Here is a 72,089-nt window from a genome sequence, read left to right as displayed (position 1 = left end):
CACTCTCCTAAACCTGAGAACCATTTGCGTGGGTTCAACCATGAGACCCAGCCGGTCAGTTCATTACTCACAGTCGCTAAGGTAAGGTTGTGCTTCCTCCTGAACTCGCACTTCAACTGCTAGATATCGTCCATCTTTTGATCGATAATCTCCGTAGGGTCGTCAGTGCTGTTCGTAATATATGTACAGCACTTCACACCATATTGAGTTGCCAGAGTAACACAGTACCCACCTGTCACGGCTGTGACATAATTAAGGACCATTCTGTGCTGAATCAGTTCCTTCTTGTAAGCTTGTAACTCCCTTCCCGTATACCTGAAGGTGTCGTCATACATCTCAGTGATATTATCTATCAAGTTCGCTAGCGCATGGATATACCTATAATTTATAATTCCTCTGGCAGTACGGGTGATGTCTAATGCGAGAAGGAATTGAATCCCGGTGGATTCGTGGATCAAATCAGAGGCTGCGTGCTCTGCCCTATCTATGAGGTGTCTCTTGATGATGTGTTCATAGTGAGTATGAGTACAAGGAGCCTGAGCACTGCGGTGAACTTATTTCATCTTATCATGGGTTATGGTCATGACCTCTGGCAGTACTCTCCCAATATAACACAATCCCTCTGAGCTCGGGGCAAGCCACTTGTACGCATTCCTCCCACATATGAAATAGGCATCATCTGGGAGAACATAGGGGACAAAATATAACATTACCATATTACAAATTTTCCAAGTAAAGAAACCAATCCCTAGTTCTCCCATCTGTTCAGTACAAGTATCGGGCTGGATGATATGAGCACAATACCCTGGTGATACTTTTCCAACCCACATGGTCTTGCTTCCACGAGTATACCTATACCGAAAATACCTCCCACTGTTGGCTATTTGGCGTACAAGTTCAGAGTCTATGGGTATCCTATCAGCTCTGTGTGAAAAGGTCATTGTCTGGTTATTCCACGTCACTTCCCAATTTCCCGGTTTTCGGTAATTGGAAATATTAAAACATAATAAGGACCTGTCTACATGATACTGGTGGAGCTTCAAGCTAGGGGGCCTAGAGATATTGAATTTCTTGTCCACCGGTCTCCCACCCCGTAATTCGAGTACCTCATCTATTGCTAAAGGGTACGGTACTAATCCTGACTTGCTCTGACCTTGAGGTACCTGTGAGCACACCCAGCATTCTGTCTGGTTTAAGACCTTACCCACTAGTGAGTGGTAATCACTCAACGGATGACGGTCCATGTCGATATTAAGGTTTGACTGACATCTCTGGATGCTCCCATCCTCAACTATATTCTCACAATTCCTACAAATACAAAATTCATCAGACAATAACCCCTCACAGTGCCTCCGAGCTCCCTGACTACCAGAGCGCTTACTGATGCCAGCCTTTACTAAAGTGATGCGCTGATCCTGAGATCCTACAAATTCATACTTGCCATCAGAACCCATTCCAGATCCCTGCTCGACCTCTCTAAGACCCTCACCAAAACAAACTGTCCTTATCAAAACCAGAATTACTAACAGAACCCGAAACGCAGTCTCTTGTGATCGATCCATTTCGTTAGGGGAAAGGAGGAAAATAAGAAGGAGAAAAGAAAGGAAAAATGCAGGGGGAGGTGAAAAAAGAAAGTGGTACGACAACCATTCTAGGTCTTGTTACTCTCTGTGCTCAGATTCCCTTCTACAGTCCTGCCTCTCAACTTTCCCGGAACAGACACTCCAGTGATACGAGATTCTCTACACTCTGCTCTTTGTCATGAGTTCTCTCCGGGTCAGCGACCTTCTTGCAGTGGGACGAGTGGACCCAAGTCTCATTTTTGGCGACCTTCAATGCTGTCGTGCTGGTTAACAAGACTTGATATGGTCCTTCCCACCTGTCTATGAGGCAACCTGAGCGTAAGAAATTTCGAATCATCACATAATCCCCAGGCTCAATGTCATGACAATTACTGTTCGGTAGGTCAGGAATCACCAGCTTTAAATTTCTTTGTTGATTTCTCAGCTGCTGGCTCATCCCAACCAAATATTTCACAGTCACTTCATTATTACATTTCAAATCATCCTGGGGGTCTATCATTACATGAGGTTGTCGACCAAAAAGAATTTCAAAGGGTGATAAGTTAAAGGGAGACCTGGGAGTCGTTCTGATGCTGTACAACACTATTGGCAAAGCTTCTGGCCATGACAATCCAGTTTCAGCCATTAATTTGCTCAGCTTGTTCTTAATAGTACTGTTCACTCTCTCCACCTTTGCACTCGCCTGTGGTTGGTACGGAGTATGCAGCTTGCTATTAATTCCCATCAGTTTGCACATGACCTGAAAGACTTCACCTGTAAAATGGGTACCCCTGTCACTTTCAATTATTCTAGGGATACCATATCTACACACAAATTCCTGCACAATTTTCTTTGCAGTGAACGTAGCAGTATTTGTGGCAGCAGGGAACGCTTCTACCCAGTTGGAAAATACATCAATACAAACTAACACATATTTTAAATTCCTACAGGGTGGTAACTGTATGAAATCGATTTGTATTACCTGAAAAGGTCCGTCTGTCGGAGGGATATGGGATGGCTCTGTTGGTATTGACTTTCCAATATTCTTCCTCAAGCAAGTAAAACATGTATTTGCTCTCTTACCTGCATGAGAAGAGAATCCTGGCGCACACCAGTAGGCTCTTACCAGCTTGCACATACCCTCTTTGCCCAGATGAGTCAGACCGTGTGCCGCCTCAGCTAAGCTTGGAAGATATGCTCTGGGGGCCACCAGCTTACCTTGTCCACCTGTCCACAGTCCTAATGATTCCTGGCCATACCCCTTTGACCTCCAGACTGCCTTTTCCTGTAAAGAACACAAATCTTGCATTTCAATTAATTTTTGTGTGTTGATCATGTTAAATGTCATCAGTGATGTGATGTTCATTTGTATGGGGGTGCTGGCTGCTGGTTTAGCAGCTTCGTCTGCCCGGCTGTTACAAAGTGAAATTGGGTCTTGGTTGTAAGTATGTGCTTTGCACTTGATAACAGCCACTCTGTCTGGTTCCTGTATCGCTGTTAGAAGTCTTTTTATGTGGGACGCATGCGCTACAGGTGTGCCAGCTGCCGTCATGAAATTTCTGAGGCGCCATAGGGCCCCGAAATCATGCACTACTCCAAAGGCGTACCTAGAATCTGTGTATATATTAGCTGACTTACCCTTGGCCAAGTCAGACGCTCTGGTTAGGGCGACCAACTCAGCAACTTGTGCTGAGTGCGGTGGGCCCAGGGGTTCAGCTTCTATGATACCTCTGTCATCTACAACTGCATATCCATTTCACAAGTCTCCCGATTCTGTCTGTCTGTGGCAACTACCGTCAGTGTAGAAGGTAAATTCTACTCCTTCCAGTGGGTTGTCACAGATGTCAGGTCTCGCTGTGAAAGTCTGATTCAGGTATGCCATACAATCATGCGTATCAGTATCTGCACTAAATCCTCCTTCACCATTATTCTCATCCTCCACCCTTTGTGCCTGTCCAGGCACACTTGGCAAGTAAGTTGCAGGATTTAGTGAGCTGCATCTCTTAATGGTGATGTTTACCGGGGCCATCTGTGATAATTCCCACTTTGTAAACCGAGCAGATGAGACATGTCTGGTTTGGGCTGAGTTCAGTAAGGCTGATACTGCATGAGGTGTATGAATGGTCAGGTCATGTCCTAACACTACGTCCTCGCTTTTACTTACCAGGAAAGCTATCACTGCAACACTTCGCAAGCAAGTGGGGAGAGACCGCGCTACAGTGTCCAACTGTGCACTGGAGTATGCTACCGGTCTGCTGGCATCACCATGTCTCTGAGTTAAAACTCCTGCCACACACCCTGCACTTTCTGTACCGTACAATTCAAAGGGCTTCTCATAATCTGGCATACCTAATGCAGGTGCCTGTGATAGGCACTGTTTGAGTCTCTCAAATGCCAGTTCGGACTCATCTGTGTGCGAGACCCGTTCTGGTTTGTTTGAAGAGACCATTTCTTGCAAAGGTAAAGCCAGTATAGAGAAGCCTGGAATCCAGTTTCGACAGTACCCACACATTCCAAGGAAAGTGCGGATCTGTTGTTGCGTTTGTGGCAGAGTCATGTCGCGAATCGCCTGTATTCTATCAGCGGTGAGGTGTCTAAGTCCTTGGGTCAAGCAATGTCCCAAATATTTTACCCTGGTCTGGCACAACTGCAACTTATCCTTTGAAACCTTGTGTCCCGTTTGGGAAAGATGAAACAGAAGCTGTTTCGTGTCTTTCAAGGACGATTCGAGTGAGTCAGAACATAACAATAAGTCATCGACATACTGTATTAGCACTGATCCACTCTCAGGTTGAAAGGATTGTAAACAGTCATGCAAGGCCTGAGAGAAAATACTCGGGCTGTCAATGAAACCTTGGGGAAGACGAGTCCAGGTGTACTGTACTCCCCTGTATGTAAAAGCAAAAAGGTATTGGCTGTCAGGGTGAAGAGGGACAGAAAAGAAAGCAGAACAGAGGTCAATGACAGTGAAAAATGTTGCCGTAGAGGGAATTTGCATGAGGATGACTGCTGGTTTGGGCACTACGGGGAATTGGCTCTCAACTATTTTGTTTATCCCCCTTAGATCCTGCACTAGCCTATAACCCCTCCCCCCACTCTTTTTCACAGAAGATGGGACTATTGGCGGTGCTTGATGTCCTGACTAGGATGCCCTGCTGTAGCAGCCGCTCTATGACAGGGTACACTCCTAATTCTACCTCTGGCTTCAGAGGATACCGAGGGATTTTTGGAGCTATCCTACCATCTTTTACTTGTACTACTACTGGAGCTACATTCGCCATCAATCCAGTGTCTTGTCCATCTTTGGTCCAAAGGGAACCCGATATTTGTGAGATCATTTCCTCTACCTTTGATGGACACTTGTCTATAACAGTAGAATGCGACATTAGCCTTTGAGGGGTGTCTAATATATCTTGTACTTCTTGAGCGTGGTTCCCAGGTATATCCAAGAAGACACCCTAAGGAGTACAGTATATGACACACCGCATTTTACACAATAAATCTCTGCCGAGTAGATTAGTCGGAGCCGATGCAGCCAGCAGAAAAGAATGTTTGGTTTGCAAAGGCCCTATCGTAATCTCTGCCGGTCTACTCAAAGGGTATTGTTGCACAGTTCCTGTTACTCCCATTGCCGAAATTGTTTTACCCGTGGTTTTTATACCTATCGTTGAATTTAACACTGACCTGGCCGCCCCTGTATCTACGAGAAAAGGTAATGGTACACCAGCTACATCAACCATTACCTCAGGTTCACTAACAAGGCTAGCAATCAACTTCACTGGCTGCAGACTACAGGAGTGGCCCAACCCCTATTGTGTGTTGAGACCCTCCCGCAGCGAATTGGCCGCTACAATATGTGAGGGGGGTAGCTGAGAATTTTCGGAGGCCTGACAGTCAATCCTTGGTGGGTACCTCCTTGTTTCCCCTGCATGTGGCTCGTAATTTCTCCTAAGTGGTCCCTGATCCCAATTATGTGCATTGTAGTGTGGTTCATATCCTGGTCTAGGGGGTCGGTATACATTATGTGTACCTTTATTCTTACATTCCCTCGAGTAATGTCCTACCCGGTGACAAGCATGTTACTATACGTGACTTACCATCAGGGGTCTGGGGTTTTGGCTGATATGGCTTTTTGGTAAGTGCGTCTATACTCACTGTCATCAGCTTTTCCCCCTGAGACTCCCTGTGTTTACTGATGTTCCTGTCATGCTCGATAGCTGACTCTCTCAATGCAGCCACCGAGATACCTCTCCAGTTTGGTAGAGAGGTCTGTACCCTTGCTCATAATGCCTCTTTTAACCCGTTTATTAATACAGTAACAGCTAGCTCCCTGTGATGCGCATTATCTTTTATTTCCTCGATCCCAGTGTATCTAGACATTTCCTGCAGTGCTCAATGGAAATATTCAGATTCCATTTCACCTTCCGTTTGTCTTATGGAAAAGATTTTATTCCATTTGACAACAGTAGGGCAATATACGCCTAATTGCAGATTGATTTGCCGTACATTCTCCTGATTGTATTCATCAGTGAGAGGTACTTCTGCGTCTAACTTACAATCAGTTATGAATTTTGCGGGGTCAATATTTGAGGGTAAACATACCCGTAGCATGTTCGTGGGTTCGTTGGCGTTACCTAACTCTTTAATGAACCTCTGGCATGAGACTAGATCTTTTCTGGGATCGGGAAATTCTGACATAATTGACCTTAACTCTGCTCCGGACCAGGGACAGTGCATGGCAATGTTCCTGATGGGAGTGACTCCCTGAGCGTCAGTCTTCCCATTGGGGACTGCAATCACCCTGACAGGATTTAATTCAATTACATCATTCTGGTTTCATTCTACAATGTGGGGAGCTATTGTCTCTGCATAATGTATGGTACCGTACTTACCTGTGGACACGACCTCACTTATCCCTCTGCTAGGGGGCCTGACTACTGCTCTTGTTGGTTGGGCCGCGCCCACCTGAGTGTCCTGTATGGTGGCTGCTAGAGAGAGTGCCGATATTGTGATGGGCTCATCTTCCTGCTCGCAGTCCTGGGGAAAATGTAAAATGGGATACAACTGGCAAGGGTTAGCGTTAGTACATTTATCAATTACTCTCCTATCCTGTACCAATGTACCATTGTCTGTAGCCACTTTATCCCCCACAATGTATGGTGGTGGTGGTGCGGTCGCCATTGTTTTCCCGCTAGGTTTGGAACCTGCTGCGCAAGCTAATTCCCTTTGCACATCCCCCTCCTGTTGCCATAAATTTAAACAATCTGTATGTCTAATCCTTTGTTTCTTGGATTTTATCAGACATATCCTTATCCTTAATTTCTGTAATACCTCTGGTTCAAAGCTGCCCACCCTAAGGAATGGTACCCTATCTTTGTCAGTCATACGTACCCATTCAGACAAAAAGTCTTCCGTGTGTGATCCATATTTACCACACATAACAAACCTCGCTGACCCCTTGGACCGCGGCTCTTCAACCTGAACCCTGGCTACAAAACGTCCACCGCTTGTGCAATTGGATCCCATCGCAGACTTTTTCCTTTTTACGCAATCCCCAATGCACAATACGAATAGACGGTGAAAGTTCTTAGAGCGCTTTCACCCACTCCTTCTCCGCTGAGTACCACGACTCACTCCAACAGTGACCACCGCGAACCCAGTGAGGCCCCTATCTGGTTTCTATTCACCTGAAGTGTTTAGGAGTGACTTACCTATTCCAGTAAATATACACCGCTGGAGATTTTCCTGAGAGAGACCAGCTAAAAACTCCCTATACACTTATACACAAATCACGCTTGCGTATGCTCTACACAGCGCTAATGATACCGCGATTTTACGCAAAAGTTCGTAAAGGGGTATCAAGTTGCGCTGTATATATCGCACCCACAAAGGCGCGGTCCAATTGCACAGCGTATAGGTACTTGTTACCTATCTGCCGTACAACCACGGGTCAATGTACAAACTGTGACCCTCAGCCTGGAGCGTAATACAAAAACCTTTTGACTTTAATACTTCGCAATACTTATGCACTATCACGTTCCTTTGCAAATCACCTCACGATTTGCGTATTAAACCTTATACTAACGTGAGTCAGCCGCCTCACGCCACCAAGCCTCCACCTACTTGATGTACCACACGACGGGATCCCGAATTCCCTGGGTTCAAATATCCACTCACTCCTACGTTCGCTCACTCAAATACACTTTGTTTTTCTGTACAGAAAATTTGGATTCATTCAGGTTGGCAGCTTTACCCCAGAGGCAATTTAAAAAAAATGTTTTTATACTAATTTTTTTTTTTATATTAATCTGCTTTAGAAACTGGGCAGTTTTGTGCTATTGTAGCCACTACTGTCCCACCTTTAAACTAAACGAACTATTGTGTAATTTGTAAACACGCAACCGTGCGTGTCTCTTACGCTGCGTGCGCAGTCCTGTACTTTGTCCGAGACACGTGTACAAAACCGTACATCCGCAATAAAACAAATCCCACAACTTCTATAAATGTGAGCAATACTAACTACAATCGTTCACTTAACCCAACACAGTTTCTTTCTGTATAAACCTTTACAACCAGGCCAGACTGCGTTTGTGCTTTACACTTACTTCCTTAAACATTTATTTTAGTTTTAACTATATAGCAACAAAATGTAACTGGTTTCACACAGATCTAAATGAATCTAACAATTTGAGTCTTATGGCAACAATGTGAGAGGGTATACAAAGGGTATGGGTGCCTTTTGTTGTGTACGCTTTTGGTGCCAAAAAAAATTCACAGATTTTTAAATAGCTTTTTTCCTGTTTACTTTACGGGTTCTACCAGCATCTCTACAAACCATACAGAGCAGACGTCATCTAATCAGCACACAAGTAGGGTTTTTAGTGTATCCACCGACCAAGAAAAGGTTACGTAGGATACTTTCTGTTCACCCTTTTGCTGATAGATTAAGTCTGCTGTGACCTGTTAGGCTGTGAGTATGTGGAATCCCTGACGGAGCCCCCAATTGATAATTCTGATTTATATACAAGAATGAAAAGCTATACCTTAAACACACTTTAAATACACTTTACCATGGAGCCGCTGTGGCCACTATACTTAATACACACTCTACGTACGTTTTACGCTATTAGCGTACAGAGTCCCATTCTGTGTGTGGAACTTTGCGTACAAACGCCGCGCTGACGGTACAATGTACACACAGCGTGTACACACCCAGAGATACACCGCAAACCCTTAACAGCTATGCATGCGATAGTATTACACTCTAAACCTTAGCAGGGAAAGGAAGACACGACACCGGTTTGCTATTTAAGATGCTGGGTTCCGACACCACAGCATATTATTACTGAAAGGGGGTTACAATATATATATATTACAATACAATACAATATAACAGAATAATGGCTACAGTCAATGGTACATACGTGATTGGATTCGCCGCGCTACCCAGTCTGGTCCTCAGTCATCTGATAGATAACTTTGTGAGTCTTGTGTCTGACCAGGCCTGCAGCAGGCTCTCTTTATACAATTCTTCCATAACCTAACACAATGGATACTGTAATCTATTTGTCCATTGGACACAGGGATGGTCATTTACAGTACAGGAGAGGTCATAGATCGGTTTGAATAGGTGGGCGATGTCTGTTCCAACTGCTCTTGTGGGTGGTCTCCTCTGGATTCCCGCCGCATACATAATGTACAGTAAATACAGTTTATTTCTCTATTCTGCTCCTGCACATAACTATTCGCAGGAACATGTGATCTTATTCAAACTAACACCGGAATATTACCCTTACAATACCCTACAGCTGGATACCAAACACCACCTTATAACCTTGTTCTGTCCCCTCCTATCCTGTAAAGGTGAATCCCTTTGTTCTGTTACCATTTAAACTGTTGTAACTTACTGATGTGGTGCAGGGAGACTATGTGTACATTGTGCACTATTTGGATTAAATATCTAATGTGTTTTGATAGCTTTCCATGCGTTCACAAACTCTACCGTAAATACTCATATCACGCTCTAATGCGCAGGACCGCGGGAGCGACCATGCGCAAATTGCGGATATGTGCATGCATGGCAGAATAAGTACGCGCACGGAGGCCATCTGTGTGTAGTTTGTACGTGATGTGTGTACTGCAATATTTTTCGACTTTGTCACTCCCACTTTTCATCTCTTTCTGCTGCTGTTTTATATGAAATAAGCTTACAAAATCTGTTATAAGCACTTTTTATACACTGTGTATTATCACTGATGATGCAACAAGGTATATTATTTCAAAATTATTTATAAAATAAATGTGCGAGCTAGCTAGGAATGTTGTTTATTGGATTCTAGCGTGATATCTATAAAAGTGTATACTGCTATGTCTGCGAACAAAATATCCGGTGTGTTACAACAGTCTGCTAACCGAAAAAATCATATGAAGAATACGTATTACACTGTATAAAAACCGGGAAGTTATAACGGCATTGATACGTTTTATGCATCGAAAAAGGCCGTGTTTAAAAGGAGCGATATTTAAGAATGGCTGCAAAAACAAGATACTTATATATTACATAAGCCAGTCAGGAAAAACTATAAAAGGAATATGATCCGCGTATCGGGTATAAATCAACAATGGCAATGCGACTTGGTTTCGCTCATAGATCTTGTGAAGTACAATGACGGATTTAAGTACATACTAACCATCATCGATATTTTCAGTAAGAGGTCGTGGGCTGAAAGCCTAATGACTAAGAATGCTACATCCGTCGCTAATGCTTTTGAAAAAATATTTCAGTAGGGTTACGTACCAAAGAATCTACAAACCGACTGCGGTAAAGAGTTTCTAAACAAAACCTTAAAAAAAGTGTTAGAAAAATACGATATACACCATTTTACGACTAATAACGTCGTAAAGGCTGCTGTCAGAACGCTTTAATAGAACTTTAAAAACACGAATGTGGCGCTATTTCACAGCGCATAATACTTACAGATATATAGATGTTTTACAGGCCTTTATATGCAGCTACAATAACACGTACCACAGAACAATTAAGTGCGCTCCGTTTGAAGTGAAGCCCTCTAACGCTTTGAGGATTTCAAGACTGTGTACGGCGATTATTTTAAATACGGTAAACAAGCACCACGTTTTAACATCGGTGAGCACGTGCGCATATCCAAATATAAGGATATATTTCAGAAAGGGTATGAACAGAATTTTTCTAAGGAAATATTTGTCATACAGGATGTGAACACTAAAGGTGTTAAGCCGCTTTATAAGTTGACGGATCTCTACGGCGAAACTATTACAGGCAGTTTTTACCCCGAAGAACTTCAATGCATACCCAAAAACCATAATAGAGTTTACAAAGTGGAAAAGATTTAAAAAAATAAGATGGTTAAAGGTCGAAAATACGCGTTAGTCAAGTGGCGCGGATACCCCGCAAAATGTAACAGTTGGGTAGCGGCAGCGGAGTTAAAAGATATATAAAACGCATTACCCTCTAAACAAGACGAGCTATGGATGACAAATCGTTTTACATAACTTTGCCCAGTAATGCTTCGGCCTATACTTTCCCGCAGAATAAGATATCTAACTATACAACAAAGCTTGCAAAGTTGATACACTTATGCGGTGAGTGGGAAGTCGCTCTTACAGAGATACAATATCCGCACACATGGAATACTTTGGACATACAGGATTGTAGGTTACAAATAACACAGGACGTTATGCTAACCAATTCAGTTGTGGAATTCACAACAGTGTGCGTTAAACCCGGGTTTTATAAAACAATCGACGCGCTGCTGGATGTAATCAACGCGGAAATTGACCATCATAAACTGGGTGACGGATTAAGGCTAGTGTACGATCCGCTTGAACGTGTTGTAACATGCGACAGTAAGCGGTTGTATCATCTTTCAGCGGGTGATAAACTGACGAGTATACTTGGTTTACAGCCTAAAACTAAGATTTCTAAGCCATGCGCAGACATCAAGAGAGGCCAATATACGCTGTACGTGTATACTGACATTATCGAACATCAGAGGGTCGGCGATAGCTACGTACCGCTACTACGCACAGTTGAAATTTAAGGGATATAACAACGAAGTGATCACAATACGATATGAGAAGCCTGATTACACACCTTTGTGCAAAGCGCATTTTGACACAGTCGCCAAAGAGATAAAGGACGACCAGAACAAGAACATATTATTTAAGTTTGGTAAAGTGATCGTGAAACTACACTTCAGATGTTGTAAAAACGATATTTATTAACTAAACAGAATGGTCGCTGTTAAAAATTATGGTGATCCGGACCTCTACGCACAATGGGGGTCATTCCGAGTTGTTCGCTCGTTATTTTTTTTCCGCAACGGAGAGTTTAGTCGCTAATGCGCATGCGCAATGTCCTCAGTGCGACTGCGCCAAGTAAATTTGCTATGCAGTTAGGTATTTTACTCACGGCATTACGAGGTTTTTTCTTCGTTCTGGTGATCGTAATGTGATTGACAGGAAGTGGGTGTTTCTGGGCGGAAACTGGCCGTTTTATGGGTGTGTGTGAAAAAACGCTACCGTTTCTGGGAAAAACACGGGAGTGGCTGGAGAAACGGAGGAGTGTCTAGGCGAACGCTGGGTGTGTTTGTGACGTCAAACCAGGAACGAAACTGACTGAACTGATCGCAGATGCCGAGTAAGTCTGGAGCTACTCAGAAACTGCTAAGAAGTGTCTATTCGCAATTCTGCTAATCTTTCGTTCGCAATTTTGATAAGCTAAGATTCACTCCCAGTAGGCGGCGGCTTAGCGTGTGCAAAGCTGCTAAAAGCAGCTTGCGAGTGAACAACTCAGAATGACCCCCAATATTATAATATGCAAGCCGGTAATGGATTACCCGGTTTTCACGGCAGCGCGTACATGTACGGCTGCGGTTTAGGCGGTATTTTTCAAAGTCTTTTCAGAAAAGCTGTTCCTCTTTTCCGGAGAGGTTTAGAGTTAGCTAAACCGCATATGAAGACAGCCGCACGTAATATTGCGAAAGACAATATCGGACAAGCCACAACGGCCGTAATTAATAAAATACACGAGTCGAACCAAGCAAAACAAGATGGATCAGGCCTAATATATACAAGAAAAGGTGTGTCTAAAAGAAAACGGAAGCGTGTGATATCACTTCCGCCTCGGGACATACCCTTTTTAAATAAAACCCAGAGACTACGCAACTCAAAGAAGAAGAGAAAGCCGAAGTGCACCGTTGGTGATATTTTTTAAACATGTCTTTCATACACCACGAGTCCGTTGAATGTGCAAAAACTGAGCTGGATCTTTTTGACGTACCCCCAACACAAACTAGCATAGAGAAAAGTCTATACGTTGAAGTTCAACCTTTAGCGGCTTTATCAGACACAGCACCGCTAGAGTTTTATATAGCGGCCAGCGGAGAAGACTACTACGATCTGAACATTACGCTGCTGTACGTGACGTGCAAGATTGTACGAACCGATAACACACCAATACCGCAAGGTGCGCGAATCGCACTTATTAATTACCCCATAGCTACTTTATTCAACCAAGTGGATGTAACTTTGGGCGATAGGCTCATATCACAATCCAACAATCTTTACACATACCGCGCGTACATTGAGACTATATTGAATTACAGCTCGGACGCTTTGTCAACAAAGCGCACAACAGGATTATTTTACAAAGATTCGGCTGGAGAATTTAACAACACTGTGCTGGACGGACCGAATACGGGATTCAAAAAACGAGCAGCAGCGACAGAGCAGAGTCGCACTGTTGAATTGCTAGGACCGCTTCACTGCGACCTTTTCTATCAACATAAATTAATTTTAAACGCAGTTGACCTGAAGATTAAACTCACCAGAAACAAAGACGCATTCTGCTTAATGTTGGCTGAAGCGGATGCCTTTAAAATACAGATCACAGCGACGTCCCTGTTCGTGAAAAGAGTGCAGGTTTCACCGGTCGTGCGAATTGGACACGCGCAGGCCCTGCTAAACGGCAATGCGAAATACGCGATCGACCGCATTGGGATGAAAATCTACAGCGTACCCACGGGGAGTAGAGTATTTAATCTAGAAAATCTATTTTTAGGTCAAGTGCCGAAAACCGTCATAGTCGGCTTTGTGGATAACGAAGCATTTTCAGGAATCCATAACCGGAATCCCCTTTGCTTTGAACATAAAAATGTAAGTTTTGCGTCCCTTTATCTGGATGGAACACCACACCCTGCAAAACCATTTCAACCAGACTTTGAACATGGTAATGCTGTAAGAGAGTATATGTCACTCATATAGATCACAAATAAACAGAAATCTGACAATGGTATACTGATTGACCGCGAAGAGTACCTCAGAGGTTACGCACTATTTGCTTTTGATCTTTCACCTGAACAGGAGTGTGGAGAACACCTTTCCCTGATAAGAATGGGGAATCTACGCACCGAATTCCGCTTCGCAGAAGCACTGGACCGGACAGTCAACGTGATAATACACACTCTATTTGATAACATCATCAAGATTAATCAAAGGCGCGACGTGCTGTACGATTATCTATAAATGAAATAAACTAAAACAGCGTTTGCTGAAAAATGAACACATTACAGATAAATTGGGTTCTTTATGCTGCGCCAAGCACATGAAATATTTTTAAAGGTACTTATCCATGTGATCTGTTGCCTACCGATAAACTGACGCATTACCCCTGCGCATTTGTAATCAACACGCATAGTAGTGGACAGCCCAGCGAACACTGGTTGGCAGTTTATTTTAATGAACACGGTATTTGTTATTGTTTTGATTCCTATGGTCTCTCACCGGACAGTGACATTTTCTCAAAGAATATCATACAGTTTTTACATTTTAATTCAAAAAGTATTTGCCACCAAAACCGTCAGTTACAAGATTTTTTAAGCACTGTATGTGGTCAATATTGTATTTACTTTATATTTATGATGTGTAAAAACTACAAATATGAGGAGATTATGTCCCGATTTAGTATTGATACAAAATGTAATGACCGTTTAGTTGCAATGTTTGTAAGGCGCCTGCTGAAAAGTCATTGTTTGAGTCGTTATACGGCTAAATGTATACAGAAATGTGTTACTTGTAATCATCCCTGTGATTGAAACATTTTACGTACAATGTTTCATAACTATAATAAATCAATGATTTTAAACTTTATGTTGTTGTGCACTTGTGATTTTTTTTTTCAAAAGCACGGATTAGAAACAAAGAACAAACCAGAGGGCACCACAGGCACATAGATGTGTAAATATATATGTATTCAGTGATGTGTGACACACATTTCTTAGTAATGTAATATGCTTTTTTTTTTTTAAGGTTAGCAATTTCTTATCTAGTTACACAAATGATGTTGGGTGCTAGTAGCCCTCATTATTAGTATTTATCTTAAACAACAGGCATCTCATCATCCCCCCTCTGGACTTTCAGCATGTAAGAGGATTCCAGAACCACAGTGAATGTATGAAGAAAAAAAAATACGTCCTCCAACAATGACTCATTTTAAAATTCATTTTAAAATGCAAAATTGTATCATGATCGAATCAGCACGTTTATTTTATAAATCAATTGGTATTAATATACAACGCTGCGTCATCAGTGATAAATCAAATGGGAATAGTATACACTTATACAGGGCCGGCGCTACCACTAGGCAGCTTTAGGCAGCTGCCTAGGGGCGGCGACCACTGGAGGGCGGAACGAAAGTGAAAGAGAACACACACACACACACTCCTCCTATTCTTTAAGAGGAGCAGCTCGTTGGCGCCTGGCCCACCACGTCTGACTGTCTGCCAGTGCCGTGCCTTCAAACGTGAGTTGACTGTGTCTGTGTGTGTCTGCCAGTGCCCTACTTAAGTTCTTCTTCAACCCGGCCTGCCGTCAGTGCCGTGCAGCCGCCCCCCCCCCGGGCCCCCACCTCTGCGATCATAGCCCACAGCTGAGCCGCCCACAGAGGAATCATAACGTGGGACTCAGGAGCGCAGGCGGCAGCAGCAGCAGGCTGCGCATTATACTCATTCCTGAGGAATGAGTTATAATGCACAGCCTGCTGCTGCTGCCGCCTGCGCTCCTGAGTCCCACGTTATGTGAGCAGACGATCCGCCGCTCCCCCACGCGATGGTCTTCCACGGACTACAGGGCACATCATCATGAAGGGGTCTGCTGGCCTGGTCGCTGGTCCGCTCTGCTGCCACATCGGGCGCCGCCTCTCCCTAGAATCGAGCAAATTTTTATCTGCGCCTCTCCCCCCCCCCCCTCTCCGCAATCCCGCGACTGGCTCCCGGCCGCATCTCATCAGAACCTTCTGCTGCCTCCACAGCTATTGGGCTCCTGCTTCAACTCCCCCCCCCCCCCCTCCTGCATCTAGTAATCCTGTACCTAGGTTAATTTCTTCAAACCCCCCCCCCCTCTGCTCCCCCCCCCTCTGCTGCTGCCTCTCATTACCAGCTCCCCCACAGCTATTAGGCTCCCGCTGCTCCCCCCCTCCCCCCTCCTGCATTTTGTACCTAGGGTCATCTCCCCCCCCCCCCCGCTGCTGCCTCTTCTTATTACCAGCTCCCCCACAGCTATTAGGCTCCCACTTCTCCCCCCCCCCCCCCCCCCCCCCTGCATCTTGTACCTAGGTTCATCTCTCCTTTCCCCCCCTCCCCCACAATTGGGCTCCCACATGTTGCATTGTAGCATTCAGTGTGCTACAATGTGAATTTCGGCTCATTCAGTGTGCTACAATGTGAATGTCGGCTCATTCAGTGTGCTACAATGTGAATGTCGGCTCGTTCAGTGTGCTACAATGTGAGTTTCGGCTCATTCAGTGTGCTACAATGTGAGTTTCGGCTCATTCAGTGTGCTACAATGTGAGTTTCGGCTCATTTAGTGTGCTACAATGTGAATGTCGGCTCATTCAGTGTGCTACAATGTGAATGTCGGCTCATTCAGTGTGCTACAATGTGAGTTTCGGCTCATTCAGTGTGCTACAATGTGAATGTCGGCTCATTCAGTGTGCTACAATGTGAATGTCGGCTCATTCAGTGTGCTACAATGTGAGTTTCGGCTCATTCAGTGTGCTACAATGTGAATGTCGGCTCATTCAGTGTGCTTCAATGTGAATGTCGGCTCACTCAGTGTGCTACAATGTGAATTTCGGCTCATTCAGTGTGCTACAATGTGAGTTTCGGCTCATTTAGTGTGCTACAATGTGAATGTCGGCTCATTCAGTGTGCTACAATGTGAATGTCGGCTCATTCAGTGTGCTACAATGTGAGTTTCGGCTCATTCAGTGTGCTATAATGTGAATGTCGGCTCATTCAGTGTGCTACAATGTGAATGTCGGCTCATTCAGTGTGCTACAATGTGAGTTTCGGCTCATTCAGTGTGCTACAATGTGAATGTCGGCTCATTCAGTGTGCTTCAATGTGAATGTCGGCTCACTCAGTGTGCTACAATGTGAATTTCGGCTCATTCAGTGTGCTACAATGTGAGTTTCGGCTCATTCAGTGTGCTACAATGTGAGTTTCGGCTCATTCAGTGTGCTACAATGTGAGTTTCGGCTCATTCAGTGTGCTACAATGTGAGTTTCGGCTCATTTAGTGTGCTACAATGTGAATGTCGGCTCATTCAGTGTGCTACAATGTGAGTTTCGGCTCATTCAGTGTGCTACAATGTGAATGTCGGCTCATTCAGTGTGCTTCAATGTGAATGTCGGCTCACTCAGTGTGCTACAATGTGAATTTCGGCTCATTCAGTGTGCTACAATGTGAATGTCGGCTCATTCAGTGTGTTACAATGTGAATTTTGGCTCATTCAGTGTGCTACAATGTGAATTTAGTCTCATTCAGTGTGCTACAATGTGAATTTTGTCTCATTCAGTGTGCTACAATGTGAATGTCGGCTCATTCAGTGTGCTACAATGTGAATTTTGTCTCATTCAGTGTCCTACAATGTGAATTTCGGCTCATTCAGTGTGCTACAATGTGAATTTTGTCTCATTCAGTGTGCTACAATGTGAATTTCGGCTCATTCAGTGTGCTACAATGTGAATTTTGGCTCATTCAGTGTGCTACAATGTGAATTTTGGCTCATTCAGTGTGCTACAATGTGAATGTTGTCTCATTCAGTGTGCTACAATGTGAATTTCGGCTCATTTAGTGTGCTACAATGTGAATTTCGTCTCATTCAGTGTGCTACAATGTGAATGTCGGCTCATTCAGTGTGCTACAATGTGAATTTTGTCTCATTCAGTGTGCTACAATGTGAATTTCAGCTCATTCAGTGTGCTACAATGTGAATGTCGGCTCATTCAGTGTGCTATAATGTGAATTTCGTCTCATTCAGTGTGCTACAATGTGAATTTCGTCTCATTCAGTGTGCTACAATGTGAATGTCGGCTCATTCAGTGTGCTACAATGTGAATGTCGGCTCATTCAGTGTGTTACAATGTGAATGTCGGCTCATTCAGTGTGCTACAATGTGAATGTCGGCTCATTCAGTGTGCTACAATGTGAATTTCGGCTCATTCAGTGTGCTACAATGTGAATTTCAGCTCATTCAGTGTGCTACAATGTGAATGTCGGCTCATTCAGTGTGCTATAATGTGAATTTCGGCTCATTCAGTGTGCTACAAGGGGAATTTCGGCTTATTCAGTGTGCTATAATGTGAATTTCGGCTCATTCAGTGTGCTACAAGGGGAATTTCGGCTTATTCAGTGTGCTACAATGTAAATTTCAGCTCGTACCGTGTGCTATAATGTGAAAGGGGCACCAGTACTAGATAGTATAAGGGGTTTTACTACACGGGACATGCCCCCTTTTGGGTGACCACGCCCCCTTTTCTGGAGCGTGCGCGCCGAAGGCACGTGCATATTTACATCCTTGACTTTTGCATACCCCCACTTCCAAATTTCCACTTCGACCATATGTGTGTGTGTGTGTGTGTGTGTGTATATATATATATATATATATATATATATATATATAATATGAGACTACATGCACACACATATATGGGGGGGGGGGGGGGGGGCGCAGCTGACAATTTGCCTAGGGTGCCGAGAAACCTTGCACCGGCCCTGCACTTATACATCATCAGAATGATTATAAACAAGCCATATTTGCATTTGTATACCTTATGATAACGGTCCTATGAGCCAAAACATTGATTCATATACAATATATACTATTGTTCCTAAAATATCAAGGGAGAAGTCAAAAAGATGAAGCACCAGCATATTACAAATAAACGTGTAAAACATTGTATTATTATTATTAGCATCAGCACTCTGATCAAAAAATAAATGTGTACTGTGTTTTGCTGAGTATTTGTAATATGCTTTTTAAAAAAAAAAGTTAGCAATTTATTATCTAGTTACACAAGTGATGTTGGGTGCTAGTAGCCTTCATTATTAGCATTTATCTTAAACAACAGGCGTCTCATCATCCCCCCACTGGACTTTCAGCGTGTAAAAGGATCCCAGAACCACAGTGAATGTATGAAGAAAAAAAAATACGTCCTCCAACAATGACTCATTTTAAAATTCATTTTAAAATGCAAAATTATATCATGATCGAATCAGCACGTTTATTTTATAAATCAATTGGTAATAATATACAACGCTGCATCATCAGTGATAAATCAAATGGGAATAGTATACACTTATACATCATCAGAATGATTATAAACAAGCCATATTTGCAGTATACCTCATGATAACGGTCCTATGAGCCAAAACATTGATTCATATACAATATATACTATTGTTCCTAAAATATCAAGGGAGAAGTCAAAAAGATGAAGCACCAGGATATTACAAATAGACGTGTGAAACATTGTATTATTATTATTAGCATCAGCATTCTGATCAAAAAAAATAAATGTGTACTGTGTTTTGCTGAGTATTTGTAATATGCTTTTTTTTTTTTTAAAGTTAGCAATTTCTTATCTAGTTGCACAAGTGATGCTGGGTGCTGGTAGCCTTCATTATTAGCATTTATCTTAAACAACAGGACCCTCATCATCCCCCCACTGGACTTTCAGCGTGTAAGAGGATCCCAGAACCACAGTGAATGTATGAAGAAAAAAAATACTTTAAACACACAATGATTTCTTCATATATTATGAATATTAAGAGTTAATACTTATTTTATAAATCATTTTGAAATAATATACATCGTTGCATCATCAGTGATAATACACAGTGTATAAAAAACGCTTATAACAGATTTTGTAAGCTTATTTCATATAAAACAGCAGCAGAAAGAGATGAAAAGTGGGAGTGTCGGGGGTTTGTTATGGGTGGTGATGGGGGTGGGGTCTGGGTGGAGAGTAGGTGGAGAGTAGGTGGAGAGTAGGCGTGGCACCTGTCAAAAATGAATTTGATAGAAAGTGGTTCACTATACTACTACATAAACAATATTAATGAAAAAATTCAGTGTTGATACAAAATCAACTCAAATCATACCAAGTGTAAACTGGAATAGGATAGCAAGGAACAGGGCACACGGGAGTGAAGGGTCTTCTGCTGTCCTGTATCTGTTGCCACATCGAATACAGGATGAGAGAGACACCTATACTCCCACCCTGATGTGAAAATATAGAAAAGAGCTTGCCTCTGCTGTTTCTTGGGGCTGCACAGGGAACACTGATACCATGCATTTGTGGCAGCGCAGGGTGTCCCAGCTGCCGAAATGAGAGAGCCCGCTCCTGGAAAATAGAAAAGGAGACAAGGTGGTCAGTGCCGTCTTTTCGTATGGGCTCAATGGGCTCTTGCCCAAGGGACCCAGGAGTAAATGGGCCCTATGCTGATAGCTGAGGGTCCCCTCTTACCAGAAGTACCAGATTTTTGAAAATCGGCCCTGGGGAACCGGAGATATCCGTCTTCAAAGCAGTGGTCCCCATCCAAGCCTGTTAAGTGCTCTTCCCAGCCAGATATCTCAGGTTCTGTCTGACTTAGAATTTTTCTGAGGGTATACTCCAAAAGTTGAGACTCTCCCCTTTCAGAAGACACTGGGTGCTTGTCTCTACTATGCCCAGAACCAGAGATATCAGCCTTCAAGCAGCCGGTCCCTGCTCCAGCTCCACATGCCTGGTATGCAGTTTTAGATTTTTGTTGGTGGATTGCTCTGACTACTGAGGTCTGATCCCCAAGTCCCCAGTACCTCCTGAAAGATGGGACTCTTTAGTTTTTGTTTATCCTATTAAAGCTAAGAAATCTATTTCCAGGAACTGGACATATCTGCAGTAAGTCAAGCTGCCCTGACACCCGGAAAATATAAATATTAAGCCCACTCCACTATCCTCACTTCCCCTCCCCTGTGTATTAAACACCCCATACCACCCTGGAAGTCATGTACCAGGGCCCCTTCATTCTGCACAATGGGGATCATTCCGAGTTGATCGTAGCTGTGCTAAATTTAGCACAGCTACGATCAGGCACTCAGACATGCGAGGGGACGCCCAGCACAGGGCTAGTCCACCACGCATGTCAGTGCCGCCCCCCCCCCCCTCTCAAATACAAAAGCATTGCACAGAGGCGATGCCTTTGTATTTGTGGAGTAACTCCCGGCCAGCGCAACTCCTGCCGCTGGCCGGGAGCTGTGTCTCGCTGCCGGCCCCCCAATGGTTCGGCCATGCCTGCGTTGGCCGGACCGCGCCTACTAAACAGCGGCTTAACGCCGCTGTTCAGCCCCCTCCCACCCAGCGACAGCCTCTGTCTCAGAGGCGATCGCTGGGCACAGACGACTGCCATGTGCCGGCGCACTGCGGCGCCTGCGCATGTGCAGTTATGACCCAATCGCTGCGCTGCGACAAACTGCAGCGAGCGATCGGGTCGGAATGACCCCCAATGTCCCCTTCTACAGTTTAGAGTTCTCCTTCCCGCCCAATTTGTGCAGTAAAGGACTAATTAGCAGAAATTATTTCTCCAGGTCCTACATGCTGAGCGAAAGATAGAACCCCCCGCGGGACATCAAAGCTGCTGCTGATAGCACATCCCACCCCTACCGCTGATGAGTGGATAGGGGCCCCACTGCATTGCTGTGCCCAGGGGCCTACCCTGCTGTTAAGACAGCTCTGAAGGTGGTGCCAATACTTTACATAAATGTTGGTATCTCAGCAGGGAGGGAGGCTGCAAGGTCTCCGGTACATCGGGATGCAGTGACTGGGTGGTGAGGAGAGCGACTGCCGGCGTCCGCGTTCATGGGACCGGAAGTAGGACCCGGCCCGGAGCAGAAATGACGTACGTTTCGCTGTCAAGAGCTTGATCACAGTCGCCTAGCAACCAGTCTCCTGGCCCCATTTTTTATATGCTTAAGTCGCCATCTTGGCAGTGATTTATCCTATAGTGCAGACCCATAGTTATCATGGATTGTACATTCTAGTAGCTATGGTGTCCGGCGGAGCAATAATAGTTTTTATAGATATCTGTTTTGTATAACAAACATATATAGGAGGACGTAAAACATTCCTTAACAGAAACAGAGTCGAAGAGAGTAAGCATTTATGGCTTATTAATTTAGATGGAATTAAAATTCCTAAAGGTGCTCATTACTGGAAAATCCTTCCAATAAGAGCTACACAGGGTTCATATTTAAGATTACAGGGCATTGAATTCCTATTACTTCATGACATTCTAAAGATATTTCTATAGAGCCAATTTATTCTGTAGATCTTCATCAACTATTTGCTGCACTGGTTTAAGCATGTGCTATAAAATTGACCTTTCCTAAGTGGAGGACAATCCCTATCTCGGATAATTGAGCGAGAGGAAAAAAATATATAATAATAGGTGTATATAGTAGGATAGATTATGTATTTATAATTGAGTTTTATTTAGCGCATGTATGCAATCGAGTTATAAAAAACTCATATTGGTGTTAACATAGTGTAGTGAGTAAAGTGTTGTGTTGTTTTTATATTTATTTTGTATATATAATATTAAATTGCTTATCCTTGTTTATTGGGAGACTATGATGATGTATGTGAATGTGATTTATTGAATATAAATGTGTTAGGTGTTAGGCCTGGATTGTGAATAATTATTGCAAGATGATTAAGTAATGGATTGTTAGTGACTGAAACAGAAAGGGGGGTGAGCTAATACTAAGCCTAGTATTTTAAATGTATTCAATAATAACATTTGTTTTAAATACATAATTATTCGAGCAAACTATTTATAAAGTGTGCCCCAGAAAAGAGATAGGAGTTATAGTAAGAAACATTTGAGTTCGAATTCAATGATTAGTCACCTGGGTCCAAGGGTACCCAAACGATGAATCCACCTCATTTTTGCCTGCGATAGCCTCTTTTCCACATCTCTTGTTCTCCATTTAGGAAGGATTGCTTGAATCCCACAAAAGGATTTTAAATAACACTCTCTCGAATCATGTACTCTTTTAAAATGTGATGAAACTGTATGGGTGTCTTAACCTTTGCGGATATTATAGATGTGCTCCGCCCATCTAACCTTGGCACATCTTCCCGTTTTCCCAACATAGAATAACCCACATGCACACTCCAAGACATAAACCACATTCTTGGAGTGGTATGTTATAAATTCCCTTATTGGGTGGGAGTGGCCATTAACCGTAAATTCAGTCAATTTGCGTGAGGATGACTTGACAGTCTTGCACATCAGGCAGTCACCACAGCGGTGAAAGCCTTTAGTTTTTATGCTTTGTCTCGGATCATTCTCCGCACTACTTCTTACGAGTTGATTTTTCAGTGATGGAGCTTTCCTATAAATGAAGACGGGTTTATCAGGTAACAAAGATCCCAAAACTGAGTCCTGTTTCAAGATGTTCCAATTATCCCTAAAAACCTGTTCTATACCTTTGAAAGATCTATTATACGGACTGATAAAAGCCCATTTGAATGTCTCATCTGAAGGTTTGGGGTCACTTTTAGTTCTTAATAAAGTCTCCCTCTCTATGTTGGATACTTTAGTCCTAGCCTTATCTAAAAGATTGGAAGGATACCCCTTTTTCAAGAACCGATCCGACATTTCATCAAATTACTGATCACAAATCTGTGTGTCTGTACAGTTTCTTTTTACCCTAGCAAACTGTCTGAAAGGTGTCCCATCCAGCCAGTTTGCATGATGATGGCTGGTTCTATCTATGCAACTGTTGGAATCAGTTGCCTTCCTATACGTTCTAGTATTCGCTTGCCTGTTAGCAATGTAAATGCTAAAATCTAAGAAGGATACCTCTTCCTGACTCTTATTGAACTCTAATTTAATGGAAATATTGTTGGAATCTTATTGAACTCTAATTTAATGGACATATTGTTGGACTTCTTATTGAACTCTAATTTAATGGACATATTGGGGTAAATTTACTAAGATTCGTATTTTCCCGTTTCAGGTCAAAGTTCAATCACGAATGACATCGAAAGTGTAAAACTGCAACTTTTTGAATTGATTACGACTAATTTACTAAGCTGTCGTATTCGGGTTTTTCTTTTGTTCCGATGTCGATGTCATTCGTGGTTTTTTTTTCTATTTTTACGGCAGTGATTAGCAAAACACTGACGACTTTTTTACAATGAATCTCGGCCGGATCTGTGTGATCCGTGCTGTGTTCATTTTTTTTGTTTTTTTTAAATTAAACACTGTCAAATATTTTTTTAAAAATTGCGTGGGGTCCCCCCTCCTAAGCATAACCAGCCTCGGGCTCTTTGAGCCGATCCTGGTTGCAGAAATATGGGGAAAAAATTGACAGGGGTTCCCCCATATTTAAGCAACCAGCATCGGGCTCTGCGCCTGGTCCTGGTTCCAAAAATACGGGGGACAAAAAGAGTAGGGGTCCCCCGTATTTTTAAAACCAGCACCGGGCTCCACTAGCTGGACAGATAATGCCACAGCCGGGGGTCACTTTTATATAGTGCCCTGCGGCCGTGGCATCAAAAATCCAACTAGTCACCCCTGGCCGGGGTACCCTGGGGGAGTGGGGACCCCTTCAATCAAGGGGTCCCCCCCCCCAGCCACCCAAGGGCCAGGGGTGAAGCCCGAGGCTGTCCCCCCCCATCCAATGGGCTGCGGATGGGGGGGCTGATAGCCTTTGTTGTAAAAGAAAAGATATTGTTTTTAGTAGCAGTACTACAAGTCCCAGCAAGCCTCCCCCGCATGCTGGTACTTGGAGAACCACAAGTACCAGCATGCGGCGGAAAAACGGGCCCGCTGGTACCTGTAGTACTACTACTAAAAAAATACCCAAAAAAACACAAGACACACACACCGTGAAAGTATAATTTTATTACATACAAACACACATACATACATACTTACCTTATGTTCCCACGCAGGTCGGTCCTCTTCTCCAGTAGAATCCAAGGGGTACCTGTTGAAGAAATTATACTCACGAGATCCAGGGGTCCAGGGTCCTCGGGGAATCCAGGTGTAATCCACGTACTTGAAAAAAATAACAAAACGGACACCCGAGCCACGCACTAAAAGGGGACCCATGTTTGCACATGGATCCCCTTTTCCCGACTGCCAGAAACCCACTCTGACTGATGTCTAAGTGGGTTTCTTCAGCCAATCAGGGAGTGCCACGTTGTAGCACTCTCCTGATCGGCTGTGTGCTCCTGTACTGAGTGACAGGCGGCACACGGCAGTGTTACAATGTAGCGCCTATGCGCTCCATTGTAACCAATGCTGGGAACTTTCTGCCCTGCGGTTGACCTAAAGTGACGTCACCGCTGAGCAGAAAGTTCCCAGCATTGGTTACAATGGAGCGCATAGGCGCTACATTGTAACACTGCCGTGTGCCGCCTGTCACTCAGTACAGGAGCACACAGCCGATCAGGAGAGTGCTACAACGTGGCACTCCCTGATTGGCTGAAGAAACCCACTTAGACATCAGTCAGAGTGGGTTTCTGGCAGTCGGGAAAAGGGGATCCATGTGCAAACATGGGTCCCCTTTTAGTGCGTGGCTCGGGTGTCCGTTTTGTTATTTTTTTCAAGTACGTGGATTACACCTGGATTCCCCGAGGACCGTGGACCCCTGGATCTCGTGAGTATAATTTCTTCAACAGGTACCCCTTGGATTCTACTGGAGAAGAGGACCGACCTGCATGGGAACATAAGGTAAGTATGTATGTATGTGTGTATGTATGTAATAAAATTATACTTTCACGGTGTGTGTGTCTTGTGTTTTTTTGGGTATTTTTTTAGTAGTAGTACTACAGGTACCAGCGGGCCCGTTTTTCCGCCGCATGCTGGTACTTGTGGTTCTCCAAGTACCAGCATGCGGGGGAGGCTTGCTGGGACTTGTAGTACTGCTACTAAAAACAATATCTTTTCATTATCACAAAAAGCTATCAGCCTCCCCATCCGCAGCCCATTGGATGGGGGGGGACAGCCTCGGGCTTCACCCCTGGCCCTTGGGTGGCTGGGGGGGGGACCCCTTGATTGAAGGGGTCCCCACTCCCCCAGGGTACCCCGGCCAGGGGTGACTAGTTGGATTTTTGATGCCACGGCCGCAGGGCACTATATCAAAGTGACCCCCGGCTGTGGCATTATCTGTCCAGCTAGTGGAGCCCGGTGCTGGTTTTAAAAATACGGGGGACCCCTACTCTTTTTGTCCCCTGTATTTTTGGAACCAGGACCAGGCGCAGAGCCCGATGCTGGTTGCTTAAATATGGGGGAACCCCTGTCAATTTTTTCCCCATATTTCTGCAACCAGGATCGGCTCAAAGAGCCCGAGGCTGGTTATGCTTAGGAGGGGGGACCCCACGCAATTTATTTTAATAAAATAACAACTTTCCCACCCCTTCCCACTGATATACATGCACGGATCTCATGGATCCCTGCATGCCTATCCAATCACGGGAAAAAAAAGCAGGTCTGTTTTTTTTTTGCACTTTTTTACGAGTTGTAATTTTTCACGGCAGTGTTTTTTTTTTTTTTGCTTTGCACTTCTTAGTAAATTACCGAGATTCATACTTAAACAGCCGCGTTTTGACCGATGGTGTATTCATTCGTAATTTTTTTCTTGGACTTGCAAAAAATTACGAATGCCCTCATCACTGCCGTGATTATTGCTTAGTAAATTACCGAGATGACACTTTGATGAAAAAACGGCATCTCGGTCAAAATCGGGAGCTTAGTAAATTTCCCCCATTGTTGGAATTCTTATTGAACTGCCAGTGTCCTGGCAGTGCTACATAGACAATGTGCTATTTATTTGGCGAGGTCATGAGGAGTCCCTTAATGTGTTCTGGGAAGACTTAAATTCCAACAATATGTCCATTAAATTAGAGTTCAATAAGAGTCAGGAAGAGGTATCCTTCTTGGATTTGAGCATGTACATTGCTAACGGGTAAGTGAATACTAGAACGAATAGGAAGGCAACTGATTCCAACAGTTGCATAGATAGAACCAGCCATCATCATGCAAACTGGCTGGATGGGACACCTTTCAGCCAGTTTGCTAGGGTAAAAAGAAACTGTACAGACACACAGATTTGTGATCAGCAATTTGATGAAATGTTGGATCGGTTCTTGAAAAAGGGGTATCCTTCCAATCTTTTAGATAAGGCTAGGACTAAAGTATCCAACATAGAGAGGGAGACTTTATTAAGAACTAAAAGTGACCCCAAACCTTCAGATGAGATGTTTAAATGGGCTTTTATCAGTCAGTATAATAAATCTTTCAAAGGTATAGAACGGGTTTTTAGGGATAATTGGAACATCTTTAAACAGGACTCAGTTTTGGGATCTTTGTTACCTGATAAACCCGTCTTCATTTACAGGAAAGCTCCATCACTGAAAAATCAACTCGTAAGAAGTAGTGCGGAGAATGATCCGAGTCAAAGCATAAGAACTAAGGGCTTTAACCGCTGTGGTGACTGCCTGATGTGCAAGACTGTCAAGTCATCCTCACGCAAATTGACTGAATTTACGGTTAATGGTCACTGCCACCCAATAAGGGAATTTATAACATGCCACTCCAAGAATGTGGTTTATGTCTTGGAGTGTGCATGTGGGTTATTCTATGTTGGGAAAACGGGAAGATGTGCAAAGGTTAGATGGGAGGAGCACATCTATAATATCCGCAAAGGTTTAGACACCCATACAGTTTCATCACATTTTAAAAGAGTACATGATTCGAGAGAGTGTTATTTAAAATCCTTTTGTGGGATTCAAGCAATCCTTCCTAAACGGAGAACAAGAGATGTGGAAAAGAGGCTATTGCAAGCAGAAATGAGGTGGATTCATCGTTTCGGTACCCGTGGACCCAGGTGACTAAACGTTGAATTCGAACTCAAATGTTTCTTATCATAACTCCTATCTGCCTATCACCATATTTATTCCTTTTTTTTTACTTATACATTTTATATGGTAATTGTGTATTATTTTAATTATTTTTTATATGATGGATACTCTGAGGACTATAAAGTCAGGACTTTGCTGTTGCTGGGACTGTATTATGGACTCCCTAAGTGTTGTCTTACAATGGAAGCGCCGGTCCCTGTGGCCGGGGGACACATAGGATCGCGGTGGAACGCAAGCATAAGAACTTCCGGTCTCTTGGAACGCAGGTGAACAGCATAGAGGACTTCCGATTCCGGCCTTAGGACTCAGTGCGCAAGCGCAACACCGGGGAAATACTGATTAGCGGTGATGCAGCCTAGCTGGGCTTTAATACTGAAAGGGTTTAAATATTGATGATCTGAGCCACGCTTCTGACAAAGGTACACCCGTCCGAAACGCATTAAGCTTGGCTCGCTTTTGTGGACTCCTGGACTCATCCATCCGTGTGGGGAACATCCTGTTTTGTGTGAAACTGGGCATCCGGAGCTCAGCAACCCAATCACCTATTGACCACCTGGTGATTCAGGAATCCCCCAGAGAAAAACGCAGGAATGGTGACTTGTCCTATGGAGTATTGTGATATGCTGTTTTTATATACATGTTTTTGTAAGTGCAATCTGTAAAAAATAAATGTGTTCATTTTAAAGGATTGCTACACTATATCTAGCACTTTTTAAGTGTCTCCTACCATTCCCCATCACTGAAGGGAAAGGAGACACATATCTTGCAGGTTCTCCATAAACATCGGAGGCACAGCGCATACCTGTTGTCTGGAGTGAAATTTGAAAGGGAAGATTTTTATACGATGCTGAAGTTAGCTTCTTATTCGGCGAGCTTCTTATTCCCTTCTTATTCAAGCTCTAGCTTCTTATTCACTTCTTATTCGAACTCCAGCTTCTTATTCAGATCATTCAGTTTTGCAAGGGTTAATGAGTCTTGGGTAACAAATTTGACACCTGAAATCAACAGAGTAGGTTCCCTTACATATGACCCACTTATATTTTGCCTGGCCCAACGCTGTTTTGGCCATGAAATACACTGGCAAAGTGGGCACACACACCATATTTTACCATTTTGAATAAGTAGCTGTAGTTTTGCAAGGGTTAACCAGTCTTGGGCCACAAATCTGACACCTGAAATCAACAGAGGGTGGTCACTTACATATGACGCAGTTGTATTTTGCTTGGCCCAACGCTGTTTTGGGCATGAAATACACTGGCAAAGTGGGCACACACACCATATTTTACCATTTTGAATAAGTAGCTATAGTTTTGCAAGGGTTAACCAGTCTTGGGCCACAAATCTGACACCTGAAATCAACAGAGGGTGGTCACTTACATATGACGCAGTTGTATTTTGCTTGGCCCAACGCTGTTTTGGGCATGAAATACACTGGCAAAGTGGGCACACACACCATATTTTGCCATTTTGATTAAGTAGCTGTAGTTTTGCAAGGGTTAACCAGTCTTGGGCCACAAATCTGACACCTGAAATCAACAGAGGGTGGTCACTTACATATGACGCAGTTGTATTTTGCTTTGCCCAACGCTGTTTTGGGCATGAAATACACTGGCAAAGTGGGCACACACACCATATTTTGCCATTTTGAATAAGTAGCTGTAGTTTAGCAAGGGTTAACAAGTCTTGGGCCACACATTTGACCCCCAAAAACAACAGAGGGTGGTCACTAACATATGACGCAGTTGTATTTTGCCTGGCCCAACGTTGTTTTGGGCATGAAATACAGTACACTGGCAAAGTGGGCACACACACCATATTTTACCATTTTGAATAAGTAGCTGTAGTTTTGCAAGGGTTAACCAGTCTTGGGCCACAAATCTGACACCTGAAATCAACAGAGGGTGGTCACTTACATATGACGCAGTTGTATTTTGCTTGGCCCAATGCTGTTTTGGGCATGAAATACACTGGCAAAGTGGGCACACACACCATATTTTGCCATTTTGAATAAGTAGCTGTAGTTTTGCAAGGGTTAACTAGTCTTGGGCCACACATTTGACCCCCAAAAACAACAGAGGGTGGTCACTTGCATGTGACCCACTTGCATTTTGCCTGGCCCAACGCTGTTTTGGGCATGAAATACACTGGCAAAGTGGGCACACACACCATATTTTACCATTTTGAATAAGCAGCTGTAGTTTTGCAAGGGTTAACCAGTCTTGGGCCACACATTTGACCCCCAAAAACAACAGAGGGTGGTCACTTTCATGTGACCCACTTGTATTTTTCCTGTCCGAACGCTGTTTTGGGCATGAAATACACTGGCAAAGTGGGCACACACACCATATTTTACCATTTTAAATAAGTAGCTGTAGTTTTGCAAGGGTTAACCAGTCTTGGGCCACAAATTTGACCCCCAAAAACAACAGAGGGTGGTCACTTGCATGTGACCCACTTGTATTTTTCCTGTCCGAACGCTGTTTTGGGCATGAAATACACTGGCAAAGTGGGCACACACACCATATTTTACCATTTTGAATAAGTAGCTGTAGTTTTGCAAGGGTTAACCAGTCTTGGGCCACAAATCTGACCCCCAAAAACAACAGAGGGTGGTCACTTGCATGTGACCCACTTGTATTTTGCTTGGCCCAACGTTGTTTTGGGCATGAAATACACTGGCAAAGTGGGCACACACACCATATTTTACCATTTTGAATAAGTAGCTGTAGTTTTGCAAGGGTTAACCAGTCTTGGGCCACAAATCTGACACCTGAAATCAACAGAGGGCGGTCACTTACATATGACTGCAATAATGAATAAGTAGCTGGGGAGGGTCAGTCAAGCCAGATGACCTCTTCTTAAAGCAACAGTTATCAACATTCACTATATATATATTTAACATACTATCCCTTTAAACAAGGAAACTCATGAATTACACAGGTTCTGTGGCTGCTGACTTCAAGCCTGCATTTCACTTTGTTTTAATCAGCCACAGAACCTGTGCAATCTATGAGTTTCACAATTTATTTATTTTCTGTACACTGCAGTGACGTGCGGTGGGGTGAGGCAGGTGAGGATGAGCCTTTCTGGTGCAGTTTTATTGTTTGTAATAATTTCTGCATTGTACCTGTGACTGTGTGTGCCAATAGCTGCTGTGTGGTTCTTATTCCATGTATCTCTTCCTATATTCTGTACCCTGAGGGGGCTATGTAAGTCAGGATCATAAATATATATATATATATATAGATATATAGATATATAGATATATATATATATAGATATATAGATATATATATATATATATAGAGAGAGAGAGAGAGAGAGAGAGAGAGAGTTTCACAGGAAATACTACATCGGTATCTTTTTCTGTCTATTTCAGTCACCATATACTGCTTAAATCCTCTGTTTGTGTTCTGCATCTGCAGTCACACTCCACAGGGGGTTTATGTCAGGTAGTGCGTCTGGCTATGTTGTACTGTTACGCCCTAAGTCTACGTTTCTATATTATGTCTGCATCACAGGGCGAGAGATCCATGGCGAATCCTGCGTCATGCAGTGCTGACGCCGAGGATTTATCTAAGGAAAATATTCCAGCTGAGTGTCGAAGTACCGGGGGCTATGTACCCCTCAGTCAGCCTGTAGCACTGGTGGCTTACCAAGAACCACCTTGGACTGCCTTTTCTAATGTGCTGACTATGCTAATAACGAGACTTATGCCCCCTGTGGGACCTCCTGTGCCATTACAGCCACATATTGTCCCTGCAGTTAATCCGCCTTGGGCAGATATGCTGTCAACTCATGTACAGCAATTAAATCGGTCTCTGGTTAAACAAAAACCTAACCCTCGCCCCCCCTAAGACCAAAGGGTAATCTAAGCGGACAATTACCTCCTCACAATCCACGCATGTTACGGATACTTCATCACATGAAGATGGCGTATACACTGACCCCACAGACACTGATGCAGATGCTTCTGATGGGTATTCTATTTCACAGGTGGATGTTCTTGACCTCCTTGAGGCTATCAGGCTGATTCTTTTGATGATGAATCTGCACCTCAAGATACGTCTAAGAAACCTGATAAGTTCAAACGTCAGAAGGTCACTAAATTAATTTTGCACCATTCTGACCATTTAGTTGACATACGTCAGGAATCCTGGGAGTCTCCAGGAAAGAAATTTGCCCTCTCTAAGAAAATGCTAGCTCATTATCCCCTCGCTGCAGAGTTAAGTATGAATTGGGAAACTCTGCCACCAGTGGACTTGCATGTCTGGTCTGTGGATCCAGACTCTAAAAAGACCTTGGAGGTTAACCCTTTTAAGGGAGACATCCTTTTTGGGGAAGATTTGAACAAAATTGTTGCTGACTTAGCGTCTGCTACAACTGCATGTATGACGTGTACTAATCCTTCCGCTCCGAAGGCTAAAAGTACCACTTTTCATTCCTTTATACCTCCAAGTAAAGCAAAGGGTCAGGCGTACTGAAAACAGGCTTACACTTCCAAAACCTCTAAGCCCAAACCTAAACGTTCCTGGGTGGCCCGTCAGCCTGCTTCTAAACCAGAAAAGCCTGCTGCATGATGGGGTGGGCCTCCCCTTGGGGGATCCCAGGGTGGGAGGCCGACTTCTAAGGTTCGCACAGGTATGGTTACAGACCACTTCAAATGACTGGGTAAGGGAAGTCGTCACTCACGGATACGCTGTCTCTTTCAAGAAATGTCCCCCTTGCCAGTTTTGCTTGACAAACATCCCCTCAGACCCGGTAAAAGCAAAAACTCTCCATTTGGTGGTACAATCCCTTCTGGACACAGGAGTGATAGTAACGGTGCCTCTGGCTCAGAGAGGCAGGGGTTACTATTCAACGTTGTTCATAGTTCCGAAACCGAATGGATCCTCCCGACCTATTCTAAACCTCAATTCTTTGAACAATTTTGTGAAGGTTTCCAAGTTCCGTATGGAAACCCTTCACTCTATTGTTCTGGCTTTGGAGCCCATGGACTATATGGTATCTATGGACACACAGGAAACTTACCTACATATACCTATTGCCATATCGCATCAACAAAACCTGCGGTTTGCTATTGGCAACCTACATTATCAATTCCAGGCCTTACCTTTTTGCCTGACCACGGCTCCACAAATCATCAACAAGGTCATGGCAGTTATGACTGCCCTACTCCGCTGTTAGGGTATCAGGATCCCAACAGGTCTGGACGATTTGTTTATCCTGGGAAACTCCCCAGAGGTTCTCCTCCGTCATCTGGAACTGACGGTCCAATTTCTGCAAGCCCACGGGTGGCTCATCAACTTGAAGAAATCCTCCCTGGTCCCTGCTCAAAGCATGGTGCACCTGGGGGCATTGTTGGACACACTCAACCAACGGTTGTTCTTGTCTCAGGAGAAGGTCCTGAAGCGTCAGGACAGTATACAATACTTCCTTTCTCGTCCACGAGTGTCGATACACTCGGCGATGCAAGTACTAGGCCTCATGGTGTCGGCTTTGGACATGGTGGAGTATGCTCAGTTTCACTCTCGCCCTCTGCAGAAGCTAATCCTTGCCAAGTGGGACTGCCTGCCTCACAGGATCAGATCTCGCATGATATCCTTGACTCCAGAGGTTCGTCTGTCACTGACCTGGTGGCTACAGGACCAACAATTGAGCAGGGGTCGTCCCTTCTGGATCTCCAACTGGGTCCTTCTGACGACGGATGCCAGTCTGCGGGGTTGGGGTGCAGTGTTGGAACTACATTCTCTTCAGGGTCGGTGGACCAGGTAGGAATCTCTCCTCCCGATAAATATTCTGGAGTTGCGGGCAGTGTTCAATGCTCTGAAACTTGCCCTGACTCTGGTGCAGAACAGGCCTTTTCAAGTACAATTGGACAATGCTACCACGGTGGCGTACATAAACCATCAAGGCGGCACTCGAAGCCGCATGGCAATGTTGGAAGTGTCAAAGATCCTTCACTGGGCGGAACGCCATCTGCCAGCCATAGCGGCAGTGTTCATTCTGGGGGTCCTCAACTGGAAAGTGGACTTCCTCGGTCGTCAGGACATACACGCCAGAGAGTGGAGCCTTCATCCTGAAGTATTTCAACTCCTAGTAGACAAGTGGGGTCTACCAGATGTAGACCTGATTGCGTCTCGACACAATGACAAGGTTACGGTCTTCGGAGCAAGAATAAGGGATCCTCAAGCAGCGTTCGTAGACACACTGGCAATTCCATGGAACTTTCGGCTGCCGTACGTGTTCCCTCCGGTGTCACTCCGGCCCAGGGTAATAAGGAAGTTCAAGCAAAAAGGAGGAATCCTACTTCTACTCGCTCCAGCATGTCCCAGAGTACATTGCTTCTCAGACCTACAGGGTCTCTCGATAGAGCGTCCTCTTCTACTTCCACAATGCCCAGACCTCCTAGTTCAGGGCCCCTGTGTCTACCAGGATTTGTCCCGTCTGGCTTTGACAGCGTGGCTCTTGAAGCTTCCGTCCTGAGTGCCAAAGTTTTTTCTGAGGTGGACATTCAAACGATGTTGAAAGCCTGTAAACCAGCTTCGGCTCGGATTTATTATAGAGTCTGGAATTCTTACTTCACCTGGTCTGCGGCTAAGAATTATGATGCATACAAGTTCAGTTCTGCAAAACTTTTGGCATTCCTGCAACAGGGCCTGGACTTAGGCCTTCGTCTGGCCTCCCTCAATGTTTATATTTCAGCCTTGTCGATATGGATTCAGAGAAAAATTGCGTCTCTGCCTGACGTTCATACTTTCACTCAGGGTGTTCTAAGGATTCAACCTCCCTATGTCCCTTCTGTGGCACCTTGGGATTTGTCTGTTGTTCTAGATGCCCTGCATGAGGCTACGTTTGAACCTCTTAAGTCTGTGGACCTTAAGTGGCTTACGCTTAAGGTTTTGTTTTTGCTGGCTATTGCCTCTGCTAGACGGGTTTCGGACTTGGGTGCCTTGTCATGTTGGTCACACTTTCTGATTTTTCACTGTGACCGTGCGATTCTTAGAACTCGCCCTGGTTATTTACCTAAGGTAGTGTCATCATTCCACCTTAGCCAAGAGATTGTGGTTCCGGCCTTTATCTCTTCTGATTTGTCCTCCAAAGAGCGGTATTTGGATGTGGTACGGGCTCTCTGTATCTACGTGAAGAGAACCGCTTCCATTAGGAGATCGGATTCTCTATTTGTTCTTTTTGGTTTTCATAAACGTGGCTGGCCTGCTAATAAGCAGAACTTGGCCAGATGGATTAGAATGGTGATTGCACAAGCTTATGTACAGGCTGGTCTTCCAGCTCCTGCAACTATCAAGGCCCATTCTACTCGGGCTGTTGGACCTTCTTGGGCGGCCTGCCGTGGCTCCTCCCTCGAAAAATTGTGCAAGGCGGCTACGTGGTCCTAAGTGAACACGTTCATTAGGTTCTATGCCTTTGATTATTCCGCCTCCCTTGATGCTTCCTTTGGACGCGAATTTCTTGTGCCCGCTACACTGCATCCCCACCCATGAGGAACTGCTTTAGTACATCCCCGATCTTATTCCCTGTGGAATACTAGTGTACCCAGCTGCAGAAAAGGAGATTTATGGAAAGAACTTATCCTTTGTTAAATCTCTTTCTGCGAGGTACACTGGATTCCACAGGGCACCCACCCTGACACACTTAGCTTCTTTGGGTTTGTATGGCATTAGCCGCTGGTACCTTCTCCTGTTGTGAGAATGTGGGTCTGTGTGGCTACTAACTCTTGTCGTATCTTTTACCTGCTACTGCATTGGACTGGTTAACAAAACTGAGCTCCTGTGCATGCAGGCGGGGTTATAGAGGAGGCAGTGCAAGGCATCCTGGGAACAGTCGAAGCTTTAGCCTATTGGTGCCTCGGATCAATATCCAACTCTACACCCCAATGTTATTCCCTGCAGAATCCAGTGTACCTCGCAGAAAGAGATTTAACAAAGTTAAGTTCTGAAAATAAATCTCCTTATTATCAGATTCTTATATAGCGCAGCAAATTCCGTTGAACTTTACAATTGTAAACAACTGTGAAAAAACAAAACTGGGTAAAAACAGACAGATATAAGGTAGGAAAAATGTACAAACAAAGACTAGTTAACCCTTGCAAAACTACAGCTACTTATTCAAAATGGCAAAATATGGTGTGAGTGCCCACTTTGCAAGTGTATTTCATGCCCAAAACAACGTTGGGCCAAGCAAAATACAACTGCGTCATATGTAAGTGACCACCCTCTGTTGATTTCAGGTGTCAGATTTGTGGCCCAAGACTGGTTAACCCTTGCAAAACTACAGCTGCTTATTCAAAATGGTAAAATATGGTGTGTGTGCCCACTTTGCCAGTGTATTTCATGCCCAAAACAGCATTGGGCCAGGCAAAATACAAGTGAGTCACATGCAAGTGACCACCCTCTGTTGTTTTTGGTGGTCAAATGTGTGGCCCAAGACTAGTTAACCCTTGCTAAACTACAGCTACTTATTCAAAATGGTAAAATATGGTGTGTGTGCCCACTTTGCCAGTGTATTTCATGCCCAAAACAGCGTTGGGCCAGGCAAAATACAACTGCGTCATATGTAAGTGACCACCCTCTGTTGATTTCAGGTGTCAGATTTGTGGCCCAAGACTGGTTAACCCTTGCAAAACTACAGCTACTTATTCAAAATGGTAAAATATGGTGTGTGTGCCCACTTTGCCAGTGTATTTCATGGCCAAAACAGCGTTGGGCCAGGCAAAATACAAGTGGGTCATATGTAAGGGAACCTACTCTGTTGATTTCAGGTGTCAAATTTGTTACCCAAGACTCATTAACCCTTGCAAAACTGAATGATCTGAATAAGAAGCTGGAGTTCGAATAAGAAGTGAATAAGAAGCTAGAGCTTGAATAAGAAGTGAATAAGAAGCTGGCCGAATAAGAAGCTAACTTCAGCATCGTGATTTTTATGTCATCCTTTGATTAGATTCAGCTTAAGGGAGATCAGAGGATTTCCCCCTTTTTTCAATGGTGAATCAGTTTCTTGATTGTACATGTTTCACAATGGTGTCATGTGTTTAAATGTGGTATTTGGAGAGCGCTACTATTGATGCACATTATATATTATTGCACTCAGAATCAGGAGGACCATAGAGCAATGGGCACAATATTATACTAGGTTTCTGCTTGGTGCACTTATATGATCTGTAGATCAGTGGGGACTAAGGAATATACTGCAAGAACTTACTGAAGGCCACAACTATGTCATACATAGAGCATAGTCAGTAGCAGATCTTGTCACGGGCAAGCAGGACTTTTGCCTGGGGCGCCACCTTCCGGAGGGCGCCGCACCATGGCAAGATCCACTGCTGCTGTGCCCCCCGCTGCTGCTGCCCGCTGTGCCTCATGACGTCATCGCGCACACCACATAATTTCAGCGGCGCTACTACTGTACAGGGGGCATAACTGACCACGCCCCCGGTATGAAGCCACGCCCCCTATGGCCACCCGGGGCGCAAAAAGCCCCTGAACCGGCCCTGAGCATAGTGCTCTGCAGAGTATTATAGTAGTAGTATCTTACATTGCCCCCGCATATCGGCGTGCTATCTTATAGCAGCGCTGATATGGACAGGGGTGCATAGCATAACGTGCACTGATACCGCTTCTCCCCCATAATGACGGATGATACATTTACCCGCCAGTGCATTATTTTAGGATTCTACATTATGCAGACCACAACAGCTATACTGGGACACTTGGCCCACTGGGCTAGTCACATTTTTCCCCTCTGTGAGGCCAGCTCACCCTGTCTGCTGGCCTGGGATGATTTTTGTGTAACACAAACCGAAAACTGTCATCTACTCCTGCTAGCGGGGACTTCTGAGTCAGGTTAGCAGGGAGCAGTGTCATAGCATTGGTGTTGCTGCTCCTTTATTATATGCCCATTGCATCTGCATCATTATCTATCACAATCTGAGGCCACTTTAATACAACCATAGGCGTGCGCAGCACATTTTATTAGGGTGTGCACCTCCTGAGGGGCGTATCTATCACCGCCCATTGGGTGTGTCTAGCACCGCCCAGTGGGTGTGTCTAACACCGCCTATCTGGTGTGTCTATCACTACTGTACGTTATTAAACGTCATCTTGAGATTAACCGTGTTATGCCTATGGTGTCATTCTCACAGATGAGAGATTTTACGATCCCTCTCCCACAACCTCTGACTGGCTTTGAGAATATTTCACTGTGTGTACTCGCAGTGTCAGAGACTTAGGTGGAGGACTCCTCTGATGTAGCTGTCCTTCCTCAGCCCTCATCACCATCCTCAGCACCATCTACAGCCTGCATCACCTTCTTCAGCCATTCAGCACCTTCCTCAGCCCCTCATAAGCATCCTCAGCATCTTCCTCAGCCCTCATCACCTTCCTCAGCCCCTGCCTCAGCTGCTCATCAGCATCCTCAGCACCTTCTTCAGCCCTCATCACCTTCCTCAGCCCCTCATAAGCATCCTTAGCACCATCCTCAGCCCTCATCACCTTCCACAGCACCTTCTTCAGCCCTCATTACCTTTCTCAGCTCCTCAAAAGCATCCTCAGCACCATCCACAGCCTTCATCACCGTCCTCAGCCCCTCATCACCTTCCTCAGCCTCTCACCACCTTCCTGAGCCCCTCAAATGCATCCACAGCACCATCCTCAGCCTTTATCACCTTCCTCAGCCCCGTATTACCTTCCTCAGCACCTCACTACCTTTCTCAGCTGCTCACCAGTGTCCTCAGCACCTTCTTCAGCCCTCGGAACATCTTCAGTGTCCACATCCCCTCATCAGCATCCTCAGTGGGTGTACTCATTGTGAAATCGCCATCCTCTCCTGGCTCATCTCAGAGAGTAGTGCTGCCCCTCTCTTGTCTCCTGGCCCAAAGTGACATTGTAGCTCATACTGTACTTCCCGTCGAGCAGGTCCACCTCCCGGCACGAGTCAATGAACAGCTGCACAACTGCCTGAGGGTGGGGGTGGCCACATGTCACATCTTTTACTGCCCGCTGAACAGAGCCCAAGGCTAGATATAGTTTCAGGGTACCTCCACCTTTGTATACAAATAAATTCAGTGTGGAGCCGCACTAGTCTAAGCAATCTAAACGTAATATAGAGGTAGCATCAAAAGAAAAAAACCAATATATATGCAGTTTAAAAAAAATGGGAATCTGAAACTGCTAATGATTGGCGGTGCTCCCAGGAATTTTGTAGACTAGACTACAATTGAAAAGGAGAGAAAAGACAAAAAACCCTTGTTTGGGAGCACTCGTTTATGATAATTAGTATAATATAAAGTAAGATAAATGATGAAATGGGATAAAACTTAACCTTTAATTGTTTCTTGAGTAAAATAAAAGTAGAGTAATTATAAGACTCATGTCTGATGTTTGAAGTAAAAAACCTTGTTTGACCTTTTTAACAAATGAGGTACAAGGTAATGAAGGAAGGTGAAAATATCAGAAATAATGTGTATTGCATGGATACCATGGATTTCTGATGAAGTAAGGGTACCCAATGGAGTCACTGTACATGCCTTATGATGAAGGTATTAATTGTAACATAATATGGTAGCAGAGTTGGATTAAGATGGAGAGAGATGGCAATAAAGAATGGAGGGGGGGGGGGCCCACTGCACCTGGTATTCTCAGGAGGTTTCCCTTCCTAATACTGACCAGGCCATACCTGCTTAGCTTCCGAGATCGGACAAGATCGGGCGTATTCAGGGTAGTATGGCCGTGGGCCTGTTTGTTGGAAATGTGAGAGAAGAAAACGGAGGAAAACGACTCCTATTGTCTGTACTGAACATAAATCAAAACCATGAATAGTCTGGGAGGGTTATTCCAGAAGCAGGGATGCATGAAGTATTGGATGGGATTTTTCCTTATTAAAGGGCCCACTGCACCTGGTATTCTCAGGAGGTTCACCTTCCTAGTACTGACCAGGCCATGCCTGCTTAGCTTCCGAAATTGGACAAGATCGGGCGTATTCAGGGTAGTATGGCCGTGGGCCACTGTAGAGGAAATATATGAGATGGGGAAGTATACATGCTCTGCTTACTGTACTTCACACTCAACCACGGCTATGGACAGTCTCAAAATTGTATTTCCAGACAGCGGTATGTCTGGATAGTTCTGAGTGTCTGGGATGTTTTTGCAGGATGAATCGGTGGTGAAATGTAATAGGTAGAGTTTTTTACAAATAATGAGCTCTCATGGAGATGCTGAATAAAGATGTGTGTGCTGTGTATATGTATAGCTATATCCATAAAACAATTATTTTGTAATTGTTGGTCCCCTGAGGGAAAACAGATAAGTGGTCATATGCTGGCAAAAAGATCAAGGCTGACTTACAAATGAAAAATATGGCCTTTGTAGTGGGAGTGAACGATACCAATTATCAGAAAGCAGTGTTCAGAGGTGACTCAAAAAATTATCAGGTAACTAATTACACTATAGTCACCAATCTCCTGGAGGGTGGTCAGATAAATTCTAATATGCTGACACAGAGCTCAGAGCTGGCTCATAAATGGTACAATCATATGAGTGAGATTGATTGATACTGGATAATTGAAAATAATTATTAATAATTAATAGAAAATAATAATATGCAGAAAAATGAAAATTGCTACCATAAATAAGGTTGTAAGAAAAGATCAGGATAATGTAACACAAATAATACAAAAATCATAAAGGCATAGGCGGGGAATAAGTGCAAGATATAACACAATTCTGAGACAGAGGAAAGTATAGTGGTATACAGCGGTCTAATATCCGTTACCACTATCTTTGGGTAAACTGTCAACTCTTTACAAACTAATGGTGAGTATAAACAAGGATTTAAACCCTGGTGGTTTAATGAGATTAACCTTAGTATAGGTAACAGCAAAGAGAAAACACACGGCAGCGCAAAAAACAAACAAGTATATACTCAGTGTTGGGCAGGGGATAAATTCCCGTACTGCACTGAAATGTGGTGGTGCGCTTGAGACCCTGGTGGTCTAGTGTTAGTTACCCCGGCCGTACGATATGCGGCAGATGCTGAGTTGATTTCCCCTGTTCGAAGTCCCGCTGTAGTGACGAGCGCGGCCGCCCGCTTCCGGACTGGGCGTCGCCGCGATGACGTCACTGTGGACGTTTCTCAACGTACGTTTCACCTATTCAGGCTTGGTCACGAGAGCCTCCCTCTATTGCTCTCAAAGTGGCCAGTACTTGAGTATTAGGACGACCAATGGAAAAGGCATATTGATTTGACAGACTGATGGTAGAGCCTATCAGATCTTATGTGGGTTAACCAATGAAAAGATAGTTGGGGCGGGGGAAAGGGAAGGGAAGACAGGGATGGATGTGTGGTGATAGAAAAAAGTGATGATAGATGGTGAAAGAAAATGGAAAGAAGGGAATGTGAAAGATGAAATATGATAGTGATACTAATGAATAAATGAAAATGAAATGAATGATATAAATGTGAAGAGATGAAATAATGATAATAACAAAATTAATAAATAAAAGAATAAAAAATAAATATAAATATAAAAATAAATATAAAAATATGAATAAATATAAATAAAATATAAATAAATATATAAATATAAATAAATATAATTAAACTGAAATGATTATAATGAAAATAAAGTGAAAATAAAGTGGAATGTGAAATGAAAAAGAAAATGATAATAATAATATGATGAATAAATGAAAATAAAAATGAAAATGAAATGAATATAAATATGAATATAATTTAGAATGGGAAGGGGTAAGGGATGCTGGGAAAGGGGTGTGTTGTAATTATGTGGTATGATGTGTAGGGAGTGATGAAGTGTGAGCAAGGTGGAAAAGGGGTTTGGGTGAGGAATGCTAAGAATTTGGGTGTATTACTTATTGAGTGGTGTACTTGTTATTGAGTGGTGTGCTATGTGGAAGTGATGAAGTGTGAGCAGTGTGGAATAAAGGGGAGTGTTTTGGTGGAGCTGGAGAAACAAGCAGAGAGGTGTGGAAAGATGTGGGGAAGTGGGGTGAGGAAACAGGCTGGGGGAGAAGTGACGGCAGGAGAATGGGTGAGGAATTGAACTTGAAGATGTGGTAATTGACTGGAAGAAGAATGGAGGGGGGGGTTTTGGTGAGGAAAGGAATGAAGAGAAGAGAGAGAAAGAGAAGGAGGGAAACAAGAGTGGGGTTGTGGAAAGTGATGGGGGGGGGGGGTTTTAGAGACAAAAAAAGGGGGGGAGGGGGGGGAAAGGGGGGGGGGGAGTGAAAACCAAGGGAGGGGAGGGGGAAGGAAAAAGACTGATGGGAGAAAGGGTGAAAAAGAGAGAAGAAAGAAAGGGAAGTGAGGGGGGGGAAGGGAAGGCTGGGAAGAGGTGATAGTGGAGGAAGGAAAAAGGGGGACGGTGGGGGGGGGCGGAGAATGAGATAGAATGGTGAGGTGGGAAAGGAGCAGGGTGTTTAATTAATGCGATTATGTGGGTAGAAAGATGCTGTAATTAATGTATTCATTTAAACCCTTGGGCATAAGGGTGTCCAATTTGAAGATCCATTCAGATTCCTTTTTCTGTAGTGCCATATTGTAATCTCCTCCTCTTAATCCCATTTTTACATGTTCTAGACCTGAAAAATGCAAATCTTCTGTTCGACTGTCATGAAAGCGTAAAAAATGTCTGGCGACTGTGGTGAGCTTCTTGAACTGGGCTGAGTCTTGTTTGGCATTCCTCACTGTGCTGATATGTTCAAGTGCCCTGACTTTAAACATACGAGATATCATGCCCACATACCTAAGATTACAGGTACATGAGATGCAGTAAATCACATTCTCAGTCCTACAGTTAAAGAAATCTTGTACTGTGATCTGCTGATTGAATCTGTCAGTGATTGACATAAGGTTGGTAATGTTTGGGCACAATTTACATTTACCGCACGGATAGGTACCTTTGAGAGGTCTCGGCTTTGAGGGCTGCGAAAAATAGCTTCTTACCAATTTATCTTTTAGGTTTGGTGCCCTCCTCCAGCTCATGTTGATGTTCTGGCCAATATGGTCCGAGATGTCCTCATCCATTTTCAGAATGTGCCAATGGGTTTGCAGGATTTTTCTGGCCTCTTTCCAATTCTTACAGAAGTCACTGATAAAACGTAGAGTATTTTTATCTTCCTTAATTTTTGTAGTAGGGAAGACTAAAGAATCCCGTTCTACTTTCTGTACTTCAGATTTGGCTTTTTTGATAAGTCTGTTACTATATCCACGCTCTTTCAATCTTGCAGACAAATCAATACTTTTAGTTTGAAAGGTGGAGTCTTCGGTGCAATTCCTTTTAAGCCTAAGGAATTCTCCCTTAGGAATGTTTTTAATAGTTGATGGAAAATGACTGCTGGTTGAATGGAGTAAGCTGTTGGTTGAGGTATCTTTCCTGAAAATTTCGGTGGCTATTATGTTGGTATCATCTCGATATATCCTGAGGTCAAGGAATGGGATAGAGGATTTGCTGCTGGTGTATGTAAATTTCATGTTGATCTGATTGGCATTGAGAGAAAGGATATATTGATCCAGTTTTTCTTGGGTGCCATCCCAGATCATGAAAATGTCATCGATGTAACGTATCCAAATCAGGATATGGTTGGTATATTCCTCTTGATCATCATTGAATACCATTTCCCGTTCCCACCAGCCTAAAAAGAGGTTCGCATATGTGGGGGCACATGCCGCCCCCATAGCGGTGCCTCTGGTCTGTATATAGAAACGGTTGTTGAAGAGAAAGTAATTATGATTCAACACAAAATGTAGTAATTCCAAAAGGAAATCATGAAAGTCACCAGTGCCACACATAGACAGAAAATATTTGACAGCGTTGATACCCAAATCGTGTTTGATGGATGTATATAGAGATTCAACGTCTAATCCAACCAATATATGGGAATCTTCCAATCGTATACCTTGAATTTTCTTTAAGACGTCAGTCGTGTCTTTGACGTATGAGGGAAGGGTAAGGACATGTTGTCGCAAATGGACATCGAGGAAGCAGCTGGCTTTCTCCAGGAGACCCCCATTACCTGATATAATGGGTCGTCCAGGTGGATTGTCCACATTTTTGTGGACTTTTGGCAACAGATACAGTGTCGGAGTCCTTGGGTGTGGGGTATTCAAATAATCCCATTCTGTTTTTGTGATGGTACCTTGTTGTAGGTATCTGTTGATGATTCGAGAATATAAATTTGAGAAATTCTGTGTGGGATCAAACAGGGTCGTCTTGTAACAGGAGGTATCTTTCAGTTGTCTGTTAGCCTCTTTGAGGTATAGTGTGGTAGGCCATACCACGATGTTGCCTCCTTTGTCTGACATTTTGATCTGTACGTCGTCCCATTTTTGCATCTCTTTAATGGCTGTTTTCTGTTGTCTGGATAGGTTGCCAGTTGTCTTAAAAGATTTCTGGCGCCGGTAAAGTGTGTCAAAGTCACGTGACACCAGATCCAGAAATACCTTTATCTCAGGACTTTGGTTATCCTGAGGAAAAAAGGTTGACTTGTTTTTGCAGATAGGGCGAGTGGAAGTGGAGGGTTGTTCATCCGATAGTTCCTCTAAAATGGCTAAAGCATCTTGTTCCTGTTGAGACCAGACGGCTGGGTCACTGTTTGGCGAGAGAGTGGCCTTATCTTTCTTAGAGAAGTGTTTTTTAAGTAAAAGTTTGCGGCCAAAATGTCGGAGATTTATTTCCCACTTGAAACGATCGAAATGATTGGTCGGTGAGAATGAAAGACCTTTCTCGAGGACACTGGTTTGGTCTTGCGTGAGAACATGTGTGGATAAATTGATTATCCTTAATTTAGTAAGGCTCTCACTGGTTACTTCTGTTTCCTGGAGGGGTATCGTCTCTGCTGAGGTGACCGCCATCTTTGTCTTGATGTTCTTCCTTCCCCCCCGCCTGGTTTTTGTTTTGCAGGGTATCCACGGGTCTTGCCCCTGCCTACCTCTAAAAAAGAGGCAGATGTGGAAGTAGAGTGGTGACTGGAATCTCTCCTGCGATCGAAAGGATCTCTCGAATCTGAGTTGGAGTCTGGGTGATCTTCTGTATCTGATAGTTCGACTTCAGAGGATGATGGTGTATAATCCCGTCTGGTCGTATCCCTTCTGCGAGTTTGTTGTGTCCACTTAAAAATATGTCCTGAAGTGAAGTCGCGTTTATCCCTAGCGAACTTGGATTTCTTCCTTTCAATGATGTTATCCTCATATGACTCAAGATCTTTTTTCATTTTACCGAAGAAATCTTGGAAGGAAGGGTTATTTTCCCATTGTTCCAATTTTAGGCCCAAGGTATCGATCTCTTTGGTACATTCTTCCATGATTAGGTGATTATGTTTTATTAAGATACCCATTAAGTCTTGGGAGCATTTTAAGAGACATTGTTCCCAATCTTTATGTAAATTATCCGTGGAGAGTGCAAAAGAAGGAAAAAGTTTAGGCCGTAAGCCTCTTGGAGATATTTTTTGTCTGCAATAGTGTTCCAGACTGGTTAAATCCCAATCGACTCTGATGCGTCTTTGAAGAGTTCTTTTCAAGTGGGAAAGATCCTCTTCCCAATTGGTGTCTGTGATAGGATCAGGGATCTTGATAGGAAAAATAGTATCTAGGTCTTCTATAGATCTTTTATTTTTTAATTCAGTTTTTAAACTGAAAGTGCTCATGATAGTACTGGTCGTTGGTGGTAAGAGAGAGGCGTCTGAAATTCTTGAAACAGGAGATTAAAGGGAAAGGTACAAAATTAAGACAATAATATAGAGACAATTACTAATTTTGGCTTGAAAATCTGCCTGGATAACTGTGCTGGGTCCGAGAGCTGAGGAAAAGACCTCAGTACCAAGAATTGTATACAAATAAATTCAGTGTGGAGCCGCACTAGTCTAAGCAATCTAAACGTAATATAGAGGTAGCATCAAAAGAAAAAAACCAATATATATGCAGTTTAAAAAAATGGGAATCTGAAACTGCTAATGATTGGCGGTGCTCCCAGGAATTTTGTAGACTAGACTACAATTGAAAAGGAGAGAAAAGACAAAAAACCCTTGTTTGGGAGCACTCGTTTATGATAATTAGTATAATATAAAGTAAGATAAATGATGAAATGGGATAAAACTTAACCTTTAATTGTTTCTTGAGTAAAATAAAAGTAGAGTAATTATAAGACTCATGTCTGATGTTTGAAGTAAAAAACCTTGTTTGACCTTTTTAACAAATGAGGTACAAGGTAATGAAGGAAGGTGAAAATATCAGAAATAATGTGTATTGCATGGATACCATGGATTTCTGATGAAGTAAGCGTACCCAATGGAGTCACTGTACATGCCTTATGATGAAGGTATTAATTGTAACATAATATGGTAGCAGAGTTGGATTAAGATGGAGAGAGATGGCAATAAAGAATGGAGGGGGGGGGGCCCACTGCACCTGGTATTCTCAGGAGGTTTCCCTTCCTGATACTGACCAGGCCATACCTGCTTAGCTTCCGAGATCGGACAAGATCGGGCGTATTCAGGGTAGTATGGCCGTGGGCCTGTTTGTTGGAAATGTGAGAGAAGAAAACGGAGGAAAACGACTCCTATTGTCTGTACTGAACATAAATCAAAACCATGAATAGTCTGGGAGGGTTATTCCAGAAGCAGGGATGCATGAAGTATTGGATGGGATTTTTCCTTATTAAAGGGCCCACTGCACCTGGTATTCTCAGGAGGTTCACCTTCCTAGTACTGACCAGGCCATGCCTGCTTAGCTTCCGAAATTGGACAAGATCGGGCGTATTCAGGGTAGTATGGCCGTGGGCCACTGTAGAGGAAATATATGAGATGGGGAAGTATACATGCTCTGCTTACTGTACTTCACACTCAACCACGGCTATGGACAGTCTCAAAATTGTATTTCCAGACAGCGGTATGTCTGGATAGTTCTGAGTGTCTGGGATGTTTTTGCAGGATGAATCGGTGGTGAAATGTAATAGGTAGAGTTTTTTACAAATAATGAGCTCTCATGGAGATGCTGAATAAAGATGTGTGTGCTGTGTATATGTATAGCTATATCCATAAAACAATTATTTTGTAATTGTTGGTCCCCTGAGGGAAAACAGATAAGTGGTCATATGCTGGCAAAAAGATCAAGGCTGACTTACAAATGAAAAATATGGCCTTTGTAGTGGGAGTGAACGATACCAATTATCAGAAAGCAGTGTTCAGAGGTGACTCAAAAAATTATCAGGTAACTAATTACACTATAGTCACCAATCTCCTGGAGGGTGGTCAGATAAATTCTCATATGCTGACACAGAGCTCAGAGCTGGCTCATAAATGGTACAATCATATGAGTGAGATTGATTGATACTGGATAATTGAAAATAATTATTAATAATTAATAGAAAATAATAATATGCAGAAAAATGAAAATTGCTACCATAAATAAGGTTGTAAGAAAAGATCAGGATAATGTAACACAAATAATACAAAAATCATAAAGGCATAGGCGGGGAATAAGTGCAAGATATAACACAATTCTGAGACAGAGGAAAGTATAGTGGTATACAGCGGTCTAATATCCGTTACCACTATCTTTGGGTAAACTGTCAACTCTTTAAAAACTAATGGTGAGTATAAACAAGGATTTAAACCCTGGTGGTTTAATGAGATTAACCTTAGTATAGGTAACAGCAAAGAGAAAACACACGGCAGCGCAAAAAACAAACAAGTATATACTCAGTGTTGGGCAGGGGATAAATTCCCGTACTGCACTGAAATGTGGTGGTGCGCTTGAGACCCTGGTGGTCTAGTGTTAGTTACCCCGGCCGTACGATATGCGGCAGATGCTGAGTTGATTTCCCCTGTTCGAAGTCCCGCTGTAGTGACGAGCGCGGCCGCCCGCTTCCGGACTGGGCGTCGCCGCGATGACGTCACTGTGGACGTTTCTCAACGTACGTTTCACCTATTCAGGCTTGGTCACGAGAGCCTCCCTCTATTGCTCTCAAAGTGGCCAGTACTTGAGTATTAGGACGACCAATGGAAAAGGCATATTGATTTGACAGACTGATGGTAGAGCCTATCAGATCTTATGTGGGTTAACCAATGAGAAGATAGTTGGGGCGGGGGAAAGGGAAGAGAAGACAGGGATGGATGTGTGGTGATAGAAAAAAGTGATGATAGATGGTGAAAGAAAATGGAAAGAAGGGAATGTGAAAGATGAAATATGATAGTGATACTAATGAATAAATGAAAATGAAATGAATGATATAAATGTGAAGAGATGAAATAATGATAATAACAAAATTAATAAATAAAAGAATAAAAAATAAATATAAATATAAAAATAAATATAAAAATATGAATAAATATAAATAAAATATAAATAAATATATACATATAAATAAATATAATTAAACTGAAATGATTATAATGAAAATAAAGTGAAAATAAAGTGGAATGTGAAATGAAAAAGAAAATGATAATAATAATATGATGAATAAATGAAAATAAAAATAAAAATAAAATGAAAATGAAATGAATATAAATATGAATATAATTTAGAATGGGAAGGGGTAAGGGATGCTGGGAAAGGGGTGTGTTGTAATTATGTGGTATGATGTGTAGGGAGTGATGAAGTGTGAGCAAGGTGGAAAAGGGGTTTGGGTGAGGAATGCTAAGAATTTGGGTGTATTACTTATTGAGTGGTGTACTTGTTATTGAGTGGTGTGCTATGTGGAAGTGATGAAGTGTGAGCAGTGTGGAATAAAGGGGAGTGTTTTGGTGGAGCTGGAGAAACAAGCAGAGAGGTGTGGAAAGATGTGGGGAAGTGGGGTGAGGAAACAGGCTGGGGGAGAAGTGACGGCAGGAGAATGGGTGAGGAATTGAACTTGAAGATGTGGTAATTGACTGGAAGAAGAATGGAGGGGGGGGGTTTGGTGAGGAAAGGAATGAAGAGAAGAGAGAGAAAGAGAAGGAGGGAAACAAGAGTGGGGTTGTGGAAAGTGATGGGGGGGGTTTTTTAGAGACAAAAAAAGGGGGGGGAGGGGGGGGGAAGGGGGGGGGAGTGAAAACCAAGGGAGGGGAGGGGGAAGGAAAAAGACTGATGGGAGAAAGGGCGAAAAAGAGAGAAGAAAGAAAGGGAAGTGAGGGGGGGGGGGGAGGGAAGGCTGGGAAGAGGTGATAGTGGAGGAAGGAAAAAGGGGGACGGTGGGGGGGGGGGCGGAGAATGAGATAGAATGGTGAGGTGGGAAAGGAGCAGGGTGTTTAATTAATGCGATTATGTGGGTAGAAAGATGCTGTAATTAATGTATTCATTTAAACCCTTGGGCATAAGGGTGTCCAATTTGAAGATCCATTCAGATTCCTTTTTCTGTAGTGCCATATTGTAATCTCCTCCTCTTAATCCCATTTTTACATGTTCTAGACCTGAAAAATGCAAATCTTCTGTTCGACTGTCATGAAAGCGTAAAAAATGTCTGGCGACTGTGGGGAGCTTCTTGAACTGGGCTGAGTCTTGTTTGGCATTCCTCACTGTGCTGATATGTTCAAGTGCCCTGACTTTAAACATACGAGATGTCATGCCCACATACCTAAGATTACAGGTACATGAGATGCAGTAAATCACATTCTCAGTCCTACAGTTAAAGAAATCTTGTACTGTGATCTGCTGATTGAATCTGTCAGTCATTGACATAAGGTTGGTAATGTTTGGGCACAATTTACATTTACCGCACGGATAGGTACCTTTGAGAGGTCTCGGCTTTGAGGGCTGCGAAAAATAGCTTCTTACCAATTTATCTTTTAGGTTTGGTGCCCTCCTCCAGCTCATGTTGATGTTCTGGCCAATATGGTCCGAGATGTCCTCATCCATTTTCAGAATGTGCCAATGGGTTTGCAGGATTTTTCTGGCCTCTTTCCAATTCTTACAGAAGTCACCGATAAAACGTAGAGTATTTTTATCTTCCTTAATTTTTGTAGTAGGGAAGACTAAAGAATCCCGTTCTACTTTCTGTACTTCAGATTTGGCTTTTTTGATAAGTCTGTTACTATATCCACGCTCTTTCAATCTTGCAGACAAAATAATTGTTTTATGGATATAGCTATACATATACACAGCACACACATCTTTATTCAGCATCTCCATGAGAGCTCATTATTTGTAAAAAAAACTCTACCTATTACATTTCACCACCGATTCATCCTGCAAAAACATCCCAGACACTCAGAACTATCCAGACATACCGCTGTCTGGAAATACAATTTTGAGACTGTCCATAGCCGTGGTTGAGTGTGAAGTACAGTAAGCAGAGCATGTATACTTCCCCATCTCATATATTTCCTCTACAGTGGCCCACGGCCATACTACCCTGAATACGCCCGATCTTGTCCAATTTCGGAAGCTAAGCAGGCATGGCCTGGTCAGTACTAGGAAGGTGAACCTCCTGAGAATACCAGGTGCAGTGGGCCCTTTAATAAGGAAAAATCCCATCCAATACTTCATGCATCCCTGCTTCTGGAATAACCCTCCCAGACTATTCATGGTTTTTATTTATGTTCAGTACAGACAATAGGAGTCGTTTTCCTCCGTTTTCTTCTCTCACACTTCCAACAAACAGGCCCACGGCCATACTACCCTGAATACGCCCGATCTTGTCCGATCTCGGAAGCTAAGCAGGTATGGCCTGGTCAGTATCAGGAAGGGAAACCTCCTGAGAATACCAGGTGCAGTGGCCCCCCCCCCCTCCATTCTTTATTGCCATCTCTCTCCATCTTAATCCAACTCTGCTACCATATTATGTTACAATTAATACCTTCATCATAAGGCATGTACAGTGACTCCATTGGGTACCCTTACTTCATCAGAAATCTATGGTATCCATGCAATACACATTATTTCTGATATTTTCACCTTCCTTCATTACCTTGTACCTCATTTGTTAAAAAGGTCAAACAAGGTTTTTTACTTCAAACATCAGACATGAGTCTTATAATTACTCTACTTTTATTTTACTCAAGAAACAATTAAAGGTTAAGTTTTATCCCATTTCATCATTTATCTTACTTTATATTATACTAATTATCATAAACGAGTGCTCCCAAACAAGGGTTTTTTGTCTTTTCTCTCCTTTTCAATTGTACCTCCACCTTTGATCCACTCCATCAAAAAACATAAATAAACTGAAGCTGAAAGCAAAGTTTAAAAAGCACCTCCTCCGCTACAAATGGAAAACAAATATATGCACATCTGGCAGACTCAAACCTCTAAGTTCAGGCGCACTTGGCCTTACACCATTTTTTGTTTTAAAAAAAAAAATATATTTTTATATATATATATATATATATATATATATATATGTATGTATGTATGTATGTATGTATGTATGTATGTGAAGTGAACATTCTACAAATTTGAAGAAATTTATTGTACCACCTAATCCAACCAGTTACACATTTCCTTCAATATGTGCCTCCTCTGCCTTTCTGTGTCTCATAGTGCCTCTATCTGTGCCTTTCACTTTCCCCTTCTTCTGCCTGCCTGTCTGTGCCTTTATCTGTGACCTTTACTCTCTCTGCCTCCTCTACCTTACTGTGCCTCTGTCTGTGCACTGTTTGCCTCTCTGATCCTCTGCCTGTACCCGTTCAGCCAGTTTGTGCTACTATATATACCCCTTTGACAGTTTTCCTTTCTATATACTCTCCCTCTGTTTTCTCTTGTCTCTTGCACTCCCTCTGCGGTTTCTCCAAGCCACCGTGCCCCCCTCCCTGGCCCCCATCTCCTGCTACTTGCCTGTTTCAGTCGCGTCCGCGCCTGATCCATTTTTTGGTCTGTGGTGCTTTAGTAAGCACATACCGATCTCCCGGTGGTCAGTTAGCGCACTGCCGGTCTCCCAGGTGATCCGCTCCGACCAAAGAAAGTCGCGTCCCCCTTTAATGTTACTGCTTAACTCTAGCGGCACGCGGCGGGGGCAAGTAACTGTCTCCCACCATTGTCCCTAGAGCTCCAGCTCCGCCCACACACCCGTTATCTCTCCTCCTAGAGGAGTGCCGCCGATAGCTCCTCCCAGCCGTTCCCCTCTCTAAGCCCAGCCAGTGAAGAGATTGTCGGACATTAGGGGGTGCCTGTGCGCACCAGGCACCCCCCGTGCGCACGCCTATGAATACAACTGACTTTATACACAGCTCCAGGTTACAACAAACACCTACATACACATCTCTTCACACGATGCCACGGTGACCCACCGCATTTTCCTATAAAGCCTTTTGTTACATCTTATATACATTTTCACATTTGTGTTACCGTACAAAATTGTGGATTTGAAAATTCTCGATTAGGTCCTTTTCTAAAGTGTGTTACTTTTTATTGATGTTTTTTATTTTTTGTGTAATACTAATTATATATATGCCAGCCCTTCCTGCAACGCATAGTGGGGGTTATTCCAAGTTGATCGCTCGCTGCCGATTTTTGCAGCGCAGCGATTAGGTGAAATAATGGTATTTATGCACATGCGTATGGTTCGCAATGCGAACGCGCAATGTTTCCTTCGCACTGATGGCTGCAAGAAGATTGACAGGAAGGGGGCGTTTCTGGATGTCAACTGACCGTTTTCAGGGAGCGTTTGTAAAAACGCAGGCGTGTCTGAAGAAACGCTGGTGTGCCTGGGCGTTCACTGGGTGGGTGTATGACATCAAATCCGGACATGAATAGCCTGAAGTGATCGCAAGCGCTGAGTAGGTTCAGAGCTACTTTGAAACTGCACAAACTTTTTTGCAGAGCTCGGCTGCACATGCGTTTGCACTTCTGCTAAGCTAAAATACACTCCCCAGTGGGCGGCGAGCGATCAACTCGGAAAGACCCCCTGTGTCTTGACACTTCAGCACCATGGGGCTGGTTCAGACCTGATCACTGCTGTGCGTATTCGCACAACGGGTGATCAGGTCTGAACTGCGCATGCGTATGCACCGCAATGCACAGGCGCGTCAGTACGCAGCGATGGGGAGCACCGGGCAGTGGCAGGATGGTGCGAAAAATCCCATTGCACCGGTGAACGCAAGGAGATTGACAGGAAGAGGGCATTTGTGCGTGGCAACTGACCGTTTTTGAGGAGTGTCCGGAAAAATGCAGGATGGACCAGGCGTTTGGAGGGAGTGTTTCTGACGTCAGCTCCGGCCCCGATCATTGCACTGGAAGAGTAAGTCCTGGGCTGCGTAGAGACTGCACAAAATTAGTTTGTGAAGCTCTCCGACACATCCGAACGCATACATACACAGCAATTTCCCCCTCCCTCTGTAGGCGGTGACTACCTGATCGCAGGGATGCAAAAAACGCACCCTAGCGATCAGGTCTGAATTACTCCCCATGTGATGTCGCACCATGTGACTTCACATAATGCTGCCACTAAGCACAGCTCCAAAGAGGGGGTCCTGGGTGAGATCATGGTGACTAATGTTTCTTATGTGTCAGTCCTATCTTGCTGCAGCGGCTGGGTGTCGTTCCTGATGGCTGCTGTTGTTTATATACACATACTGTACAGTATGTATGTACCATGGGTGTATGCATGTTTATTGGGTATGTGAGGTATATGTATACACAGAGGAATGTATATATGCATATGTGAAAGAGGATGTGCATGTACTGGAGGGTGTATATTAGAGATGAGCGCCGGAAATTTTTCGGGTTTTGTGTTTTGGTTTTGGGTTCGGTTCCGCGGCCGTGTTTTGGGTTCGACTGCGTTTTGGCAAAACCTCACCGAATTTTTTTTGTCGGATTCGGGTGTGTTTTGGATTCGGGTGTTTTTTTCAAAAAACACTAAAAAACAGCTTAAATCATAGAATTTGGGGGTCATTTTGATCCCAAAGTATTATTAACCTCAAAAACCATAATTTACACTCATTTTCAGTCTATTCTGAATACCTCACACCTCACAATATTATTTTTAGTCCTAAAATTTGCACCTAGGTCGCTGGATGACTAAGCTAAGCGACCCTAGTGGCCGACACAAACACCGGGCCCATCTAGGAGTGTCACTGCAGTGTCACGCAGGATGTCCCTTCCAAAAAACCCTCCCCAAACAGCACATGACGCAAAGAAAAAAAGAGGCGCAATGAGGTAGCTGTGTGAGTAAGATAAGCGACCCTAGTGGCCGACACAAACACCGGGCCCATCTAGGAGTGTCACTGCAGTGTCACGCAGGATGTCCCTTCCAAAAAACCCTCCCCAAACAGCACATGACGCAAAGAAAAAAAGAGGCGCAATGAGGTAGCTGTGTGAGTAAGATAAGCGACCCTAGTGGCCGACACAAACACCGGGCCCATCTAGGAGTGTCACTGCAGTGTCACGCAGGATGTCCCTTCCAAAAAACCCTCCCCAAACAGCACATGACGCAAAGAAAAAAAGAGGCACAATGAGGTAGCTGTGTGAGTAAGATAAGCGACCCTAGTGGCCGACACAAACACCGGGCCCATCTAGGAGTGTCACTGCAGTGTCACGCAGGATGTCCCTTCCAAAAAACCCTCCCCAAACAGCACATGACGCAAAGAAAAAAAGAGGCGCAATGAGGTAGCTGTGTGAGTAAGATAAGCGACCCTAGTGGCCGACACAAACACCGGGCCCATCTAGGAGTGTCACTGCAGTGTCACGCAGGATGTCCCTTCCAAAAAACCCTCCCCAAACAGCACATGACGCAAAGAAAAAAAGAGGCGCAATGAGGTAGCTGTGTGAGTAAGATAAGCGACCCTAGTGGCCGACACAAACACCGGGCCCATCTAGGAGTGTCACTGCAGTGTCACGCAGGATGTCCCTTCCAAAAAACCCTCCCCAAACAGCACATGACGCAAAGAAAAAAAGAGGCGCAATGAGGTAGCTGTGTGAGTAAGATAAGCGACCCTAGTGGCCGACACAAACACCGGGCCCATCTAGGAGTGTCACTGCAGTGTCACGCAGGATGTCCCTTCCAAAAAACCCTCCCCAAACAGCACATGACGCAAAGAAAAAAAGAGGCGCAATGAGGTAGCTGTGTGAGTAAGATAAGCGACCCTAGTGGCCGACACAAACACCGGGCCCATCTAGGAGTGTCACTGCAGTGTCACGCAGGATGTCCCTTCCAAAAAACCCTCCCCAAACAGCACATGACGCAAAGAAAAAAAGAGGCGCAATGAGGTAGCTGTGTGAGTAAGATAAGCGACCCTAGTGGCCGACTCAAACACCGGGCCCATCTAGGAGTGTCACTGCAGTGTCACGCAGGATGTCCCTTCCAAAAAACCCTCCCCAAACAGCACATGACGCAAAGAAAAAAAGAGGCGCAATGAGGTAGCTGTGTGAGTAAGATAAGCGACCCTAGTGGCCGACACAAACACCGGGCCCATCTAGGAGTGTCACTGCAGTGTCACGCAGGATGTCCCTTCCAAAAAACCCTCCCCAAACAGCACATGACGCAAAGAAAAAAAGAGGCGCAATGAGGTAGCTGTGTGAGTAAGATAAGCGACCCTAGTGGCCGACACAAACACCGGGCCCATCTAGGAGTGTCACTGCAGTGTCACGCAGGATGTCCCTTCCAAAAAACCCTCCCCAAACAGCACATGACGCAAAGAAAAAAAGAGGCGCAATGAGGTAGCTGTGTGAGTAAGATAAGCGACCCTAGTGGCCGACACAAACACCGGGCCCATCTAGGAGTGGCACTGCAGTGTCACGCAAGATGTCCCTTCCAAAAAACCCTCCCCAAACAGCACATGACGCAAAGAAAAAAAGAGGCGCAATGAGGTAGCTGTGTGAGTAAGATAAGCGACCCTAGTGGCCGACACAAACACCGGGCCCATCTAGGAGTGTCACTGCAGTGTCACGCAGGATGTCCCTTCCAAAAAACCCTCCCCAAACAGCACATGACGCAAAGAAAAAAAGAGGCGCAATGAGGTAGCTGTGTGAGTAAGATAAGCGACCCTAGTGGCCGACACAAACACCGGGCCCATCTAGGAGTGGCACTGCAGTGTCACGCAGGATGTCCCTTCCAAAAAACCCTCCCCAAACAGCACATGACGCAAATAAAATTAAAGAAAAAAGAGGTGCAAGATGGAATTGTCCTTGGGCCCTCCCACCCACCCTTATGTTGTATAAACAGGACATGCACACTTTAACCAACCCATCATTTCAGTGACAGGGTCTGCCACACGACTGTGACTGAAATGACGGGTTGGTTTGGACCCCCACCAAAAAAGAAGCAATTAATCTCTCCTTGCACAAACTGGCTCTACAGAGGCAAGATGTCCACCTCATCATCATCCTCCGATATATCACCGTGTACATCCCCCTCCTCACAGATTATCAATTCGTCCCCACTGGAATCCACCATCTCAGCTCCCTGTGTACTTTGTGGAGGCAATTGCTGCTGGTCAATGTCTCCACGGAGGAATTGATTATAATTCATTTTAATGAACATCATCTTCTCCACATTTTCTGGATGTAACCTCGTACGCCGATTGCTGACAAGGTGAGCGGCGGCACTAAACACTCTTTCGGAGTACACACTTGTGGGAGGGCAACTTAGGTAGAATAAAGCCAGTTTGTGCAAGGGCCTCCAAATTGCCTCTTTTTCCTGCCAGTATAAGTACGGACTGTGTGACGTGCCTACTTGGATGCGGTCACTCATATAATCCTCCACCATTCTTTCAATGGTGAGAGAATCATATGCAGTGACAGTAGACGACATGTCCGTAATCGTTGTCAGGTCCTTCAGTCCGGACCAGATGTCAGCATCAGCAGTCGCTCCAGACTGCCCTGCATCACCGCCAGCGGGTGGGCTCGGAATTCTGAGCCTTTTCCTCGCACCCCCAGTTGCGGGAGAATGTGAAGGAGGAGATGTTGACAGGTCGCGTTCCGCTTGACTTGACAATTTTCTCACCAGCAGGTCTTTCAACCCCAGCAGACTTGTGTCTGCCGGAAAGAGAGATCCAAGGTAGGCTTTAAATCTAGGATCGAGCACGGTGGCCAAAATGTAGTGCTCTGATTTCAACAGATTGACCACCCGTGAATCCTTGTTAAGCGAATTAAGGGCTCCATCCACAAGTCCCACATGCCTAGCGGAATCGCTCCGTGTTAGCTCCTCCTTCAATGTCTCCAGCTTCTTCTGCAAAAGCCTGATGAGGGGAATGACCTGACTCAGGCTGGCAGTGTCTGAACTGACTTCACGTGTGGCAAGTTCAAAGGGCATCAGAACCTTGCACAACGTTGAAATCATTCTCCACTGCGCTTGAGACAGGTGCATTCCACCTCCTATATCGTGCTCAATTGTATAGGCTTGAATGGCCTTTTGCTGCTCCTCCAACCTCTGAAGCATATGGAGGGTTGAATTCCACCTCGTTACCACTTCTTGCTTCAGATGATGGCAGGGCAGGTTCAGTAGTTTTTGGTGGTGCTCCAGTCTTCTGTACGTGGTGCCTGTACGCCGAAAGTGTCCCGCAATTCTTCTGGCCACCGACAGCATCTCTTGCACGCCCCTGTCGTTTTTTAAAAAATTCTGCACCACCAAATTCAAGGTATGTGCAAAACATGGGACGTGCTGGAATTTGCCCATATTTAATGCACACACAATATTGCTGGCGTTGTCCGATGCCACAAATCCACAGGAGAGTCCAATTGGGGTAAGCCATTCCGCGATGATCTTCCTCAGTTGCCGTAAGAGGTTTTCAGCTGTGTGCGTATTCTGGAAACCGGTGATACAAAGCGTAGCCTGCCTAGGAAAGAGTTGGCGTTTGCGAGATGCTGCTACTGGTGCCGCCGCTGCTGTTCTTGCGGCGGGAGTCCATACATCTACCCAGTGGGCTGTCACAGTCATATAGTCCTGACCCTGCCCTGCTCCACTTGTCCACATGTCCGTGGTTAAGTGGACATTGGGTACAGCTGCATTTTTTAGGACACTGGTGAGTCTTTTTCTGAGGTCTGTGTACATTTTCGGTATCGCCTGCCTAGAGAAGTGGAACCTAGATGGTATTTGGTAACGGGGGCACACTACCTCAAGAAATTGTGTAGTTCCCTGTGAACTAACGGCGGATACCGGACGCACGTCTAACACCAACATAGTTGTCAAGGCCTCAGTTATCCGCTTTGCAGCAGGATGACTGCTGTGATATTTCATCTTCCTCGCAAAGGACTGTTGGACAGTCAATTGCTTACTGGAAGTTGTACAAGTGGTCTTCCGACTTCCCCTCTGGGATGACCATCGACTCCCAGCAGCAACAACAGCAGCGCCAGCAGCAGTAGGCGTTACACGCAAGGATGCATCGGAGGAATCCCAGGCAGGAGAGGAATCGTCAGAATTGCCAGTGACATGGCCTGCAGGACTATTGGCATTCCTGGGGAAGGAGGAAATTGACACTGAGGGAGTTGGTGGGGTGGTTTGCGTGAGCTTGGTTACAAGAGGAAGGGATTTACTGGTCAGTGGACTGCTTCCGCTGTCACCCAAAGTTTTTGAACTTGTCACTGACTTATTATGAATGCGCTGCAGGTGACGTATAAGGGAGGATGTTCCGAGGTGGTTAACGTCCTTACCCCTACTTATTACAGCTTGACAAAGGCAACACACGGCTTGACACCTGTTGTCCGCTTTTCTGTTGAAATACCTCCACACTGAAGAGCTGATTTTTTTGGTATTTTCACCAGGCATGTCAACGGCCATATTCCTCCCACGGACAACAGGTGTCTCCCCGGGTGCCTGACTTAAACAAACCACCTCACCATCAGAATCCTCCTGGTCAATTTCCTCCCCAGCGCCAGCAACACCCATATCCTCCTCATCCTGGTGTACTTCAACACTGACATCTTCAATCTGACTATCAGGAACTGGACTGCGGGTGCTCCTTCCAGCACTTGCAGGGGGCGTGCAAATGGTGGAAGGCGCATGCTCTTCACGTCCAGTGTTGGGAAGGTCAGGCATCGCAACCGACACAATTGGACTCTCCTTGTGGATTTGGGATTTCGAAGAACGCACAGTTCTTTGCGGTGCTTTTGCCAGCTTGAGTCTTTTCAGTTTTCTAGCGAGAGGCTGAGTGCTTCCATCCTCATGTGAAGCTGAACCACTAGCCATGAACATAGGCCAGGGCCTCAGCCGTTCCTTGCCACTCCGTGTGGTAAATGGCATATTGGCAAGTTTACGCTTCTCCTCCGACAATTTTATTTTAGGTTTTGGAGTCCTTTTTTTACTGATATTTGGTGTTTTGGATTTGACATGCTCTGTACTATGACATTGGGCATCGGCCTTGGCAGACGACGTTGCTGGCATTTCATCGTCTCGGCCATGACTAGTGGCAGCAGCTTCAGCACGAGGTGGAAGTGGATCTTGATCTTTCCCTAATTTTGGAACCTCAACATTTTTGTTCTCCATATTTTAATAGGCACAACTAAAAGGCACCTCAGGTAAACAATGGAGATGGATGGATACTAGTATACTTATGGATGGACTGCCGAGTGCCGACACAGAGGTAGCTACAGCCGTGGACTACCGTACTGTGTCTGCTGCTAATATAGACTGGATGATAATGAGATGAAATCAATATATATATATGTATGTATATATAATATCACTAGTACTGCAGCCGGACAGGTAGATAATATATTTATTAGGTAATGATGACTGATGACGGACCTGCTGGACACTGTCAGCTCAGCAGCACCGCAGACTGCTACAGTAAGCTACTATACTATAGTAGTATGTACAAAGAAGAAAGAAAAAAAAAACCACGGGTAGGTGGTATACAATTATGGATGGACTGCCGAGTGCCGACACAGAGGTAGCTACAGCCGTGGACTAACGTACTGTGTCTGCTGCTAATATAGACTGGATGATTGATAATGAGATGAAATCAATATATATATGTATGTATATATAATATCACTAGTACTGCAGCAGGACAGGTAGATAATATATTTATTAGGTAATGATGACTGATGACGGACCTGCTGGACACTGTCAGCTCAGCAGCACCGCAGACTACAGTAAGCTACTATACTATAGTAGTATGTACAAAGAAGAAAGTAAAAAAAAAAAAAACACGGGTAGGTGGTATACAATTATGGATGGACTGCTGAGTGCCGACACAGAGGTAGCTACAGCCGTGGACTAACGTACTGTGTCTGCTGCTAATATAGACTGGATGATTGATAATGAGATGAAATCAATATATATATGTATGTATATATAATATCACTAGTACTGCAGCCGGACAGGTAGATAATATATTTATTAGGTAATGATGACTGATGACGGACCTGCTGGACACTGTCAGCTCAGCAGCACCGCAGACTGCTACAGTAAGCTACTATACTCTATAGTAGTATGTACAAAGAAGAAAGAAAAAAAAAAACCACGGGTAGGTGGTATACAATTATGGATGGACTGCTGAGTGCCGACACAGAGGTAGCTACAGCCGTGGACTAACGTACTGTGTCTGCTGCTAATATAGACTGGATGATTGATAATGAGATGAAATCAATATATATATGTATGTATATATAATATCACTAGTACTGCAGCCGGACAGGTAGATAATATATTTATTAGGTAATGATGACTGATGACGGACCTGCTGGACACTGTCAGCTCAGCAGCACCGCAGACTGCTACAGTAAGCTACTATACTCTATAGTAGTATGTACAAAGAAGAAAGAAAAGAAAAAAACCACGGGTAGGTGGTATACAATTATGGATGGACTGCCGAGTGCCGACACAGAGGTAGCTACAGCCGTGGACTAACGTACTGTGTCTGCTGCTAATATAGACTGGATGATTGATAATGAGATGAAATCAATATATATATGTATGTATATATAATATCACTAGTACTGCAGCCGGACAGGTAGATAATATATTTATTAGGTAATGATGACTGATGACGGACCTGCTGGACACTGTCAGCTCAGCAGCACCGCAGACTGCTACAGTAAGCTACTATACTCTATAGTAGTATGTACAAAGAAGAAAGAAAAAAAAAAACCACGGGTAGGTGGTATACAATTATGGATGGACTGCCGAGTGCCGACACAGAGGTAGCTACAGCCGTGGACTAACGTACTGTGTCTGCTGCTAATATAGACTGGATGATTGATAATGAGATGAAATCAATATATATATGTATATATAATATCACTAGTACTGCAGCCGGACAGGTAGATAATATATTTATTAGGTAATGATGACTGATGACGGACCTGCTGGACACTGTCAGCTCAGCAGCACCGCAGACTGCTACAGTAAGCTACTATACTATAGTAGTATGTACAAAGAAGAAAGAAAAAAAAAAAACCACGGGTAGGTGGTATACAATTATGGATGGACTGCCGAGTGCCGACACAGAGGTAGCTACAGCCGTGGACTAACGTACTGTGTCTGCTGCTAATATAGACTGGATGATTGATAATGAGATGAAATCAATATATATATGTATGTATATATAATATCACTAGTACTGCAGCCGGACAGGTAGATAATATATTTATTAGGTAATGATGACTGATGACGGACCTGCTGGACACTGTCAGCTCAGCAGCACCGCAGACTGCTACAGTAAGCTACTATACTCTATAGTAGTATGTACAAAGAAGAATGAAAAAAAAAAACCACGGGTAGGTGGTATACAATTATGGATGGACTGCCGAGTGCCGACACAGAGGTAGCTACAGCCGTGGACTAACGTACTGTGTCTGCTGCTAATATAGACTGGATGATTGATAATGAGATGAAATCAATATATATATGTATGTATGTATATATAATATCACTAGTACTGCAGCCGGACAGGTAGATAATATATTTATTAGGTAATGATGACTGATGACGGACCTGCTGGACACTGTCAGCTCAGCAGCACCGCAGACTGCTACAGTAAGCTACTATACTCTATAGTAGTATGTACAAAGAAGAAAGAAAAAAAAAAACCACGGGTAGGTGGTATACAATTATGGATGGACTGCCGAGTGCCGACACAGAGGTAGCTACAGCCGTGGACTAACGTACTGTGTCTGCTGCTAATATAGAGTCTAGACTGGATGATAAATTATTGATAATGAGATGAAATCAATATAATATCACTAGTACTGCAGCTGGACAGGTACTATATATATTTATTATGTAATGACTGATGACGGACCTGCTGGACACTGTCAGGTCAGCACAGCACCGCAGACTGCTACAGTAAGCTACTATAGTAGTATGTATAAAGAAGAATGAAAAAAAAAAAACCACGGGTAGGTGGTATACAATATTATATATATATATTATATACAATTATATATATATATATATATATATATATATATATATATATTAAACTGGTGGTGATTGATTATTAAACTGGTGGTCACTTCAGGTCACGTTGCAACTTGCAACTAGTACTCCGAGGCCTAAGCAGACAATCACAAAATATATTATTATACTGGTGGTCAGTGTGGTCACAACAATGGCAGTGTGGCACTGACTCTGGCAGCAAAAGTGTGCACTGTACGTTATATGTACTCCTGAGTCCTGCTCTCAGACTCTAACTGCTCCCCACTGTCAGTGTCTCCCCCACAAGTCAGATAATACACTTACAGTCACACTATCTAATCTATAAATATCACTTCAGCAAGTAGTAAGTATAGTAGTATACAGTATAGTAGTACTCCTCCTAATAATGCTCCCCAAAATACTGTGTCTCTCTCTTCTCTAAACGGAGAGGACGCCAGCCACGTCCTCTCCCTATGACTCTCAATGCACGTGTGAAAATGGCGGCGACGCGCGGCTCCTTATATAGAATCCGAGTCTCGCGATAGAATCCGAGCCTCGCGAGAATCCGACAGCGTGATGATGACGTTCGGGCGCGCTCGGGTTAGCCGAGCAAGGCGGGAAGATCCGAGCCTGCTCGGACCCGTGTAAAAAACCTGAAGTTCGGGCGGGTTCGGATTCAGAGGAACCGAACCCGCTCATCTCTAGTGTATATATGTGTATATTGGTGGGTATGTGTATATATAGGAGGGGTGTATATTGTACTGATAGCTGTATATATGTATATTGGGGAGAGTATTTGTATATATGCATATGGGAGGTATGTGCATGTACAGGAGGGGTGTATATGTGCATATGTGTGATAGTGATGTGAATGTACAGGGGGGTGCATATATGTATATTGGGGAGGGGTATGTATATATACTGTACATGATATGTTTATATATGTATATAGGTGGATGTGCATGTACAGAAGAGGTGTATGTGTGTGAGGGAATGGGAAAATACAGGAGGGTCTATATATGTTTATTGGGGAGGGATATGTGTATATACTATTCATGAAGTGTATATATGTATATTAGGGTGTATGTGTATATATGCATTTGTGAGGGTATGTGCATGTACAGGAGGGGTGTATATATGTATATCGGGACTGCGGGCTGCCCCTGGAGATTGGTATGTCTGCAGTGCTGGCTTCTACATTCTACAGGGTGACAGGAGCCGGGTTGCTGCATGTAACATTGCAGTGCAGCACCTGGTTCCTGTCACTGAGCAGGAGCTGGCACTTTGGTGTTACCCCTCGGCTGGTGACATCCAGGTGCGGGCCTCACCCCCCTTGTGACCCACTGGCAGCAGTATATACTGCTGAAAATTTGGTGAGATTTGATCAGAGATGTGCAAAAGATAGGCAGGTGAGGCACTGCCTGACCGGCCATAGACTTTTTCCTCCAGAGTGTTGACTAAAAAATAATTAGAATAATACAAAAAATATATTTCTGATATAATCTTTGTATTTTCCATATACTTTATATAGTTGAAACTCTGGCATATACAATAGTATGACAGTAACGGCTCTGCCTTATCTGCCTCATCACACCGCACATCACTGACATATATATATATATATATATATATATATAAGGCAAATACCACTGACTCACAAAAAATCACAAACTATCATGAACCATAAGTACTAGGGGGTCTATTCATGAAGCAGTGAAAAGTGTGGAGAAGTGAGCCAGTGGAGAAGTTTGACTGTTGGACAGCACTGAGCAGAGCAAGCATCACAGGCGGGACGGGGCAGAGAAGGAGGCGGATTATTCTCCTCAGCGCCAGCGTTTTGACAGCATCAATCTGGGGATGGCCCGCCCGGAGGTATGGCCTGACAATAATTGTCAGCCCCGGGCAGAGCATGTCCTGTTGTAAGTCTAATTGCTGATCTTCTGTGGTAAACTAACCAGTTAACTTTAGGTATATCCTGTTGTCCAGAAAATAAGACACATAGACTACACATTTCCATACAATAAAATCCATTTATTGTTTTGGTGTGTTCTCGGGCGGTTTCATGAAGGGGCACTTTGATGCTACCAGTTCTCAACAACATTCTACCACAATGAGCCTATTTTAAAAGTAATATCAAATTTGCTTAAGTACTAGCACGTTTCATCTCTTTGTGATTATACTTAAAATTCTGTAGCGAAGCACAGGTATTCAGCTAGTACACATATAAATAAATGGGGAGGTAGAGGTATGTACATGGATCCCATCATTAAGCAGCTGCCAGCCCATGGGAGAGGATGCTGGTGAATTATTGAGAGAAACCTATATCTATATAATAGATTCTAGCACTCTTTATATATACTCTCTCAGAGACATGCTCTGCAATACTTATTTGAAGTAACCGAGCCCATTATTTGGACTGCAGAAGTTTATCATTTCATCTGTCTTTTCCACTCATTCTACTCTCTTTTTTTATAAAATTATATCATCCTCTGGACGGATTTCCCATTATACACTTTCTCATCCATAAACTCAGGTGATATTTGGCCATATTCTTACTTCACCTAAGCCATACAACACTGAATATGCCGATCTCATTTGATCTTGAAAGCCACGCATTGTTGGGCTTGGTTAGTACCTGGATGGGGGACCTCCTGTGAATACCAAGTGCTGTAGATAATAAAACAATAGAATCACTGCCCTCATATTGGACAGCAGAAGTGTAATACTGTTCTTCTTCCTACATCAGAAAAATTGACTTTACCACTCTCTCACTGGTCAACTGATGTTAATCAGAAGTATTAACGATAACTCTTTTCTGATCATCCACCTCTTTGAGAAGCTCCTATTCCTATAACAGTATAAACATTAATAATTTATCACCATTGCGTAGGAAATTAGGAACATAATACAGTTTGAGACATATCTTAACATTGGGTAAAGTCATTTATTCCATTACCACTTAGTAGAAAAACAGGGCCTAATTCAGGCCTGATCGCAGCAGCAAAAAATGTCTCTAATGGGCAAAACCATGTGCACTTCAGGATTAGGATTCAACTGAACACAAGCAAAATAGGATATGGTTTCACTACCTAAATCATCCAATCATCCCAACTTGTTGCCAAAATTCCTCTATTACTCATGTAACTTACACTAAGTCTTGTACAGAACAAGTTATTATTACTATATGATTTCACAAAAGTGAGACCAAACTATAGGAAATTTTTGGATTTATTTAATAACTTTTTACATTTCTCACACATACTGTATGCACAAAAATCATCTTGGTCCCCTTTTTTAAATGTATGCTAATAAAAGTTATGTTTTAATAAACATTTCTTATACAATATAAATTTAAAAGTGTGCCTCAGATAGACCGACAGTCTGCTTGCCCTTTGTAAACCCCCTTAAGAAGTAGGAGGAGTCAGCAATAGTAAGGGGAGGAGTCTATGCCAGGAGCCAGATGCTGACGCCGAGGTAGACCTGTTTGCTTATTTTTAGTCCCAGTCTGGCCCTGCCTCCTCAGTGCTTTTAGATAGCGCACCGATATGCAGGGCAATGGAAGAACAGTCTGTGGTTCTGACCATCCTGACACCTGCAGCTATCAATTTCGACAGCTGAAGGTGTCAATGCCCTATCTCCACAGCAGGGACAGCGCTGTCCCTAGCTGTGGCTGGTGACACAGTGTATCAGCACTAAGTTGAGTGGGGATCAATGGAGAGGGTGGGGATTCACTCTCGTGCTTCGGCAGACAAGATGTTCTCACATCTCGACTATGTTCCTTCCTGCTTTGCCTCGGTAATGAGTTGAAGCAGGAAATGTAATAACGGCACGATCTGTGCTGCTATACTACATCTCCCCCTGTTTCCTCTCTGCCCCATACAGGTTTCTCTATAGCCACACTGTGACCCCCCTCTATTGGCTACTGAGGGCAGTGGCGTCACTAGCAGGTGCAGGCTACACTGGGTGACACTATCCATGGGGTGATACCAAAAGATTGGCTTTGCTAATTTGATGTCACCCCCTTTGGATTGAGTTACTAAGCAGCCAGGAGAGGAGGTGGCTGGCCACATAGGAGGTAGACAGCAGTGGGAACAAACTGCCTGGCAGCACAGAGGGGCCGCGTCACACAATGGGCATTACTTCATGGACATGAGGCCATGTCCCCTTCACAGGCATGCATGCATCTGGAGCGCAAACACTGTGATCTGCCGCACTGGGTGTCACCGCACTTGGTGATGCCACTGGCTGCGGGCTTTTCTGCATAAGTGACACCTATTCCCGCACTGCAAAATTTCTGCAGCTCTTACCCTCTCCTGGGTGTTGCACGATGGAGAATCTATCTGGGATGCTCTCATTGTAGGTGTTTCACCTTTGATGCCAGGAGGGGTAGTGGGGCTCTCCCCATTCACATGCTTTAGTCTACATGCTGTAACACTGAGAGAGCCCAGGACCTCCTCCTCTCCTGCCCTGGGTCCCTGGCAACTCAACTATTCCTGGTCTGCTACTCTCCCAGCTATGGGGTTTCCCATACCTCCCAACTGTCCCAATTTTCGCGGGACAGTCCCGTTTTTCACGGTGGGGGGGCAGTTGGGAGGCTCCTGTCACTCGCTGCTCTGCTTAGCATGTGCATAGTGTCTTCACGGAGACAAGAGGGACTGGGGGCATGGCAAGCAGCTCACAGAGCGCTGGCCATGCCCCCACAGTGTTGGGAAATGGGGACGTGGCTTGCGATTATGGCATTTCTATGAAGACACCCCTTTTCTGGGGCTACGCCCCCTTTTCTGGTTGGGCGCGGCTATGCCGCACCAGAGTCCCACTTCCTTCCTCCAGAAAGTTGTGAGGTATGGGTTTCCCAGTCGCTATACGCAGGCTGTTTAGGCTTCACACCTTATTGCATAAAGCTGCCTCATCTCACTTGCAGAATTTCCCTGTCACCTCTGTTAAATACCATGGAATAATACCAGAAGGCATGGCTTATGCAAAATGTTCCAAATGAGGCATTGCACAATACACAAGGGCTGGTTCACACACAACAGTTTTGTCCGTACAAAAAAAAAATCCTATGTTTTTTTTTTCTGTGGATCAGTCGCTTTCAGAAGCAATGGTTTTGTGCCATGTGTACCACTCTTGTAAAACTGAAGACTGTGGATGGGCAGAAGGTCAACGGACAACTAAACACCATGGTGTGTGAAAGCGTTCATAATGTCACGTACTTTACTATCTTATGGCGATGGCACAGCAGCCATCCTTGGCAGTGGTTATACATGGCTGTAACACGGGGACCGTCCATATTTGTCTCCTCTTCTGAAAGCTAGCATGTACAGTATTTTTCTGTCTAAAGAAAAAAAAGGAAGATTTTTTCCATACAGATAAAACTGTTCTGTGTGAAATAGGTCATAGAATTTATAGATGTTAAACAAAAAATCACACTGACATTTAAATAGCATCATACCAGTGACGTGCAGTGAGGTGACGCAGATGAGGCGGAGCCTTTCATGTCATACTAACGTTTGCGCCAGAGTTTTGACTGTATAAAGTACATGAAAAATACAAAGAATATGTTAGAAGCATCTTATTTGTATTAATCTAATAATTTTTATAGTCAAAACTCTGGAGTGTAAAGTCTATGGCAGGAGAGGCAGTGTCTCCCCTGCCTATCTTTTCCGCACATCTCTGATCAAAACCCACCAAATGTCCAGGAGTTTAGACTGCTGCACCTGTGTATAATGCCCACAGGAATTCTTTGGCTCATATATTGGGGGTCATTCCGAGTTGTTCGTTCGTTGACGATTTTCGCTATGCTGCGATTTGTTGCTAATTGCGCATGCGCAAGGCACACAGGGTGCATGCACTTAGTTATTTAACTAAAAACTTAGCAGTTTTGCTGTGGATCCTGCGGCGCTTTTCAGTCGCACTGCTGATCGGTGAGTGATTGACAGGAAAGGGGCGTTTCTGGGTGGTAACTGACCGTTTTCCGGGAGTGTGCTAAAAAACACAGGCGTGTCAAGGAAAAATGCGGGAGTGTCTGGAGAAACGGGGGAGTGGATGGCCGAACGCAGTGCGTGTTTGTGACGTCAAACCAGGAACTAAACGGACTGAGCTGATCGCAATCTGTGAGTAGGTCCGGAGCTACTCAGAAACTGCAAAGAATTATTTATTAGCAGTTCTGCTACTCTTTCGTTCGCAATTCTGCTAAGCTAAGATACACTCCCAGAGGGCGGCGGCCTAGCGTGTGCAATGCTGCTAAAAGCAGCTAGCAAGCGAACAACTCGGAATGAGGGCCATTCTATATAATGGTACTAGCCAGTGTCTCCTGAGCCATTTAGCTCACTACACGTCCCTGCAATAATACATATTAGTGTAATGTAAATTGCTATATAAGATGATTCAAGATCCACCTCTTTGGGTATATTTGACACACATGATGGAACAAGAGTGTCACCTGGGGTTCTAGTTCTTTTGGCACCCTGGGCGGAGAGGGGGCTTCATACAGGGGGCGTGGTCAGCTACGCCCCCTGTAGAGTTGTGCCCCCATTTGTGCCCCCTGTAGCATAGCGCCGCTTGCACACACACAAAAAAAAATACTTACAATCCCCACTCCTGACCACTGCAGATCTCCGCCGGCGCTGCTCCTCTCCTCAGATCTATGGGAGAGACGTCATGACGTCTCTCCCATAGCACAGCATACACAGACACTAGAGGTCAAATATGACCCCTAGCGTCTGTCAGTCCCACAATGCTGTGCGGTGCGCGATGACATCACAGCAAAGGTCCTCTCCACGAAGGGAAACTAGGCGCGCAGCGTCTAGTTCCCTTCACAGCGGGGGACCAGCGGGACACACAGCGGGACATAGCGGGGGGCACAGTAGCGGATCTTGCCATGGTGCGGCTCCCTCCGGATGGCGTCGGCACCCTCCGGAAGGCGGCGCCCCGGGCAAAAGTCCTGCTTGCCCGTGGCAAGATCCGCTACTGACTGTAGTGGCAGCTGCAGAGCAGGAGAAGCAAAGAGGCACACAGACGCAGAGACTAGGTAGGGAACAGGGCAGGCCAGAGGCAACAGCAGGAGACACTGACAGCCGGCACATGCTGGAGCTCTGCCTACCCTCTTTACATGTCCCACTGTCAGCTTATAGCTGTGCAGCAGGGTTATTTCTGTCCTGCAGCACCACTCTCTGCCCCAGCTGCTGCAGCACCTCTCTCTTTCCTGGAAGCTGCAGCATGTCTCTACTTCACATGCTACAGCAGCTCTATCTGCCCCAGCTGCTGCAGCACCTCTTTCTGCCCCAGCTTCTGCAGAACCTCTCTCTGCCTCGGCTGCTGCAGCACTTCTCTCTACATTGATGCTGCAGCACCTCTCTCTGCCCCAGCACCTCTCTCTCTGCATTAAAAGCTGCAGCACCCCACTCTGTCAGGCTGCTGCAGCACCTCTCTGTGCTCCTCATGCTGCTGCGGCACATCTCTCTCTGCCACTCAGTCTGCTGTGGAACAGCTCTCTCTGCCCCTCAGGCAATTGTAGGACATTATTTTCATTGAACACAGTGGGATTATTAGGTCTGGGCTGGCAGTTTCAGGGTATTATTTTCATTGAGGGATTGGGGGATTATCAAATCGGTGGGGCAGGAGCAATTTTGGTGCATTATTTTCACAGAGAGTTTCGGGTGGGTTTCAGGTCTGTGGCGGGGGGTCCCATTTGGGGCATTATTTTCATTGAGGCATTGGGAGATTATCAGATCTGGGGGGGGCAGTTTTGGGGCATTATTTTCATTCAGCGATTTGGAGGGTTATCAGGTCTGTGGGGGTCACATTTGGGGCTTTATTTTCATTGAGGAATTGGGGGTTGTGAGGTCAGGTCAGTCAGGGCATATATAGTGTTTTTAATTTATTTGAATTAAACTAGTAAATAGATAAATACAGCTATTTCCATAGCAGCTCTACCATGGTGTAATGTGTATAAGGGGCTTAACCATAGTGTAACCTGTATAAGGGACTCTACTTTCTGGCATAATGTGTATAAGGGGTACTACTGTGCGGTACTATGCAAATTTGTACTATTCTTGGCCACGCACCTTCCCAATGAAGACATAGTTTATATATTATTATTATTATCAGTTATTTACATAGTGCACACATATGCATGGGGAGAATATACAAACTCCACAAAGTTAGGACATGGTGAAAATCAAACCCATGACCTCAGTGCTGTGAAGCAGTAATGCTAAACATTACACCATCCATACGGCCATGCCCCTACATTGTTGTTGCAAGCCTTCGGCACAAACTGACCCTATCTTAATTATGGGGGGCACCCAAAGGAAACTTTCACTCTAAGCTCCACAAGGTTTAGAACTGGCCCTATCACCAATTTAGGTTTTTAAAAATTTGTTTCTTTTCAAATGTAATATGTCACCACATGTTAGCTTGGCCCCAAATTCAGTACAGGGGAGGGGGGCGTCAAAACATACCCTTGCTGCGGGCACCATGGCGCCTAGCTAAAACCTCTGAGTGTCACCTCCAGTTTTGGCATTTTAGAAACCATGGTCCCTTCCTACAAATTGATCCAGATGACACATAATTTGTATTATTAACATGGTGGCACAGCACCTACTGAGCATTATTGTTTAACACAGTGCCACTGCCTGGCCCTGAACACACACAAGTTTTTTCTGTTATGTTTTTTATAGGCACACTGACACTTAATGAACGTTATTATTTTACAACACAATGCCTGTACCTGAACAACACACACACAAGTTTTATTTTTTACATTTTTTACACACTGCCTTTACTAACTGCGCTTATAAGCACTCTGGCACCTAATGAACATTATTATTCTACACAATGTCTGAATCTGAGAAACACAAGTTTTTTTTGTTTTGTTTTTTAATACAAAGTGCCCCTTTAGGAAAGGAATGGATATGGAATAAGTGCTGCAGCTCATCCCCACACACAAAACAATCAAGAATCTTGAAATCTGATTTATTAATTATGTTGTGTAAAAACATATAATTCTTTCACTGTGTTATAGTTATGTAAGATTCATTCCTAATGATAATCAAATGAGTACAAATAAGTATCACCTTTTGATATTTGAGGGTCATTCAGACTCGATCACTGATGTGCATTTTTGCATAGCAGCGATCGGGTCTGAACTACGCATGCGCCGGTGCCGCAGTGAGACGGCTGTCTAGCTAGTGATCGCCTCTGCCTGATTGACAGGCAGAGGAAATCGCTGGGCGGGAGGGTGCAGTCTGGCCAACGCAGGCGTGGCCAGACCATTGGGGGGGTGGGCCGCTGCGACTGCGTGACGTCACACGCAGCCACTGCAACCCAGGCAGCGACGAGTAGCTCCCGGCCAGCCCGCAGGAGTTGCGCTGGCTGGGAGCTACTCCTGATGTACAAAAGCATCGCCACTGTGTGATGCTTTGTACTTCTGCAACAGGGAAGGAACTGACACGCGGGCCGGGATAGCCCAGTGCTGGGCGTCCCCCGGCATGTCAGTGTGACTGATCGTAGCTGTGCTAAATTTAGCACAGCTAAGATCAACTCTGAATCACACCCATAGTACAATTTTTTAACCACATGATTGTTAGTATTCTTTTTAAATGTATTGTGATAGTGCCATCTTGTGGTTTGATCTGTAATAGACACTATACTTGAAAAAGCTACACTGCTCAAATAAATAAAGGGAACACTAAAATAACACATCCTAAATCTGAATGAATGAAATATTCTTATTAAATAATTTGTTCTTTACATAGTTGAATGTGCTGACATCAAAATCACACAAAAATGATCAATGGAAAGCAAATTTATTAACCCATGGAGGTCTGGATTTGGAGTCACACTCAAAATTAAAAGTGGAAAAACACAATACAGGCTGATCCAACTTTGATGTAATGTCCTTAAAACAAGTCAAAATGAGGCTCAGTAGTGTGTGTGGCCTCCACGTGCCTGTATGACCTCCCTACAACGCCTGGGCATGCTCCTGATGAGG

At 44.2% G+C, this 72,089-nt stretch overlaps 6 pseudogenes; 2 read left to right on the top strand and 4 right to left on the bottom strand.

Annotated features, from left to right (window-relative positions):
• Positions 1-39,490: 39,490 nt before the first annotated feature.
• On the bottom strand, positions 39,491-39,608 carry LOC134947017 (5S ribosomal RNA; annotated as a pseudogene).
• Positions 39,609-39,757: 149 nt separating this feature from the next.
• On the bottom strand, positions 39,758-39,875 carry LOC134946209 (5S ribosomal RNA; annotated as a pseudogene).
• A 6,406-nt stretch (positions 39,876-46,281) lies between these two features.
• LOC134947189 (5S ribosomal RNA) lies at positions 46,282-46,399 on the bottom strand (annotated as a pseudogene).
• A 149-nt stretch (positions 46,400-46,548) lies between these two features.
• Positions 46,549-46,666, bottom strand: LOC134946208 (5S ribosomal RNA; annotated as a pseudogene).
• Positions 46,667-50,197: 3,531 nt separating this feature from the next.
• On the top strand, positions 50,198-50,315 carry LOC134946207 (5S ribosomal RNA; annotated as a pseudogene).
• A 149-nt stretch (positions 50,316-50,464) lies between these two features.
• Positions 50,465-50,582, top strand: LOC134946074 (5S ribosomal RNA; annotated as a pseudogene).
• The last annotated feature ends 21,507 nt before the right edge of the window (positions 50,583-72,089 follow it).

The sequence above is a fragment of the Pseudophryne corroboree genome, chromosome 7 (genome assembly GCF_028390025.1).
Source record: "Pseudophryne corroboree isolate aPseCor3 chromosome 7, aPseCor3.hap2, whole genome shotgun sequence".
Lineage (NCBI taxonomy): Eukaryota > Metazoa > Chordata > Amphibia > Anura > Myobatrachidae > Pseudophryne > Pseudophryne corroboree.
The sequence above is the reverse complement of the archived record's forward strand: the minus strand, read 5'-3'. Positions and strand labels throughout refer to the sequence as shown.